We start from the raw sequence: 72,089 nt of genomic DNA, 5'->3' as shown, positions 1-72,089 counted from the left end.
GGATCGTTGGGTGAGTGTATGTGGGACAGAAAGTCAGCCACTTGATTTTCTTTGCCTGGCCGGTCTTGTATTTTGATATTAAATTCTTGCAATAACAGTAACCATCTTGTTATTCTTCCATTGGTGATGGGTTTATTCATCAAGTATTTGATCGCTGAATGATCTATATGAATGAAAACTTGATATCCTATTATATAGTGCCGGAATTTGTTTACTGCATGTATAACGGCTAACATTTCTTTCTCTGTGACTGTGTAGTTCATTTCTGCAGGTGTTAGATTCTTGCTTATAAAGTATATTGCATAAGTGAACAAGTTCTCTTTCTGTCCAAGAGAGGCACCTATCGCGGTATCGGATGCATCAGTTGATATATGAAATGGCAAAGACCAATTTGGCCCACGAAGAATGGGTGCAACTGACAATTTCTCTTTCAGAATTTGAAATGCATTTTGACAATCATTTGTCCAGTGAAATTCAATATCTTTTGCTAATAGTTTGAACAGAGGTTGGGCTATTTTACTAAAGTTTTCAATGAATCGTCTATAATAGCCTGCATAGCCTAAGAAGCTTCTTACCTCTTTCTGTGTTGTAGGAGGCATTAAGTTTACTAGGACTTGGATTTTTGCTGGATCCACCTTAATTCCTGAAGCAGAAATATGGTGTCCCAGAACTATTCCTTCTGTCAACATCATATAGCATTTCTCATTGCTTAATGACAAATTTGTTTCAATGCATCGTTTCAAAACTTTCTCAAGGTTGTTTAGGCAATCATTATTTGTGTTTCTGTAAATTGTGAAGTCATCCATATAGACCTCTACACATTCATGAATTAGATCAGCAAAGATTGCAAGCACTGCTCGTTGGAAAGTTGCAGGTGCATTGCATAGACCAAATGGCAAAACATTATATGCATAGGTTCCCCATGGGCAAGTGAATGTTGTCTTGTCTTGGTCTTCTGTTGCTATTCTTATCTGGTTGTATCCGCTAAACCCATCTAAGAAGGAGAAAAATTTCTTTCCAGCTAATGAATCTAACACTTGATCAATGAATGGTAGAGGAAAATGATCTTTTAGTGTAGCTTTGTTTAGTTCCCGATAGTCCACACATACCCTCCACTTTCCATTTTTCTTTGGTACAATAACCAGGGGAGAAACCCATTGACTATCTGAAATAGGATAGATGAATCCAACTTTTAACAATTTTTGCAGTTCTTCTTTCACTATTTCCTTCATCATGGGATTCATTCGTCTTTGAGGTTGTCTTACAGGTTTAAGTTGATCATCTGTATAGATGTGGTGGATACATGTGCTAGGATGGATTCCTTGCATGTCAGTATAATCCTAGGCAAAAGCTTTTGAATATTTCTGTAATAATGCAATTACCTCTTGCTCTTGTGCTGATTGCAATTCGTTTCCAATGTTTAGATGTTTTCCAGGATATACCTCAATTGTTTTTATTGTTGGATTGGAGATTGTGTTTACAGGAAAGATGTCTATAAAAGATTTCCATAGAGTTTGAATAGTACAAGTTTCCTGAAAGCATTGATTCAAAAGGTTACTTGCAGCTTCATATTGAACTTTTCTAAGCTGCTCTGAAATACTTGGTTCTGAAATGAAAAGATCCATTAAGTCTTCATTCTCTTCTTCTTCTCTAAAATCAAAGAATTGATTTATACTTAAAACTGATTTAGTTTGCTGTTTTTCTTGAGTTTCAAGTACTGATTCTAAAGAAGTTGATTGTGCAGGTGAATAAAGAGTTATGTGTTTCCTTTCATCTCCATGTGAAATAATCATGCTTCCTGATCTGCATCCTATGAAGGCATCAGCGGTAGCTAACCATGGTCTGCCTAAGATTAGAGGATGTCCTCCCAAGTTTGATTTTGGTTGCAAGATAAGGAAGTCAACAGGATACTCCCATGAATCCAAAGAGACTATGATATCTTCTAATATTCCTTCAGGAACAACTTTAGATCTATCTGCTAGTTCCAAGATTGTAGAAGTTGATCTAATGTTGTTTAAATGCAAAGTTTTCATTGTCTCCATTGTCATTACATTTATAGCTGCTCCCAAGTCTATTAATGTGTTTGGTACTGAGAAATTATTTATTGATATAGTAACCATAGGGATACCAGGATCAATATATTTCTCTACTATGGTTTGTGTAGACATGAGGCTTGCTAATTTACCAATGACTTGGATTGTAGTAGGATCCTTTTTCTTTTTTTCTGATTTCCTAATGCACAATTCCTTTATTGTTTTAGCATATATTGGAATTTCTTTAATTGCCTTTAACAAAGGAATTTTTACATAAGCATTTTTTAACTCATCTAAGATATCAAATTCAGGAAGGGTTGTTTTGTTTTGTTGTTCCACTAACCTTTCAGGATAAGGTGGTGTTTGTGTTGTAATGTTTGTTCCTTTCTGAATTTGTATCTCAGTTTGTGATGTTTCAGGTGATTCTCCTTGTTCAGTTGGTTCTTCTATGATTGGAGGAGAATCCTTTTTAAGCACTTTTCCAGACCTTAGATGGACATCATTAAGAGGAAGAATCGAATATGTAGGAAAACATGTTGCTTCCTCTACAGTGTATGCAGATTTGTCCACCTTATTATTTGGATTTGCCATTGGTTGGGCTGGTAGTTGAGTTGGTCTGGGTTGATTTGTGGGTAGCTGTAACTGTTGTGGTTGGGTCAACAACGGTGGTGGATTCTGCTGTGGAAATGGAATGGATTGCGGATATGCAGAATGTTGTTGTTGAAATGGTATGGATTGTGGATATTGTGGATATGCAAATGGTTGTTGGTATTGTTGTTGGTATTGTTGTTGATACTGTTGAGGTGGCTGGTTTCCATAACCATATCCTCTCCAACCTTGTACAGGTTGTTGTGAATATTGTTGTGGAGGCCAAGCTTGCCATGGCATTGGAGGGGTCCAAGGATTTTGAGGTGGATAGGGATAATTTTGTTGAGGGAATTGCTGCTGATTTTGTTGAGGCATCCTAGGTTGCCATGGTCTTCGTGGTGCTACATAATAGAAACCTTCTATCCCTAGCACTTCTTCCATTGAGTTCATTTGTAATTCTTTCAATCTTAGACAATTTTCTGTGGAATGATTTTATGTACAGAGACCACAAACCTGAACACTATCCAAAGGACATTCTCTCAATGGATGTTTCTTTCTACATTTGGAACAAAAGATTGCTAGAGCTTGTTCTTGTTCTTCTTTCTTCTTGTTTGCCTTTAGCACATCTACTTGTGTCCCTAATGTACTCAAGAGATCTGTTTTGAAATTTTCCAATAAGCTTCCTATTTCAGCTCTTGTTATCCCTCCTGCAGCTGACTTTGCTGCTTTTGAACTTGCTTCCCTTCTTCCGGTTTTTGATCTTCCTCTAGAATATTTTTGACATAACTCAACAATTTCATCGAATGGTAGGTTTGAAATGTCTCCTTTACCCATCACATTCAAAATGTCAAGGTATTCATCCCTTACACCCTTGAGAAAGATTGTTCGAACGGTTTCTTGATTTAGAGAGTGTTGTTTAGATTTCTGTAGATTATATGCAAATCTTTCCAAATATTCTTCTAAACTTTCATCTTCTTGTTGTGTCATTCTGAAAACATCTTCCTTTGAATCTCTAGATCTACAATAAGCTTGATATTTCTTAAGGAAGACAGATCTCATATCATCCCAAGAAGCTATTGTTTGTTCTCCTAAACCCATAAACCATTTCAAAGCTGCTGCTTTTAATGTTGCAGGGAAAAGACGAAGTTTATGAATGTCATCAGTATATCCATATGTTCTACATAGAATATCAAATTCAAACATAAATGCATCAGGATCTTCTGTGGACATTCCATAAAAGTTTGGCAATACAGAAGGTGGAATATTTTTCATTTTCACTTCTTCTCCTAATATTGCACTTGTGTCTACTATTGGAAAGCCAAAGGTAGTCTCTTGATCATTACCATCTTCTTGTCTTTTCCAATCGTTTTCTAGCTTTCTATCATTTTCTTGTTTTGTCTCCTCCTCTCTCTTTCTTCTCCATTCTCTTTGTTGTCTTTCATATTCAGCTCTTTGGATCCATGTCCCTCTTCTGCCATTGGTTGATTTGTTTCAATTTTGAGTGGAGTTTCAGGTTGTTGGAAGATAGGAGGATTTATGGATGGAAAGACAGGTTGTTTTCCTTTGATAATTTCCTTTTGTTTTCCGGAAGTTGAAAATTGTTTTTGTTTTGCTTCCCAAGCTAACAAAGTTTGCCTTTTAATCAGGGTTAATCTTTGTCCAATTCTTTGTTTTTCTGCCAATTCCTCAATTATTGGATTACCAGTAACTGGGGTGTTTGATGATCCTATCTCTATTTGTGGGAGGGTTTTGATAAATCTACCTTGAGGATCTCTATATCTAGGCATAAAGAAACATAACTAAAAAGGAATGTAACTAATGTTTTTGTTGTTTTGAAATTTATCTTTCTATTGACTATGCCGATATTTGCCTCCCCGGCAACGGTGCCAAAATGTTGAGCTAATTTGTGGACCTAAATTAACACAATTATTTCTTATCAATCCAGGTTGTTTATGCTTTGAGGCAAGTTCACTATATGTGAAGATCAGATGTAATCAAACCTTGAAAGATAAGTTATTCAAAAGCTAAAAGTAATACATTCTATAACTCTAATTCAATCAGCTTAAAAAGAGGAAAAACATTGAAATGGTTCTTGACTCAAGAAGTCCACCTTCACCTCAATTACCACTTAATGAATCAGAGATTGAAACCAAAAGCTTAAGATGGATAAATTATTAATGAAAGAAGCTCTTAACTTAAGAGACACATAAGGTATTCCATCATAATTCATTCATCTCAATATCAAAATCTCAATAAGAAACTACTTGCATGCAAACAAAAGAAACTAGTTTTGATTCATCATTTTAGTAGAAGGGATGCCCAACTTGAACACCTGTTTTTCCAACTCAATAAAGTGATGAATAAGCTATTAACTAATGAAATCAATCACTATGCATAAACCATAAAGCAATCTGAAATAAAGCTTTGAAAAACTAGTGCTACAACAACCAGATTACAAGGAAATAAAACTAGTTAACAAGGAAGTGTACTTAGCTTGGAATGGGGGCCCTCCACCCTTGCCTTGCACACTTGAGAGGTGATATCAGAAGCTTAAATTCAGTCACACATCCATAGCATTGAACAGCAAAATAATAATAACACAAGTCTTCAAATTAACTCCTCAATCCAAAGATGTCACAGCATAAAAGTATATCATAAGTCAATACATAAGCCATCAAAGTTTTGGATTTAAATAAGAAGTCTCATGAACAAATTGATCTATATTCACTCAAACAAACCCATATACTCTCATCCACCTATCTAAGTCGAATTCATTACTCCCATCCCAAGAAAGATGACCAATCCTATAGAATCTCAAAACTGCCCTATTTCTATGGGATTTCTAAATGACTAGTCATGGTTGACTAGCACCAAATGGGCCTAATAAAGCTTGTTCTGTTCGAACTAAGCATTGTTGGCTTAGTCCTAGTTCCCAAGCTGTTCATCCATGCATTCCATTCGTGCCCAAGTGTCCTGCAACCATATCAACCATAGAGCTATTACGGGAATTTCTGAATCTGCCAATTTTGCACTAAAAAAACCAAATTTTCATAAAAACTTTAGAAATTGAAAAATTAAAATTAAATACCTGAATGGATATCAAATATACATCAAAATGGGATAAATGAAGGGAAAATGGATGGAAAATAGATGGATAAGTAAGTTTCTTTGAGCAAAAATAAGACCAAAACTAAGGCCCAACATGCCCTGCATTTTGTCACATCTGTAAACACAACTGCCATGCATTCTGTCACATTTGGTATCTCTTTTGTAGATTCATCTAGTTACCATATACAAGTGAGTTGTTCTGCTACAAGTGGGTTGCCATCAAGTACAACACATGCATCATAATGCCAACAACATTAATATTAAATAGTTTTTTCTAATGGTTCATCTATTTTTAAAACATCCTAGATCCATCTTAAATCTGGATCTGCCAAGCCCCAAGAAGGATAAGTCCAGAGTTAAGATGAATCTAAGTTGGTACTCTTGCATTCCATAATGGATTCCCTCCAACATTTAAATAGGTTAATCATAACAAATAACAAGGGCAAAACCATGGCTTGTCAAGATGAATCTAAGTTGGTACTCTTGCATTCCATAATGGATTACCTCCAACAATTAAATAGGTTAATCATAGCAAATAACATGGGCAAAGCCATGGCTTGTCAAAACATAGAGCCCAACCGAAGGTAAATTATTATTTTCATTATTAATTTTATTTTATTTTTATTTGACTGATTCAAAATGTTTATGTTTACATTACAACATCTCTTCCGTATTGGGTTGGAGAACGTCTCTCAACACAAACATTTTCACGAGTTGTAATTATTTCCCATAATTGTTAATAATTTTTAATTTATACTCTTTTTTATTATTATTTATGTTTTGTTTGTCTTAATGATGTGTGAAGTGTCTACTCAAAACAAAACATTGTATATTTCAAACAAATTAATAGTTTATCTCCAAAAAATTCAAACAACATTGTGACTAATATAAACCTACATAGTCAAATTTAAAATTTATCATCAAAATTTATAAAGATATCACATTAGATTATTTATTTATAGTCTATCAATATGATCACTATAAAGTTATTGAATATAAATGAGATAATATCATCTATAAACTTTGGAAAGTGAAAATTGAGATCAATTTTGTGAATTAGATTTTTGGAAAGTTATTATAAATAATAAAATAAATATTTAAGAAAGCTTTTTGGGGTAGCCCACTTTGCAAGCTTGAGAAAATGTAAAGTAAACGTGAGTGAAAGGTCTCATATTCAATCCCCAACATATGAGCATGTGTGTCATTCTTGGGGCAAGGTAATTGCACCTAGGTGGTTATAGTGTTAACGGTTGGCATCGACCTCATGCCACACGAGTACAAAACCGACTAGTTGTTGATTCTCCTAGCACAAATCATAAATAAATATGATGACGACAATGGTCATTAACATTTATTGAATTATAAGAACATGTTCTTCCTTGCAAGAAACCACAAGTTTAAATCTAAAGGGGTAGAGTATATACACCTTCATAAACCTTATTAACATTTCTAAAATTAGTATCAATTCATTAAATATTAAATAAAATAAGAGAAATGGAGGAGTCAAAGTCATCAAGGGTGCAAGTGGCTAGGGTTTCCCAACAATCGCAACTCCTCCCCCCACTACAAATTTGTGTAATGGACTTTTGCAGATTTAGGGTTTGTAATGGCTGCATGTTGAGGTCTTTATGGTAGATCAAGAGTTTAAGTTGCTAATTTGGGGTTTCAAACTTGGTTTTCTGCTACCCCAACTTGTTATTGGCTTGGATGATCTATTCTCTCAATCAAAGTTGTTGAGTTCATTGCTTGTACAATGGGTGGTATTTCCAACCATGGCATGGATGGCCATGACTCTCTACCTCATGGTAGATTTGTAAAAAGGGTGGATATAATTCCTTCACTTAATTTGGGGTTTGTTGCCTCTATGAAGAATAATGTTAATACCCTTAAGAATGTTAAGAATGTTCATCATACTTTGACCCAATTATAGCTTTGTTTTAGAATGTATCTCTAACAATTGGGAAGATAATGATCCCATTGGTTATTTATATTGTGGAAATGGTTATTTTGTTTTTTTTAAACAAAGAGGATAGGGATCTATAGATTTGGGCCCTATTTCATGGGCTCCCGAGGAATGTTTCTCACCCACTCGATATGGATTTTAATCCTACCAATGAAATCTCTTCTGCAACAATATGGATTATATTGTCATATATTCCCCTTCTTTGCTACAAGATGGTATTTTCAAATGACAAATTGGGTCACTATAGTGCAGTTCTCATGGCAAGGACAATTACTTCTCACGTGCCAAAATTTATGTTGAAATAAATTTTGCAAAAGGACTCCTTGACTTGATTCAACTTGACTTCAAGGGTTGGTCCCTTCTTTAGGCTTTGGATTATGAGCAGATTCCTTTAAATGCAAAATTTTCCATGAGTATGGGCACTTTTCAAAAAGATATCCAAAATGATGAGCAAGGAGCATTTAAACCAGTTTCAAGGAAGCACAAGAACCATCCATCTAAGAGGTCTCATTCTCATATGCATACATATCATTAACATCCTCAGTCCAATAAGAATTCCTCGGAGGCAAAAGTTGAAGAAGATCATCCAGATCTAGATCAAGTTCCTTTAGGAAACACTGATTCACCCACTGAGGAAAATACTACTTCTAAGAATATTGACAAGCCCCCTCTTCTAGATAAGAAGGAAGAAGAAGCCAGTTTGAAGGAAGAGAAGGAGGTTAATATCTCCTCTTCTTCTTCCTATTCATATGTTCTAAAAAGAAATCAATGATCTTCTCCTCCGTTAGCAAGAAGTAGAAAAAATCGAAGCAAGAAATCATCAAAATCTGGTGTAAATCATTCTTTAGCTTCTCGTGGTTCTAGTGGGGGGTTGGTTTCAATCAAATCTTAAAATGTTTTGTTTTTGTACCATCTTGTGCAAGCAATTTGTAAAAATCTACTCTTGTTCTCAAAAAGCATTAAGCTCAAGTCTCAAAAGGTATAGTATTATATTTCCCCTTCTTTTGTTAGGAGGAGGATTATTATTTGCCTTTTTTAGAATTATTGAAGAACTTTTGTCTATAGTATTGATTTCGATGTACTTCAACTACATCTCCCAGTCACAAATTTTACTTAATGTAGAATTCTTGTTAGAATAAAAAAATATTTAATTTATCTTTAAAATTCTTAGATAATTATGCTAAAAAATAATTCATATTTATAGCTTAAAAAATCCACGAATATGTATGCCCAAACACAACTCATGTTTGTATCTTCGAAAATACATATTCTACATGTTTAAATTGAAAACACTTATTAGAGAATCCATAAATGATTAAGCCCAAACATAAATCATGTTTGTAGCTTAGAGAATACATAGTTTACAGGTTTAAATTGATAAAACTCAGTTAAAAACACAATGATGTTATGATCTTGGTAGATCCGAATTAAGATGGATCTAGGATGGTTTAATTTCCCCTTTAATTCCACATGAATACCATGGGTTCTCATAAACCTAGAGCTCAAAAACTATTAGTAACTTGGTCAAGTCAAGTTTACCTTAACAACCCAACAAAAAAATAATATAACAAAAATAAAAATTATCACGTAGAATTTTTATTTTAACATATGATTATTATTTTATTTATTTTATTTTATTTTGATTGAATTAAACGTTTACAAGACATTACATTACAACATCTCTACAATACTCAGCGTCGCAACACAATAAATTCAAAATTTGAACATGTGCAAAAGTTAATGTTATTATTTAAACTCATAAAAAACAAATATATTATGTTCTTCATTCTTTAAAGTTTTCTGAAAGTAAGAATACGAGCTTTATACTACATGGTATTGGTGATCTTCAACATTTAGATGATGTCAAGTAAGAAAGTTCTAAGTTTTTTAACATGATTGCGTTGAGATGGGAGAGATGTTGTAATGCAAATTACATAAAAGTAAAAATAAAATATAAATATAAATTAAAAATAAATAAATAAATAAAAAGATTAATATAATGTAATGTAAACATTTTAGCTAGGTCAAAATAAAATAAAAAATAGAAATAAAAACAACCCTATAAAGATAAAATAATAATAAAAATAAAAATGGCCCAAGGTATTGAGAACCCATGGTGTTTATGCATAATATATCCTATCTAAAGGGGGAAATTAAGCCAACCTAGATCCATCTTAACTTTAGATCTACCAAGCACCTAGAGGGATCAAATCTCTTGATATGCAAACCTCTTTTAGAGTGAAAAGAGATTTGATCCCTCTCAACGATCTAGAGTTAAGATGGATCTAGGTTGGTCTTTAATTAAATAAAAAATGTTGGTGATGAGGAAAACAACGTGAACCTAAATTCAAATAGATATATGGTTTGTGTGGTATTTGAATGTTAATTGAGTGTAATTTAGGTGATTGGGTGCTTTTGAAAGGATGAGATGATTATTTTTCATAAATTTTAGTAATTTCTTATTTGTAGGATTATCATTGAATGAATAGAGGTCAAACATGATCCTATTCACCTAACAAATAAATTCTTCTTCTTCATGAAAGAGCTACTCTAGGGTTCACCCTACACCACATTCTTTTCCATTTGACTATTGGTAGCCTATAAATGATTAGCCACAACATTGAGGTTGCTATCGAAGATAGAGAAAATAGGCAATTTTTCTCCCATAACCTACCATTGTAGTTGTTTCCTACAATGAGAAAGAAATACATCATAACCAATGTCCCCATCATATGGCCCTTCATTAATAAAAAATATCAATTATGATTGTCATTAGTAGTTGAACAATATATTTGATGGATAGATTTATAGGAGAAGAGAATGACATACCAAATTATGAGAATTCCTATAGTGGGAAGACTTGGATGATGAAATATGGGAAGGATTCAAATAACTTTGAGATGATCACTTTCCCTAAACCTTAGCCATTGTTTCATTTATAGGATTAACATCATATGAATGGAGGCTATTGTCACCATGGGCTTAGTAACCAATGATTGTCGTGGGTGTAGCAAGTTCATTCTACAATAGGGATTAAGTTTATTATAGGGTTGCACTTCTTTGTCTAAGTTTACAAAAATTAGTTTGATGACCATGAAAGAGAGTGGCCTTTACTTAATATGATTTTGTGAATTCAAGAAGTCCATAGACACCTAAGCAACAAAGTTTTGAATAGTGAGGTTTTTGGAGTCGAAGGTTCTACATGAGTAGCTATGGTGGGCATAGGGTGAGCCTATCATCATTGACAATTGGCAAAGGCTATGTGGAAGGTAAAATGACATATGAGGAGGAAGTTATGGGCTTCTATGTCAATCCTCTAGAGGGTCAAAGGATACAACCCATCCTTGGTTTAGGTTGATGGGATGCTTCATGAGATACTAACAAGCTTTACTCTTTGGGGTCTAAACCATTAGAGAATGTCACTATGGAGATTTTAGGTGAGTTAGCATAGGAGTAGGGTGAACACGGTGTTAGGATATTGGGATAGTTGGAGAAAGGGGTGATGGGTATTTTTAGTGATCAACCCAAGGACAATAATGCAAGGGTTGATTATTGAAAAAACCCATCACAAATGTGTTTCGACCCATGTATGGAGTAATTACACAATCTTGTAGATGCATCAACTTTGGGTACCTAGTCAAAGAAGGATGGATGTTCATCATACTCTAGGTATGAATCAATAATCACTTTGAATGAGGTTTGTAATGAGTTTGATTTCCTTTGCAACTTCCGTATTAGTTTGTAGGATAAATTTTCTAGGTCTAGTTTTGTTGGTAATATGTTGGATTCAAAAATTCTACGTGGAGGCCCCATCCTTGGATTCGAAGCATGTAGGGTCTCAATATCAAGAATACTCAAGAAAACAAAGAGATGTAAACGTATAAAAAAACATCGAAGGCCGTTAGCTCAAACTAAGGTGTCACAACAAAACTTATTGACATAATCAAGATGAGAGATTGGGCATTGATAAGGCATTTTCCTAGGAAGAGAATGAGTTTGGAGGAATTAAAGAATTAGACCAAGAAAATTTTTGAACCAATGGTGGTGGCCTCTCTATGTAACTTGATTTTGGTAAGAGGATGGTTGGTTAAGGTTTTTAGGTCAACCAAAGAAATAAAGAAAATATTGCACAAATAATAAAAATTGAAATCTCAATCACCAACATTAAAAGTTGAAAGTGGATAGGTTTGACTAGGTGACCTCTGAACTCATTTGAAAAGGCAGGCCCCTCAATTCCCTTTAGGCTTAAGACATTGAGAGGAATTTAGGAGGGTTGTTGTAGGAGCTACAACACAACATCAATTACGATTCATAAAAGTACTATACAAATAATCAATTAAGAAGTATAACACTATATTAATCATTATGAGAACAAAACATACCCCATTAGTACCCTTGTAAAAAGTCGATGGATTAACAAAAATAATGAAGCTCAAGGAAATGTCTTATTAGCATGTGTATCTTTGAAGGACTTAAATTTCATATTCAAGGAAATGATACTCCAATGAAAGCTTGAACTAAGTTTGAACAACATTTTGACAAACAAAACTTCATCCAATCTAACAAGTTGCAGAGTGAGTTCATTGACTTAGATCTTGGAACTTTTGAATCACATCAAAAAATTGAATGATTATGATACTTTCCATAAGGTTTAATTTCAATTAAATTACTAATTTTTTCTTCTATTTATAATAATAATAACTTAATTTTGAAGTCATGCTATTGTCATATATGAATTTGGTGTATGCAATTCTTTTGTTCATAAAACAAAATTACATCTAATCGTTAAGAGCATGTGCTCCCTTGTAAGAAGTCACATATTCAAATTCAAGAGGAACATAGCATGTACGTATTTGTAAACTTTAATAGCTAAATCGTTGTGTGAAGGCAAACCCTTGTCCCATAAGAAATGGAGTCTTATACACCAGATTGATGTCTAACTTAGCCCTTGTTGGGAATACTGAGAGGGGGGTGAATCAGTATTTCTTTTTCCCAATATTGTTTCACCAGTTAAAACATATATATTCAGAACACAAGATGAACAACAAGAATAAATGCTTTTATTAATATAAACTGTGCAGTAAAATAGATACAATATATAGATGGTTACAATCAGTTGCCAAGCTCCAACTTGGACTTTGGTGAGGCTCCAACCTCCAGAGCACCAACTCTATTTAGCCAAGACACCAATCTTGGACTTAGGAGCACCAACTCCCAAGGACTTCAATCCTTCCTACTTCTGAGGCATCAACCCCAAGGACTCCAATCCTACTTACTTCTGAGGCACCGGCCCCAAGGACTCCTATCCTTCTTGCTTTTGAGGCACCAGCCCCAAGGACTCTTATCCTTCTTGCATTTGAGGCACCAGCCCCAAGGAATCCTATCCTTCTTGCTTTTGAGGCACCAGCCCTAAGGACTTCAATCCTGTCAAGGCACTTTTGATAATAATGTTCTACTCTCAAAAATCTTCTTTGCTGAGTTCTATTTGGTTATAGTTTCTCTGTAGTCTCCAAGCTACAGCATCAATGACAACCAGTCTTCTCTTGAAGGAATCTTTACAACTCTTCCTACCATTCACACAATGTCTCCAATAGCTGACCTCTGATCATTTCTCCACACTACTTAGGTGAGTCCACTACAACTGCACTAAAACTCTGCATAAGAACTGCTTTCAGTTCAAGCATATGTTCTAATGTCACAATGAATGTTTAAGCAAGACTGCTTCTCTGATGGCAACTTCTACTCTTCGAATTCCTCCTGTCCTGTTGGTCCTTCGGCCCTCTTTTTGTTCTGTTGGACCCTCTTTCTATTCTGCTGTTTTCTCCAACTTTTCAACAGTGTTCAACAGCTGCAGCAACCTTCACCAGCGTTCACCAGCAACTTCATACAACGCTTAACCATCTCTGCTGCTTCTGCTACCTCATGTTTTGGTTCTTCGCAACACCAACAACCCCCACAGTCCTTTGTTTTTACTGTTTTATGCATTCCCATGCCTCTGTCCATTCATTTCCTCTTACACCGCCTCTTAGACTTCCTCAACGCTCGCTATCATTTCCTCTGTGCTCGCTTGCTTCTTCAGCTTCCCATCTTTCGGTTTCCTTTGTCTATTCATGCTCACAGGACACGTTGAATCAATGGCCAGGTCCAAGTCATACACAGAGGACACATATTAAGAAAATTGTAACAACGCTCCTGTTTTCTCATGATAGCAGGCATACACAGGGATGACATTATTTAACGGACTGCTACATTCTATCGCAATCATAATCGACATGATTCACCCTCCTGAACTATCGGGACCGTTCCTTAATGTATTTTTGCCTCAAAACCCAGCGCATGTCAAATATTAAATACACAGGGAATCAGAGAAGAAACACGAGCGAAGCGCTAAGGGCAGACTTCAATTTTAATTCACCTGAGTCTATAATGTATCGGGTCCGCCTTGTAATTGCAATCGGCAGTCGCCAATGGTCGATGGCCGATGGACGCGATAAGACATTAAGCCACCTTTCAATGTTGCATCAAGTCCGGTCTTACAATCGCAATCGGGGCTTGGGTGTGGCAAGGCTTCATAACATATGTGATTGTGACGGATGCGATATGGTATTAAACCATGGTTTATATGCCCGTCGAGTCCACATATATATGTATCGCTATTGGCGATTGCAAGTCACACAGGGTCAAGACTCATCGTTAACATAGACCCCTCATAGCGATGCGATGTGCCGGACCCGATAGGATCCCAAATCTCCCGTGCATATATTTTCAAGTCCGCTTTCCACCTCTGATAGTGTTAAAGCATGCATACATGGGTTTTACAGGCCCGATAACGTAACTGGATATATCTATATGAGTTCTGCCCCCGATGGCTCCCGATAACTCTGTCCACTTCCTCTGTGGCTCTGTTTGCTGTTAAATGCATCCATTGCTCCTCCGATGGCTCTTGATAGTGCAGTTGCATGTATACATGTGATTTCTGCTCCCGATAGTTGTTAAATGCATGCGTATAAGCTCTCTGATCGCTCTGTTTCTGTGTTTCCTCCATTTGCTCTATGTGCTCCTCTTCATTGGCATATATATATATATATATATATATGTGTGTGTGTGTGTGTGTGTGTGTGTGTGGCTCCTCTTGCTTTGATATGCCTCCTTTGGTAACTCCTCTTGCTTATGGCTTGGCTATCCTAATGGCCTTGCTCCTGTCTCTTCATGGATCGCTCGACTTCCCCTTGGCTTCATGTCTTCCTCTAGTATCCAGAATATTGCCATATTGACATCAATGACAACCTAGGACAACAATCTCCCCCTTTGTTATTCATGGCAATATTCTTCTTCTCTCCCCCTTTGACATCAATGGCAAAGGAGTGCTCTGGGACTCCCCTATCAAGCTGCTTCTGTTCTTCATGAATGGTAGATCTTCATGGGTCTATGACTCCCCCTGTCATAGTTCTCTTCTTCTTTTTACTCAAGATAGAAGGATTGATGCTTTATCATCAATTAACACATTATTCCCTCTTCATGTCTCAGAACTGCTTTATCATGGCTTCAACAATGCTTAAAGATGCTCTACTTTAATGCTTTCATTCAGATTGCAAACAGCCATACACCAAGTGTCCAAGTCCAAGCTTTTATGCTTCAATCCATATTGTTGTCTCCACAGGTAACATTGAGAGGCCTTCATAGTCTGAATCAAGAGAAAATGCCCACGAGATTGTCTTTCTTGCTATCTTTCTTCAGATCTGAGTTCCTTTGTGTCTTTGTGCTTCCCCTTAAGTTACTGCCATCTAGTATTCAATCATCATTGTATTTGGACAAAAATGTGAGGGGTTGTGCCTTACTGTTGCTATATTTCTTAAGTGATCTGTATCAGCTTAAGTTATGCTTGACTGCACAACATTCTCCTTCCTATGAGCCATATTTTCCTTGTGTTCTTGTACATATCTCTACAGATTCAGATATCCAATCTGTGACTGTCCTTTAAATTTATTCTGCTGATCTGCATCTTCATGCAATGCTTTAGTTTTGTTATATGCTGCCAGCTGCTCTTACTTCAAACTCCATTCCAGATGTATCTGTTTGTTTGAAGACTGCCTCTATTAGTGTCCAGAATTTATCTGTTCTCACATTAAATTCCTGAGTTAAGACATAAACTTCTGTGATAATAGCACCATGGTTGTTTGCCCTATTTCTTTAACAACAGTCCAAAGAATGGTTACAGGATCATATGCTTCAATGGAGTGCTCCTGAGACATGATAGGCTCCCCCTAACTGTATGCATCATCTCTTTTGGGCAGAGTCTGCCCATCTAATGCTTAGATTGTCAAAATTCAGGCCAATGACATATGTTGTTGGCTGAAGAACTCAAGGGACTTTCGGATTGTATTTCCTTCCTTCTCCATACTTGTGTAACTTTCTTCTTTTGCATGGTTCTAGCTTGTGTAAGAGCCCATGTTAAGTTACAATCATGTGCCATATGACCAATGTTATGACACTTGAAGCATTCTACATTGTTCATGAATAAGAATTCATGATTTCTTCCTACAAAATTGTTTCTTGGAGGTTGTCGGAGACTATAACATCTATCTCTATGAGATGGTTGGGGACCATAACATCTATCTTTATGATATGCTTTATAGTCTTTTGCCATGTGACCAAAGTTTGAACAAGAATAACAATAACCAAAAAATGAACTTTGGTACCTGGGAGATGGAGGTTTCCTTGATGTACTTCTGAAGCCTTTCTGCCTTGAGATCCTTTGATGATAACCATTGCCTCTCGCATCTTTGTCATCATCTACATTTCTTCTTGGAGCTGGTTTTCTTCTATTGTAGCCTTGATTTTTCTCCTTGCATTTGCTAGAACTGGGAGCATCACCATTTCTTTCTGGCTTCTTCACTTCTCTTTTGTTTAAAGCATTTTCATTCTTGTTTGAGGGTTCACCTGCATACCTGAGACCTGATTTATCAGATGGACATTTGTGATAGCTGAGCATGTCATCCAAGGCTTGAGAGCTCTTCAAGATTTTGTTCATCCCTTCAACCTTTGTTCTGAGGAAGACAATCTCTTCTTCCAATCTTTCACACTCACTATTCTTCTTTGCAAGTTGTTCCTCAGTTTCTTCCTTGCTACGAGTAGCTTCAGCTGCTACTATTTTAAGGGAGATGATATCTGACTTCATTTTGAAGATTTCTTCATTCTTTGCTTGACTGCTCTCCATTTCCTTCTCAGCTCCTTGTGCTTGTTTCCTTGCTTCTTGTAGTTGAGATTTGAGAGAGGAGACCTCTATTTTGTACTGACCAATCTCTTCTTCAAGTTTGTTCAAGCTCTTGTGCCTTTGTTCAAGTTGACTTGACAAGGTATCTTCCTGCTTCTTTGCTTTATTCAGTTGATTTGTCATGGATATGACTTCTTCATGATGCTTTCTTTTACTTTGATCAAATTCCTTCTTAAGCTTGGCAAACTCTTCATCCCTTTCTTGTACTTGAAGCTTGATGAGGTCAACTTTCTTTCTTGTTTGATCTTGGTCACCAACTAGAGCTATCTTCTTAAGTGCCTCATTTTCCTTTTTCAAATTGTTAATCTCTTCCATGGAAGTCATACATTGAGTGAGGAGTTCTTCTACAAAGTCTTTTTCATTCTCTTCATCTTCTAGGTCTGCTTTAGCCTTGATGTCATCATTCTCATTTTCAGCTTCTATGATGGGTTCAAGATCTCCTTCTTGATTGATGGTCATGGTCAGTGCTCCTTTTGAGTGAAGATCATGAAGTTTGTCCCATATGCCCTTTGCTGATGAATCTTTTCCTAGATTGTTCTTTACAGAATTAGGGAGCCCATTCAAGATTGCCTTTACTGCTTTTGCATTGTACTCCTTGGATTCTCTATCCATCCTGCTATCATCAATCACTGATTTCCAGATTTCAATGCCTTGAGTCTATAAGAAATTCCTCATTCTTGCTTCCCATATATTAAAGTTCCCATTGAGCCTTGGAGCCTCCTCAAATTGATTGTCTTCTATTTTAGTAGTAGAGGGAGACACATCCTTAGGAGGATTGGAGACTTTCTTCCTTGACTTCGCCATTTGTGTTCTAAGGGTCAACCTTCAAGCTGTTAAGCTTTGAATGAAGGTACTTTCTCTGATACCAATTGTTGGAAATACTGAGAGGGGGGGTGAATCAGTATTTCTTTTTCCCAATATTGTTTCACCAGTTAAAACATATATATTCAGAACACAAGATGAACAACAAGAATAAATGCTTTTATTAATATAAACTATGCAGTAAAATAGATACAATATATAGATGGTTACAATCAGTTGCCAAGCTCCAACTTGGACTTTGGTGAGGCTACAACCTCCAGAGCACCAACTTTATTTCTCCAAGACACCAATCTTGGACTTAGGAGCACCAACTACCAAGGACTTCAATCCTTCCTACTTCTGAGGCATCAACCCCAAGGACTCCAATCCTACTTACTTCTGAGGCACCAGCCCCAAGGACTCCTATCCTTCTTGCTTTTGAGGCACCAGCCCCAAGGACTCCTATCCTTCTTGCTTCTGAGGCACCAGCCCCAAGGACTCCTATCCTTCTTGCTTCTGAGGCACCAACCCCAAGGACTCCAATCCTGTCAAGGCACTTTTGATAATAATGTTCTACTCTCAAAAATCTTCTTTGCTGAGTTCTGTTTGGTTATAGTTTCTCTGTAGTCTCCAAGCTACAGCATCAATGACAACCAGTCTTCTCTTGAAGGAATCTTTACAACTCTTCCTACCATTCACACAAAGTCTCCAATAGCTGACCTCTGATCATTTCTCCACACTGCTTAGGTGACTCCACTACAACTACACTAAAACTCCGCATAAGAACTGCTTTCAGTTCAAGCATATGTTCTAATGTCACAGTGAATGTTTCAGCAAGACTGCTTCTCTGCTGGCAACTTCTACTCTTTGAATTCCTCCTGTCCTATTGGTCCTTCGGCCCTCTTTTTGTTCTACTGGACCCTCTTTCTGTTCTGTTGTTTTCTCCAACTTTTCAACAGTGTTCAACAGCTGCAGCAGCCTTCACCAGCGTTCACCAACAACTTCATACAATGCTTAACCATCTCTGCTGCTTCTGCTACCTCATGTTCTGGTTCTTCGCAACACCAACAGCCTCCACAGTCCTCTGTTTTTACTGTTTTATGCATTCCCATGCCTCTGTCCATTCATTTCCTCTTACACCGCCTCTTAGACTTCCTCAACGCTCGCTGTCATTTCCTTTGTGCTCGCTTGCTTCTTCAGCGTCCCATCTTTCGGTTTCCTTTGTCTATTCATGCTCACAGGACACGTTGAATCAATGGCCAGGTCCAAGTCATACGCAGAGGACACATATTCAAAAAATTGTAACAACGCTCTTGTTTTCTCATGATAGCAGGCATACACATGGATGACATTATTTAACGGACTGCCACATTCTATCGCAATCATAATCGCTATGATTCACCCTCCTGAACTATCGGGACTGTTCCTTAATGTATTTTTGCCTCAAAACCTAGCGCACGACAAATATCAAATACACAGGGAATCAGAGAAGAAACATGAGTGAAGCGCTAAGGGTGGACTTCAATTTTAATTCACCTGAGTCTATAATGTATCGGGTCCGCCTTGTAATCGAAATCGATAGTCGCCAATGGTTGATGGCCGATGGACGCGATAAGACATTAAGCCACCTTTCAATGTTGCATCAAGTCTGGTCTTACAATCGCAATCAGGGCTTGGGTGTGGCAAGGCTTCATAACATATGCGATTGTGACGGATGCGATATGGTATTAAACCATGGTTTATATGCCCGTCGGGTCCACATATATATGTATCGCTATCGGCGATCGCAAAGGGGCCGCTTAACATATTGTAGCGCCCGCTTCCGAAGTGCCGATGCGATAATCGCTATCGGCGATCGCAAGTCGCACAGGGTCAAGACTCATCGTTAACATAGACCCCTCATAGCGATGCGATGTGCCGGACCCGATAGGATCCCAAATCTCCCGTGCATATATTTTCAAGTCCGCTTTCCGCCTCCGATAGTGTTAAAGCATGCATACATGGGTTTTACAGGCCCGATAACGTAACTGGATATATCTATATGAGTTCTGCCCCCGATGGCTCCCGATAACTCTGTCTGCTTCCTCTGTGGCTCTGATGGCTCTGTTTGTTGTTAAATGCATCCATTGCTCCTCCGATGGCTCCCGATAGTGCAGTTGCACGCATACATGTGATTTCTGCTCCCGATAGTTGTTAAATGCATGCGTATAAGCTCTCTGATCGCTCTGTTTCTGTGTTTCCTCCGTTTGCTCTGTGTGCTCCTCTTCATTGGCATATATATCTGACATATACATATATATGGCTCCTCCAGCTGTTTCCTCCGATAGCTCTGTGTGCTGCCTCCCATGGCTCTATTCTTCTTTGGCATATATATATATGTGTGTGTGTGTGTGTGTGGCTCCTCTTGCTTTGATATGCCTCCTTGCTCTGATATGTCTGTTTCCACATATATATATGATATATATATATGGCTCCTCCTGCAGCTCCTCTTAGTCCAATGTGGCTCCTCTGGCTTGGCAGTGTCTTTCAAAGACCTCCTTGCATATATGAATGCCTCTCTTGCTCTGATATCCTGCAATATGCTTTGATATGCCTCCTTTGGTAACTCCTCTTGCTTATGGCTTGGCTATCCTGATGGCCTTGCTCCTGTCTCTTCATGGATCGCTCGGCTTCCCCTTGGCTTCATGTCATCCTCTAGTATCCAGAATATTGCCATATTGACATCAATGACAACCTAGGACAACATCCCTAACCTTAAAATTCGATTATTGATTATTATTATTATTATTATTATTTCCTTACATCTTAATTAAAAACTTATTTTTATTACGCGTATAGGTGTGTCTAAATTAGAAAAAGAGTTGATGAGAGCTCCTGTGTGACATAATTGAAGCTCTCATAGCAAGATGTTACCAACTATGGAAACATTCATGTTGTCATAGAAAAAGAGTGCCTAATTTTAGAGTTTTTTTATTACAAATATTCATGTATGTTTAATATTTAATAAAATATATGTTTTTGTCATCACGATTTAATGAAAGATTATGATTAAATTTGTTATATTACTTGCATTTTATAAATGAAGATATGTATTATTAATTTGCATTTTATAAATAAAGATATGTATTATTGATTTTTTTTAAACCATATACCAGACTTCCAACCTTAAGATTTAAATTATTATGATTAAATTTTTTTATGTTACTTGCATTTTATAAATGAAGATATGTATTATTAATTTGCATTTTATAAATGAAGATATGCATTTTTTTTTTTAAACCATATAGAAGACTTCCAACCTTAAGATTTAAATTCTTACCCATCTTATTGCCAAACTTGTATTTTCTTACTTACATATTAACCCTTTAATCAACTTTTTATCTTGATCTATTTTACAAAATTTTAATTTTTAATTTTATTACCGAAAATTACATATCTCAACTACACTCACCCACATTCGCACCACATAATATTATTATCCAATTTTAAAATCACCACCAAAACACCAAATTAATATATAAAACTCCTTATTTTGTGAATTAACCACTAAACCTAAGCCCACTTAATCTGAATATATCTCATGGTTAAAATTATATTGAAACACTATATTGAAACACCCGGGAATAATGAACCCAAAAAAACATATATATTGTTCTGGGCATTAACCATCTAAATACATAAACTAAAAAAACCAGTCTCAATGGGTTCGTGCATTTGCCATAGATATACATAAATGAATAACGGTTTGTTGGTGTCGATCCTATTCATTCGTCTTCCACTTCTTGCAGAGCAATAAACCATGCTACTTAAACCCCAAGGTTTAAGTATTTTCTTGCACTCGCAAGCTTCATTATCTCCGTGGATGCTATTGACTTACTTACGATTGACCATTTCGCTACAGTTCCTTTACGGGTCTTGATCTGCCCAGATTGGGCTTGTTCCTGAAGGCAAGTAAGAAGGCAAGCTTACGCACCTCTTCCTCAAGGCGAGTCAGAAGGCAAGTATCAATTGGATTGGATCTATTTCAAAAGAAGGCATGTGAGAAAACCGCTCGCTCTCCCTCCCTTTCGTTCATTCGCACGCAGGCTTGCCTCTCGATGCTCGGAGTGTAGGCCTTCCCTTAGTGGACTAAACCACTAGAACGAAGATCTGCTACTTAAGGTGCCTCTACTCTAGTATTATTTGTTATTACCCCTGCCTTTCTCGCTGCTGGCTTTTTGGCAGGGTTATTCACTTCATATCCAACCGGTAAAAGGTGACTACTAGGCCTGGTTGTTATAAACCTGGATAACTATAAGAAAGTGTATGAGTATTTTCTTGCGCTCGCAAGCTTCATTATCTCCGTGGATCACAGTAGGAGGATATGGAGAGCGAGAGTGTATTAGAGACAATGTACGAAGATGCTGCGTCCGATTGGGATAGGCTTTCTTCAGATGTAGATATGATGGACGCCAACGCCGAGGGCGAGGCAGATGATTTGGAGGATATGCCGCTAAATAATCAATGCGCTACTTCTGGAGTGGAAACCCCCCTAGTTCAATCCCAGGAGGCCACATCTTCTCCAAATGCAGGTATGTATGTTTGTATATCAATATTTGGATTGTCGGGTTTTAAAATTAAAGTCATGTTTGATAAATCGATTCCACATATCCACGAGAGGTGTGCCGGGGCGGTTCTGTTGGAGCGCTGTCAAGCAAAACTTTGCTCTGGAGCAAATTCTCTAGTTAAAACTATTGAAATTCACCGCTTCTAATCCAGTTTCAACCAAAAAGCCTTACCCTCTCCGCAGCCCTAGCATATCAGTTTGGTATTTTTATTCCGAAATTCCTAGTTTTAATGGCCCACATTAGTTGCAATGTTTGTGTTTTTTCGGACCTGCTGAGACTCAGGATTGGTTAGTTCTAATTTAAAGTAGCACAGATTGTTCTATCCTAAAAAGTGTCACACTCTGTTTTAAAGGCTTTCGCCCTTGCCTGCACCTGCTCCTACACTAACACCCAATTGCACTCCTGCTATACTGCTCTATTGCCAACTTGAGGCATCTGACCGTACCGCTCTATTGAACCTAATAGTTTCAGTTTCAGAAACAATGATTTTTACTAACAATTCCTTTAATGATTTGCGTAGCATGCACACATGAATATGACACCCCTTTTCTATGGGATAAGTGACTTGCTTTTTCTTATAATATTAATAATCTAATTATGGTGAAGCATATATATTTTAATTTTTCAGATCACTGTCAAGTCAGACAACCTTTGTTTCCCAAATTAGTTTATGAGACTTTTTGTTTATAAGACTTGGTGTATGACATTTTCTTGTTTACCAAATTGTTGTTTACTAAATTTACGTATGAGGCCTATTTATTTATTGTTTGTAGGGCAAAAGACTCAACTTCCCATTTGTTTAGTGTTTATAGGGTAAAAGACACAACTTCCCATTTGTTTAGTGTTTAGAGGGTAAAAGACTCAACTTCCCATTTGTTTAGTGTTTATAGGGTAAAAGGCTCAACTTCGCCCAGCAATTTGATTGCTAAAATCTAAAAAGGTGTAACAATCTACCTCCCTCTATATTTGAACCTGTGACATCTTATGGGGAAGCATTGGTTTTTAACCATTGAGCACACTCTAGCTGTTTGAGATTACTTCTATGAACATGTTTGAGATTGCTTCTATGAACATGTGTGAAGATTTCATCCAGTAGGAACCGAAAGTAGGCAGAAAATATGGAAGATCCCTTCTTCAAGAGTTATAACAGTGCATAAACCTGGAAAATCTGTTTCAACATGCAAAACTCACGCAGCTTCTCTGCTTGTTTGGGAGTGTTTGCTCCACAAACCTGCAATAACAACGTGCACTGTCCAAGCTACTCACAAAATGAAACTGTGTGAAGAAAGATGGCAAAACCCATTTTTTTAAAGTTTCATAGATTCAGTATCATTTAAAGTTGGCTTCTTTATATACATATTTATATTTCATATGGAATTTTATATACAATAAAACAAGTCAAAGGCATATAGAAAACTATTGTGTGCCATCAGTGTTGTTAATTTAACTGTAGATGAAAATAGAGGGATAATGGACAAGGGCCTGGCGTCAAAATGGGAAATTGCATAGCAATACTAAAAAAACAGGGAGACAAATACTAGCAAAAAAGCAAATGTACTCCTAGATTTTACAATAACTTATTATTTTCTAAATATAACTCGTAAAATAACGACCATAATTTTAATTTTTTCCATCTCGTGTTAAACATTTATGCCCCTTTTAGATACAAAATGACCCGTGTCAACCTCAAAGAGATGTGATTTTGCCCCAGGTCACTTGCCACATTATCTTATTTTGCGTAGAAAGTATAGCTGGCTTTCTGTTTTTTATAAAGTAGATAGTCTTGCATATGCAAAGCAATCACTTTCTCTATATGCTATTATGCCGTGATTGACCATGAATAGCTTTCTTATGTTAGATAAGCTTCAAATGAATCTGTTGTGCATGTGTTTTCCTATCACTGAAACATGTTTATATCTTATATCTATAATGGTGATGTTCATTTCTTTTATTAACATTATAATTTCTTTTGATTATCTAGTTGCAGCAAATGATTTGGAGAAAGTAGTAGATGATTCAAACCATGTTACTCAAAGAAAAAGACGCTCAAGAAGGAAGCAACGCAGAAAAAATAAGAAAAAGTCTAATGGCATTCACAATATGAACAGGTGTGCAAATTTTTGTTACATTTTACTTGTGTTTTATTCACTTAATCGCAATGTTACTGTTTGCTGGAATGTGTAAAATGATCTAAGACTTTTAAGTGTCGATGATTTCGCAGGTTTGTTATTAACACATGCAAGTATTTACGAGAGCCAAAGTCTTATCTTGTATGGGAAGCAGTTAGGAAACTTGGTTTTTCTGCTGTTGAAGAATTAGTAAAACAGGTACTATATTCTGCACTCAAAAGTATGGTGCCCAAAAATTTCTTTTTGGTTGGAATAGTGCAGCTCTAGTTCAACCCTTGATTCCCCCCCTTAGTTTGCCCCACCTCGGACAATTTTAAATTTTTGAATGTCATCCTTTTAGTAGTTGAAGCAAGTTTTATTTATTTGGGCTTCAATAATTTTGTGTTCTCATGATTATTATGTGCACTGCACAAAGGTTGGACTTTGGCTAGGAGAGGATACAATCAATTTCAGAGAGTTGATCGGTTTTATAGTTTTGAACATAAATTTTAGTTCTATGGGCCTTTAACTTTCCCTTGCCAGACATATCTGTTTATTATCCTTGTTTTTGAGGGATTTACAATTTTATTTTCACCTCCTTAGACATATCTATACATTATCCTTGATTTCAAGGGATTCAAATTTCTTTGATTCTATTTGAAAGTTGACACAAGGGCTTACCTTGGGCACTATAGACCAATATGCTAGGTGTAATGTACTGAAATGCAATTCGGTACACTAACATAGCAAATGTTATGCATTGAAAATATCAGTAGAAATTTGCTAACAGCACAAATGAAGCTCATATAACTGAAGACTGAAGAAAGGTAATAATCATTAACCATGAAAATCCTCGGAAACCATTAAAGAGATGAAATGCAGCTAAGATACCTAAAATTTTTCCATGTGATTTACCTTTTGAGAAAGGAAAAATGATGTTTTATTGATAGATAGAAGTTTGTACAAAGAGAGGAGTGAAACCTTTATATACAAATAAAGCCTAATTTGCTTCCTAAGCAATTTTTATGAGCTAAGTAGGCTTATATATAGATTAATTGATACTAAACACTAATTATATTTTCTTATATTAATCAAAAGCTGCCTATTCCAAAGATTTGAAATAATACCATTACTGTTGTGTGAGGACACATCAATGCGCATGTGGGATTTTCAGTTTGAATTTCATTGTCATTGGAACAAGGGTACATGATGGGGACATCTCCACAGGGTAGGACATAGGAGAAAGTGACAAATACAAAATTTATTCAACCTCGGGTTGTAGACCAGTTGGTGAGTAGGGTGTTTTCTTAAGACACTCCTTGTGTAAAGGTTACATGTTCAGACTCCAACTTGTGTCTGCAGAAGAGGTATATGTGGGCACCAAGAGGTTGTAGTGGTAACCGTTGGAATCGGTCCCTTGTATGGCGAGTATGAAACAGGCCTAGTTGCCGATTCCTATAGTCACAGGAAAAAATATTGGTTTTTTTTCAATCTTTTCAAGATATAAACTGACAAACTTTTCAAGATAAAACTGACAACAACATAAAAAAATCACAGAACTATTAAGTATGAAAAAGATGTGGATATATATGTGTCGTGTGAGCAGGAAAGTGTTAGATTTCTACTTCTAGAGTTTCCATCCCAAAAAAGTGTATCACATGTCTCAACTTTCTTCTTTCATTGAAATTCTGGCAAAAGTATATGAAGTATCACAACGCAACAATGATTGCTATGGTCTGCGGGAACTAGCAGGCAAGAGGGCACCAATCTTGGTTGACAATTGAATCCTCCTTTGTATGCTATGAAGAAGATATATAAGTTCAAAAAATTGGATTCAATCTTGAAAGGATGGGTTGCATACTCCGTTTGGATTATGGGTTGGGGGACTATTTTTCGCTTTGGATTATGGGTTGGGGGATTATTTTTCGCTTTTGATGATGTAGTGAAGCATGAAGGCCTAAACACACTTCAAGTTGACTTTTGACTCGATGTTTGAGTGGACCTTGATTAAGCTTGACCTTTAGCTTGCATGAACACCAATCTCTAATCAAATTAAGCACCAAAAAAGATTTTAAAGAATGTGTAATGTTGTTCCACACAATGTCAAGTGAGCAAAATTCCTTTGCTTGTTATCATTGACAGTGGGAATTAGAAGAATATTATCACTATTGATAATGTATGAAGACCACTTAGCTACTTTACCCACAATTATATTCATTGGGATGACCACAATAGGGGAAAGTCTTGAAGGTCACCAGGTGTTATTTTAGTACAACATGAAGCATATGAAGGATTAAGTCACTTGTGACATAGTGCCAGTAGACATTTGTGATATTTTGTTGGATCAATCCTACATCTTTGACAAAATTAAAATTTACCTAACTCGACGACATTGATGGACCTTTACCATTGAAGGGCATAAGTATGATGTTACAGAGTACTCGCAGATAAGACTACCGTCATTTATGCTAAGCAATGCTGGAGATTCATCTCGTACACTTAATAGAATTATGGTTGGCCTTAGTGAAAGGATTCCAAGTTTGACAATGTTCCTCGACTATGACCTAACTCAAACACATGCTTAACAAAATCAACTTGACCACCTTCTATAACAATACAGCAATGTCTTTTAGAGTTGATAGGTGCCCCAACACATCATTGACTTCATATTAAACCCTCTCTACCTATTAGTCCACTCTACAAAATATTAGTTTGGGAGAATGGCAAGATTTGGCATCAGATTCAAGAATTATCTACCAAGGTTGAATTCAACACAATTAATTTCTATGTGGTAACCTAGTAGCATTGTTGCAAATATTGTCAACATATCGAGGACATTGTGACTCTTTCAACTTGTGGATATTATTGGTTCTCACTCAATGTCCATTCTTTCAACTTGTGGATATTATTGGGTCTCACTCAATGTCCCAGGAAGTTTGCTGTCTCAATAGTTGCTCCCTGGTATTTATAGCTGAAATACAATTTGCTATGATTTTTAGCGTAGAGCATTTCTTAACCATATGCAGAAATATGTATTAGTTTAAAGTGTACGGGAGAGTTGAGAGTGTATAACAATTAACATTTACCGTTAGATCATCATGTTTAGTGAGTCACTGAGTTGTGAATGATTCGGTGAACAACTACTGCTTTCTGATTGACAAATTACCATGTTTTCTTTATTATTTTTATGAATCTGTTTCAAGCACCGTTTTCATTTGGATTGGGTTTCTATGATCTCACCCTGTATGAACTTATGAAGACTTTAGGGTGCAACACAGATAATATAAGCTATTTTTATAAATGCCGAATAAATAAGTAGGTCATTGAGACCGCTGATACTATAGTACATGATGCAGAATGTAAAATACTGATGAATACACGGCAATTTTTTTTATATTTTTTTTTAAATGCAATTCATGTTTTCACCCAATTTCTTTTAATGCTTCATTCCACTTTGTTGGGTCAAGAGTCAGATAATTTTATATCTTGGATTCTGTGTTGCAGTTTAAAATCAAACTTGATTTACCTGACTTGTTTGTCTAACTGTCAGCTTATTAATTTGTCAGGAAATTTCATAGCTTGTTTGCAGTTTAAAATCACACTTTTTTGACTTGAATTATTATTCTAGCTGTCAGTATTTTTACCAAGGAAAAAAATGCATCCTATATTCATAGGAGAATATGGAACACATTCATCAGGTTCCAGTGTCACCGAGTACAAAAATATATAGTATCAGATCCACTTACAGTCCAGCTATAGTTCAAAATTGTGGTCTGACCCTAGGTCAATTGTCATCTTCAGAAACACAGACAAACATTGATTTCCAGGTTAGACTTAGATATTAGCCTTCCGGGATTTATCGAGAGGTGGACAATGCCAGATTTCAAAATTCAACAAAAAAACTAATTATAAAGCTTGTCTAGATTCAGTAATGATCCCTTCAGAGTGGTCTTCGAGCAGCAACTAACCTGGATCCAGTTAAAAGCCCAGTTTTGATTGACAGCTCCAACTGCTAGCTTATTAATTTATTAATTAATTTCAGGTGGATGTCATTGAAATTCGTGGAGGGCAGATGACAGCTGACGGGAACCGCCGCCGCACACCTGGAGGCATCCTTTGGAATATTTTGAAATCACGTGAGCCAGAAGCATATAAAGAAATAATGCAGAAAGGCAAGGAATTTGAGGTATGTCAATTGTCGTGTTCTGCATTCAAGCAGACAGTGTCCTAAAGCTGTCGTGCAAAAGTTAAAATTTTAGTTATAATTTATACAGAATTTAACAGGCTTATCTGCTCAACAAAAATGAAGATGAGTTATAATGCCAATCATCCATAAACATGTTCAGCTTGAGTTGTTTATCCTTTTGCAAAACTTGGCCTTTCTGGAGTGGGTAAAAAATGCACTGTTTGTCTTACCTTTCAAAAAAACATCATCAAATCAGATCATTTCATAATGCTGGGTTATTGAAATTTGTGTCATATATGCCTTCTACATTTCTTGTTGCTGTATAAGGGGTGTTTTTAATCAGCTTGATAAGTTAGTGAATTGAATTTTTTGTAATGGTAAGTTGATTATAAATGGATAATTGTTTAATCTTGCAGAAGCAACTGAGAAAAGAAAATGGTAAACCACGTATCACAGATTTGGTTGGGCAGCTAAATAACAAGAGAAGTAGAACAGACTCAAATGATTCAGATATGGTGGGGCAGCCAAATAACAAGATAAGTAGAACAGACTCAAATGGCTCACCTGAAAAAATTGGAGATCGAACTACAAATTATTCCTCTAGAAATTACTACAGGTTTCCTAAAGATCACCAGCCTGAAGTTACTCTGGAGAATACTTTGCAGCCTCCTTCGGTAAAGGCATGGGTGAATGGCCTTAAGACAAACGACACATCTTTGGAGAATGGTTGCAGAACTGATGCTAATGTGCAAGAGACCAAACATCCTCAGAAGGCAAAATTACCTGTCAGAGATAGGATCCGTGCACTCGTGGGTTATGATGATTTAATTAATGATGGCATACAAGATCATGAATTCAAGGAAGAAAACAATGGGCATATCTAGAATGTCATAGGAGAAGGGGATTGAAAGTCATATGCAATGTTTTTGTTTTTTTTGGGCTCATATATTCTCAAGCTGTGCAAATATGCAGTTAAATTCGAGGTTTAGGAGTAATTAGCCTTTGGTGAGATCTCCGTCTTTTTGTATTTTCAGCATATGAGATGAGTTTCTAAAAAAAATATTGTATTCTTTCAGAACTGTACAGTGGCCACCATATTTTTTCCTTGTCAAAGGAAATGGATTTTGATTGATCTCATCCTCTTCTGCTTTTGGTTATTGGCTTAAAATCACAAACGACTGTAAAGGTTGGATGCACTAATAATTCAACGAACTACACTTGGTATTTAGTATTATTTGATAACTAGCTGCACAGAGATGCACTATAATTGACAAAAGCATTTTCAACAAGTTATCAGTGGACTATAGACATAAACAGAACATGTAGATTTCCCCCCTTGCATAAATGGGAAAAGGATACTCATAACACAAATGAATATCCTTATGTACCCGGGAAGCTGGATATTTTATCAAGGTCTGTAATGGAATTTTATTTTTTCATTAATAAAGTGTGTATCTAGCCAGTTTTCTGCATATCACAGTCCAGATATTTATTGTTTTGAGGAGCTTTTAATATGTTAGCAACTTAGCAGTGCCTCTGATTGAAGCTGTTTATGGTCTCAATGGGTGTCCCCTGTTAGTAATGTCTTCTGGGTAGTAAGGATGTGATTATAAATTGACTTATCATCATGCCCTGTTGTTGAGTCCATATGATGTAATTGTACAGTATGAGATTGGCATCTTAAAGTATTACGGTAGCTCTCTGTGCTGAGCTACAACTTTCTGCTTTCCAAAGATCATCATTGAGAAGTGTTGCAATCGCATGTATTGAAGCTGTGTATGGTCTCAACGGGTGTCCCCTGTTAGTAATGTCTTCTCGTTAGTAAGGATGTGATTATAAATTGACTTATCATCATGCGCTGTTGTTGAGTCCATATGATGTAATTGTAGAGTATGAGATTGGCATCTTAAGGTATTACGGTGTCTCTCTGTGCTGAGCTACAACTTTCTGCTTTCCAAAGATCATCATTGAGAAGTGTTGCAATCACATGTCTTGCAGTAGAGTTCTGCTAGCTTTATGTGTTTCTCCAAGGTTTTCTCCTCTGGCGGCCTCAGCAGCAGTGCACTCAGCAGTTCCATTTTATAGCCTAGATCCATGTTTACATTTGGATGCAGTAGATGGAGACACAGTTAAGCAGGGTCTCTGTAGTGTTGTAGCAACTTCTGTGCAGTGTGAAATTGTCTGCGTAGAGGCACAGTGGTATCAGACAAGCCTTTAAGGAAGCACAGTAGTAATAAGCATTCTGTATGAGTGTGTGGCATGTGCATACACATGCTACAAATAGACTTCAGATTTAGAATTTTAGTTTCTCACCAGAAGGTCGATGAATGTGTGCTCCAAATTCGTGCTTTCTGTCATAATTTTTGTAGCTGCTAGAAATTTCCAGATCTCCATTTTATGTAGATTTAGACACAGATTTTGTTCTGTTTTTCATAATATGCTGTGTCTGTGCTATTGGAGACACCTATCAGATTTTGTGCTATTGGAGACAATGTCTAATCTGTGGGTCTTGTGTTTATTCATTGAAAGTACAGATCTGTTCATCATGAAGTAAAATTTTGAAATGGTATCATAGCATATGGAGTGTGCTGTTGCCTGTGGGAGGGAGTGTGTTGAGCCGATAGACCAAGAGTCAGTGCCCATAAAAGAGTTTCTCATCTCGGAAACATTCTTATGGTGTTTGTGCTCATTATAAGCTTCACAACTTGGAGAAGCTTTGGGATGATTTCATATAGTATCGACCAAGAGTGGAAGAGATTCAAACGCATTCATTGGGAAGGTGGGGAGGATGCAAGAAAGGACTCAACCAAAGGACTCGGGAGGGGAGGGTATGGAGTGTGTTGTTGCCTGTGGGAGGGAGTGTGTTGAGCCGAGAGACCAAGAGTCGGTGCCCATAAAACTAAAGAGTTTTCTCATCTCGGAAACATTCTTAGGGTGTTTGTGCTCATTATAAGCTTCACAACATGGAGAAGCTTTTGGATGATTTCATATGGTATCGACCAAGAGTGGAAGAGATTCAAACGTATTCATTGGGAAGGTGGGGAGGATGCAAGAAAGGACTCAACCAAAGGACTCGGGAAGGGAGGGGAGGGTTGAGGAAGTGTAGTTGGGACCAAAGGATGCAAGAAAGGACTCGGGAGGGGAGGGGAGGATTGAGGAAGTGTAGTTGGGACCAAAGGACTCGGGAGGGGAGGCTACTTATTCAGTTACTAAGTGGGCTTTGTCTCTATGAATGTCTTATGGTGATGTTCTTAGTGTTTAATGATGACTTGTATGTTCTTGGTTTGACTAATGTCTTATGGTGATGTTCTTAGTGTTTAATGACGACTTGTATGTTCTTGGTTTGACTAATGTCTTATGGTGATGTTCTTAGTGTTTAATGACGTCTTGTATGTTCTTTGTTTGACTAAGATACTTCTTTAGATTTCTTGCATGATAGAGGTGAGGGGTGTTCTATAGCTCAGTGTCGGGGAGTCTCGGGGAGATGTTGTAGTGTATGTAAATGAATGTAAACATTTAAATATAAAATTGTAATATGCATGTCACATTTAAAATTGTAATATGCATAACACATTAAATTAAATTAGTCAGTGATGTTGTAGTGTGTGTAAATGAATGTAAACATTTAAATATAAAATTGTAATATGCATATTACATTAAATTATTTTTAAATAATAATGATTCATATTCGTAACTATGAAAACTTCATTTTTATTTTTTTCCTTCGTAAGTCACGGTTTCTATTAACTTAGAAAACCTTAATCAATAGAATACTCCCATGGTCATCCTTAATCAATAGAGTTAATTGGAGCAGGGTTATTTGGACTTGCCCTCGGAGATGAGGGTGGTTTATAATCACAGTGAACATGGCCCTCCATATGAGCCAACCTTGTTTTTAGTCTCTAATTTTTCTAGGTTGTGATGTTGACCACACCACATACTCACCATATGATCATACAATTGCCATTGGTTATGTTGGATATGAGCAAGGATCTTCATGAATTCCACTCGATCTTCTTGACCAGCCCGATTTAACTTTATTATGCAAATTAGAAATCATTGACTGAACTCACATCTCTAAAGAAGTCTGTGAATGGGCAACACTCAAAACACTTGACACTGGCTAAGAGGAGGATGGGACAGAGGGACCTCTTCATCTCATGGAACTTTGACGAGAAGAAACCCTCCATCCTCCCTGCCCTCATGAGTTACTACGTACTCCATGCTGAGGAGGCATATTATCACAGGCGGACACAATTGATTCAGAAGAGAACCACGTGCTCCACAAAAGACCTTGTTCCAGACCATTGGACTATCCTATGGCCATAAGAGGTCAAAGGGACACTGTGCCACAACACCACAAACTCCCAACTCTAACTAGCGCCCCACCCACTACACACCAAGCTCAAGGAGCGAAATGAAATTGCAACAGAGAAACAAGCTTTAATGCACTGCAACTCATCGAGGCTAAACGAGGAAAACAAAGAGAACCTTACTCGATGAGTCACAACCACCCAACTCCAACAAACAGAGCACCCTCGACGCTCCATGCTTGGGGGGCCACCGAGAATGGGCACCAAAAAGCGAGCTGGGAGAAATGACCACCCATTAATATAACAAAACTAGAAACCTTGAACAACACAGACTAGAACAACTTAAACACCAACACCAACTCATAAGCCAAAACACAAGAACATGTTGTCGGTGACCTTCCCCACCCCAATTAAACAACAGGAGAAGGGGAGCCTCAACAACTAAGAGCAAAAATCCTCTCACGGTCTCAAAATTCCATAGAGGCGTAATTTAACAAACAAAAAAGACCCATGTACCATCATCAAAGGCACCCGAACTTAAACTTATCATGAATAACCCATAATAGAAGCCATTTAATGCTCAAAGGCAACATGACAACCTAATTACTATTCACCATGTGCTGAAGCAAACAATCTTGTAGAGCCAACATAGGAGGGAATCTCCAATGTGGGACGTCCACGACAACCCCCAAAAATTGGTGTTGGAGAGACTAATGAGCTTGCTACCATGTTTTCCTGGAACATCAATCCCCAGGGCACCGCTTCACCATTTTGACACCAAATTGATTACCAATTCGAGTAGAGCAAAGCATGAGGCTCTTGGACCAGAAATACAAAGAACAAACCTTGCCAACCTTAAATGCATTAACCATAGAAACCATTAGAATTGGGAGTAGTAAATGCCACCTGTTGTAAGACATAAGCTCCCACGCTCTTGCATGGGTGGGCAACGCCACACCAGCGATTTCAAGGATCATTCGTATGATCATAAGGACAACATATGCCCCCACTATACTATGCTTGAGGCATTGACACCCACATTTGGGAAACTTCATATTTAAATATAATAAACATATAAAAATTCAATATTTACAATTTTTTTTTCTAAGTTATATATCTATTTATTTATCTATATCATTATGCATATTGTAGGTTTTAACCCCGTACAAAAATTACATGCATACGAATTCTAAAACACAGAAAATAAACAATGCGAGAGCGTAACACATAAAACACATACACAGAGATTTTCCATTGTGTTGGAAATAATACTGAGGGGGGGGATGAATTATTATTATCAAATCAATATAACTTTTTCATTTCCATATTAAGATTCATATACGCTACTTCAGTTAAGGAAAATCGCGTGTATACGCAACTGTGTGTAATGCAACAAGCGTATATCGAGTGAACTTATGATTCAGTTAGTTGATCCTTAATGAGTGCATCAGAACATTATTAACTATATGAACAGTAAACAGGAGCAGTAAAATAGAATAGATCATCACACATAAGAAGCACACATGAACACCATGATGTAAGATGGAAACCCAATGTGGGTGAAAACCACCTGCTGCAAGTCGTCTCAATCTTCTTTTTAATAAGAAACTTCTTTTACAATGGTTCTGTACTGGTGCAGTCTTATACCAGTACGCAGGCTTCTACCTGCAGAAGGCTACTACCCTCTCTCGTTCTCCAGACTCTCCTGGAAGGGTGCTACAACCCCCTTAGCTCTTGTACTAGCCGATCCATTTATTAGTACGTGGGTGCCGGCCTACTGAAATGCTCCAACCTTTACTCGTTTTCCAGCTGCTACTGGAAGGGAGCTACCACCCCCTTAGCTCTTGTATTAGCTGATATACTAGTACGTAGGTGCCGACCTACAGAAGGCTACAACCTTCTCTTTCTTCCTTCAGGTACCACATTTCATAAATTTTCACACTGGATACTCCTGAAGCACAACACCATAATCTGAAGGCCACGTTTCATCCAATTTTCATACTGGACCCATCAATATCATTGAAGCACAAAATCAATCAACACTAGCATCATCAATCTCTGAATCACTGAAACCCTGTCAACAAACTGCAGTCACCATAACACAGAGCAGAACACAGAACCCTGCAATCAACGTTCAGATCTAACTATATCATCAAAAATCATGCATCAGAGTGCATACACTACTTGGAAGTGCCGAACCAACGTGTATACGCAACTTCACTAAGGCGAACCAACATATATGTCATTAATTACTTACGTATAACTTCGCTGCACTTCCTGACTTCAGAGATACCCATATCATTACATATACAAAGATAATGCATATGTTAGCAACTAGATCTAGTTCATCAGATCACATAAAGATAAGTCATTCTGATCCTGATCCATTATAGATCTCATCCATCAATACTGAAGCTAAACATAATCAACCAATCTGAGTATGCAAAATACTGACACTAGTAAACAGTCATCAGATCTCATCAACAACTAGAACCACTTGTAACTTCAAACATCATAGCTTATATGGTATACACTACTTAGATGTATCTAACCTGCGTATGTACGCGCTTTTATCATAGTCAACTAGTGTATACGTTTGTAAATATTCATTCATGATTTGCAGCTATTCCAATCTTGAGTTATACCTAGATCATAACATTTACAGAACATTACATGCGTCAACATACAGATCTAGACTAAACAAGATCAAACCGTATAGAGATGATTCATTCCAAGCCATTAGATCCCGATCTATCTTTAGATCTTTTTCTCCATCAACCGCTGAGATTCCTCCTTAGCTTAGATCAAGCAAAGCATTATGAACCCATAACCTGCATACTAGATCTCATACTTCATCAGATATTCAAGACTTTCTCAATGCATTTGCCTAATGATCTTCTTCTCCTTTTATAGTCTTAGGCCTTACTCAATACCATGGTCCAAAACCATTGAGAACCAATACTAGGGACCCAATACCTGGGTTCAACACTTCGGACGCAATACCAACGACCAAAACCATAGGTCTAAATACCACGGACCCAAAAATAAGCTTTCCCACATGTACGCGCTTTTCCGTGCATGAAAATGCGTGCATACGCATATGCGACTTTTGATCAGCAATCCCGCGTGTATACGCCCATTTGTATATAGTGAACCTGCGTGTATAACTTGCGTGTATACCCTACTTGGTATATAGCGAACATGCGTATATACGCGACTTGGTACATAGTAAACCTGCGTATAACCTGCATATGTACGCGACTTGGAATATAGTGAACTTGCGTATATACTCTTCTGTAGTCTGATCATCGATTCTTTGCTACTACCCTGCAGCACTATAATCTGTCATCTTTCCATCAAGGACAACACTTGTATCATAATACCAACACCCTGGATCCCAAAACCGGGACTACTAGCTTGATTTTTCATTATATTTCTTTCAATGTTACAATACATTTATACATGCCGAAGCATCCAATATGATGGACCGAAAACCATCACGTCCAAAACCATGTGCGAAAATCATGCACGAAACCATAGGTAGGTCCGCCCAACCTAACATAGGGTCCAAAACCAAAATTTTCCAGGGCGCTGCCCCGGACCTCATAGAGTGGGGTTCCTTGCACCCCTCAAACCTCCCTGTGACCCCCTCGCTACGCAATCGGTGCAACGAAAGTGGGGCTCCGCCCCCCTTCTAACCCCCTGGTTAACTACGTGGGCTAGTCGTTGAAAGAATATAACACAACCCAACACATATCACATTAAAAAATTAAATTGAAAAAATTATAAAACATGTTAGATCTTAGAATTTTGTGATCCATATTAATGATGAAGTTGTCTTTCAGATTAATCACATCATTGTGATTTGATCGATGTTTCGAACCATCTAATATGGTTCATCATTGAGATTTGGTCAATGTTTCGAACCATCGAATCTGTGCCACATCACTCGCTGAATACATATATTTTACTGGAATGAAGTGCCCACCTGTTTACCATAACCATGATGGAGTCATGTTGTTTAGATGTCCTGCAAACCTGTAATGAAATCCATGGAAATGAACTCTCACTTCTACTTTGGAATCAGAATTTGCTGTAGTAGTCCAACTGGATGCTTACATTCTGCTTTCGCTTGATGATACTCCAAACATCTAGCCACAAACTCTGCCATGCCCTTTTTCAGATTCAGCCAATGATAGAACTTCTTCACTACTATCAATGTCTTCTAGTATCTTGGGTGACCTGAGTACGGTTTTGCATGAAATTCTCGCAAGATAGTTTTCTTGAGCTCATTGTTGTCTGACACATATAGTCCTTAAATTTGATCAAACCATTTGCTGTAAGACGATAGTCCACATATTTTTCACCCGTACCCTATTGTAACCTATGCATAAGTTCCATGTACCTGTGAACCTGTTGGCCTCCCTGTAAGATCTGATCCTGTAAGTCTGTCCCGTAAGAAATCATAACTTCTATATGATTCACCTGTGTTTTCCTGCTAAGATCATTTGCAACCTTGTTCTCTTTACCTTTAATGTATCTGATCTCAAAGTCAAACTCACTAATCGTGGCCAACTATCTAGCTTGCATGGCATTCAGATTCGGTTGGTCAAACATTTATCTCAATCTATTGTGATTGCTCATCAATACAAACCTCCTGCCAAGAAGATAGTGCCTCCATATCTTCAGTGCATGGGTGATCATTGCCAATTCAAGATCATGTGTCGGATAATTTTGCTCATGCTCATTTGGTTTTCGTTACTCATAGCACACTACCTATCCTTCCTGCATTAAGACTCCACCAAGTCCTCTCTTGCAGGCATCTGTGCACACCACAAACTGTGTCTGGATCTGCAACCCTTTAAACTAGATCATTCGTCAATAACTGCTTCAACTGTTCAAAACTAACTGCATATTCCTCTGTCCATTCAAATTTTTTACCTTGCCTTTGCAGTGACGTAATAAGATATGCAACACGAGAGAGGTCCTTGATGAACCTCCTATAATAACCTACGAACCCCATAAATGATCTTACCTCATCCACATTCCTAGGAGTTGCCCACTCCATGATAGCCCTTATCTTCTCTGGATCCACTGCTATGCCTTCTTTGGAAACATGTTCCAAGTAATGTAGCTCTTTTTAAAAAAAACTGCATTTACTGAGCTTAGCATACAACTGATGCTTTCTCAACAATCTCAATACTACCACTGAGTGTTCGACATGCTCTTCCTCATTTTTAGAATATATCAAGATGTCATCAATGAATACAACAACAAACTTGTTCAAATAATGACGCAACACACTATTCATCAAGCACATAAAAGTTGCTGGAGCATTAGTCAAACCAAACAGAACTACAACAAACTCATAATGCCCATACCTGGTCCGGAAAGTTGTTTTGTAAATGTGTCATTCTTTAATGTGCATTCGATGGTATCTTGATCTCAAGTCAATCTTTGAGAACACTATCGCTCCCTTCAACTAATTGAACAAATCATCAATCATCGACAACGGATACCCATTCTTAATGGTCACATTGTTCAACTGCCTGTAATCAATGCATAATTTGAGAGTACCATCCTTCTTCTTCACAAACAACATTGGTACAACGCAAGGCAATGCACTTGGCCTAATGTATCCCTTGTCAAACATTTCCTTCAACTTCAACATCAACTTTACTAACTCTGGTGTGCTTATCACATATGGTGCTTTTGATGCTAGTGTTGCCCCTGGTACCAACTCAATGGAAAAATCTACTTTTATGTGAGGCAGCAACTCTAAAATTTTCGCTGGAAACTAGTGTAAGATAGGATACCTTCTTAATACCTCTCCATTCTCATCCTCCTTACTTTTATCACTAGAAATGTGCACTGCAAACAATCGACACCCTTTTTTGTGACTGTGCTTGGCCTGCATAGCTATCACCATTCTAACCAATGTTGTGTTCTTCTTACCCTGCAAGACTCTCTGTTCTCCATTGTCATCCAAGCACTCAATCGCCTTATCATAACAATCCACCTTAGTCTTGTGAAGATACAACCAATCCATACCCAAAATCATACTATATGACCCCAACGACGATACATTCAAATGTGTTGATGTAGGCATACGATTTAATTTGAATGCACAAGCCCTTACCTAGTGATGAACTCTCTTCTTTGTCCCTGTAGCCAACTGCACTAACCAAGATTCTGCACGCACTTCTTTATTCAAACCACACTTATCCACCAAGACAAGGTCAACATAACTATAATTAGATCTAGGGTCAATCAAAATAAAAACAACTTGATCACAAAGCTTACCATCTATCTCGATAATAGATGCCTGATGATCAACCTATTTGTTATCTAATGTTGGATAGATCTGTGGAATGTTTTTCCCAAAATCCCTAACTGTCTGCACTTCTTGTGCGCTGTAAATCTAAGGCCTACCACCTTCATTCTGCGGACAATCTCTCTTGAGATGCTCCTTGCTACATATCTAACATTGCAACTGTCCTTTACCATCACTTTTATTTTGTTTTCCCTCATGCTGTGACCCATTAAAGTTCTTGTAAGATGCAACAATTTCTTTCTCTCTTGCATTTTGAGGTTTTCTTCGCTTCAACTACCATTTACCTTTAGCTTTGTCTTTCCCTTTCCAACCTTGCTGAGATTCTGTCTTACGTTTTGATTGTTCATAGCAGTGCTTCAATTTCTCAATGACCTTCTCAAGCGACCAAAACTCATCATACTCAATCCGTTCTCTAAATTCTAATGGAAATCCATTGAAAAATCTCTAAATTTTGGCCTTCTCATCTTTAAGATATGGTAATACCTCAATAACTTTAGAAACTTGGTCGTATACTTCTCATCTATCATCGATCCCATCTTTAGCTCATAAAACTCCTTGGATTTGCTGTCGTAGTACCTCTCTGACAAGTACTTATTCATAAAAAGTCTCTTGAAATCATGCCAACTCAAGTCTTTTGTCATGCTGTCTCTGGCCCGTTTCACATCTTCCCACCAGATGTCTTCTTTCCTTTGACGCTGAAGATAGCTATTTTTCCCTTCATATTCTCTGTGTACTCATGTAGCTCAAAGAATTTCTTAATTCCAAGTAGTCATGTTTCTGCATCTTCCGTCTTCTTCAAATCCCCATTAAAGGTAGGTGGCTTGGCTTTCTTGAGTTCATTTGGAAAATATCCCCTGTCACTCTTCTTGTAAGGATAATAAAGATGACGATCATAGTCCATGTTAGAACCAAAACTAGAATAGAACATGTGTCCATCGCCTCTCCTATCTGGGGTATCCAAGACCTTGCCATCCTTAATCATGTCATCCCTATCCGACTTGTACCCACCATGAGATCTAGTGCCATATGCCCCATTAGTCCTATCCTCCTGCCCATGGATGATCCTAAACGGTCCCTGTCTTTGCAATTCTAACAAACTCTGAATAATTATTGCATTAACTTCTGCTTGTTTCACCTGTGCCTGAATGATTATGTCATTATTTGCTTTGCAACTTCTTATTTCTACCTTAAAACTTTTCAATGTGTCTACTAATTCAGAAGAGTGCCCAACACCACGCTGCTTTTTTGATCCATAGGGAGAGTTTCGTGAACTGTAGTCTACCATCTTGCTAGTCATATTTGATCTTCTTCTTGCAAGTATACCATGTCTTCTTAAACCAAAACATAACATAATCAACATACCTCAGTGTAGTTTAGGGGAGGATATCTCATCTGCAAGATCAACCAAATTAGTGCAATACATGTATAAACATGATCATATCAATACATAAACATCATTTCAACCATCAACCAATTACCATGCATGACCATACCAAGCACATAAAATCATCTTATGCACAACAACTATAACCATGTCAATTTATGCATGACAACATATAAATATTGACATGCATAACCGACATACACTCATGACAAACACATCTAACAACAACACCAACAAATTTCACATGGCGACACAAATGCAACAATGGCCACCACCATGCATACTCAACAAGCACACAAACCACAAGCATAATGAACACTTATGCAACCGATATGTATGCATGTCGAACACACTGCCCATCCAGTCCAAGGGGTGAACCATGCTATGATACCACTCTGTAGCACCCTCCTCTCACATTTACCCAAGTTAACTAACTCGCTAGGGTAAACATGTGACGAGAGGCTACTGTGATGTGATTCAACTCTCTATGTACAATTAAGGAAGTGGAACTGACAAAACTAAACCAATCTGGCCTAACTCAAGAGCTACAGACCCTTCAGGAGGCAACCAACCCTTCTAGATGCTTAACCCCTAATACAACTTGACAATTTACTGATATGGACTTTTAGTTGCTCCCATGACAAGCCATGCATGCAATTGAGGTCTTCCAGTTACTCCCACAACAGGGCATGCCAGCGATTGTGGACTGTTTTAGCCAGTTTTAAGCCAACGACCCCAGATTCTGAGCCTATGTCTCAGGACACGCCCAAAACTTCATGAAACATTTAGGAATGGTAAATAACAATGGAATAAGATTACTAATGCAATCATTGGTACAAGTACTTTATCTGACCCCTACTAGCGCTAACATACATTTAATCAAACATGTCACAATTATGTGATCTTCAGGTCATAACAACAAATCTAAGCATAGGGGTCTCATACTTATCTGAGATTCTTAGGAAGCATTTATGTCTTATCACAATAGTTGCATTATCATCTATTAGGTCATATATTCATTGTATATTCATTTGCTAATCAAAACATGATGAGAGCCATACATCAAGTCTTCCATAAAACATACTCATAACCATCATATAACCAACAAAAATAACAAGGGTATAACAACCATAAGAATAACATATGAACAATATATTTACACATGAAATATCAGGTCTGAGACTTCCACGAACCACCCGACCATTGATTGGGCTGAACCAAACCTTTCTTTTAGCCAATCACCCTTGTGCCATATTCCAAGCATGAATGTGAGACTTACACCAAAACCATCAAGGACTTCCTCAGGGTTTATCGTATATCCCACCAAGGGATTCCTAGGCCTGAACTTTCATCAATACAACCAGGATTTACCACAATCCCCACCAGATCACTAGGCCCTAAATAAGCATGTATGCCTCCAGATATCTCCACCTAAATCATGAGGAATTTTTCTGTCTCAACCTCTCGGCTTTACCATGTATCGCTCCATTACCAGTCAAGGGATTCTTATGCCTACGAGATCAATATCCTCTGGGATACTGTGTATCCTGCCATTACCGGTCAAGGGATTCTTAGGCCCAATCAAAGGTATTCACCTCTGAGCTTTACCATGTATCCCATCCCGAGATTCCTAGGCCCAAGAGAGGTGTTAACAACAATGATTTACTGTGTATCCCATCCCGGGATTCCTAGGCCTTGTGAATACTCCTGAGACCATCCTACTCAGTGTCGAATCCATCCGACAATCCAACTCAACCAAAACAAGAGAACCCCATCACACCATGGTTATCCGTAAATGGTAAGGCAAGCTGAATAACACTATCACACCTGGAAAAACCCATGTCAATGACAACAAGAGTACAAAAAACACATGCTTATACCATGCATGTCAAAACTAGCAAGGAAATCCTACATGCAACTTGATACCTGCAAGTAAATCCATTGTAGTCACTTGATCTTGCTCTTCCTTGCTTGATCTTTTCTTCCCTTTTCCTTTTTTGTCCTTCCTTTGTTTTCCATGATCCAATGTTAAAGTGCTCCAAGAATGCTCTAAGTGTCCAAGAGTGTGTGAGAGAGAGAAAATAGAGAGACAGCTCCAAAACTGAACTGACAAAAAGCTACAAACTGATTCTCAGAAGCTTTTTTTATTAATGAGGTCTTTTTTTTCTTCAATTTTCCATTATTTTCCTCCTCATATGCAACATGCGACTTTTTACCTTCATTTTCTCTTAATTTTCATTATTTTCATAAAGAAAATGTCAATTAATGCCTTATGCCTTTCCAAAGCCTTTGTCTTTGTCTTTGCTAATTTCTTTAGCCATAATAAACCACATGAACAACCTCTAGGATGCTTTTCCCCACATTCAACTTGGAATAATTGTCTCATGACCTTGGTTATTATTTTACCTTTATTACATGGAATTTTGACTAGGGTTGTTACACCCAACCTAGCGGGTCACGCAGGAGAATTTCCACCTATTTTGCGAGTTTTTACATAGAAAATTTTCTCGATTTACTAAGGAATCGCCTAGGCCAGAGGCCTTCGCGACTTGATCGCCCAATTAAACTTGAAATCCATGAGATCAAGGATGAAGATCCTAGGTCTTTCACCTCTCTTTCGGTGCTCCATGGCCATGGAGGTCACGAATCAATGCATTCAATTACATCAGCTATACTTTGCTGAAAGTACTTTGAATTCTTACTCTAAAAATATGCTGAAACGAGTAGAAACTCTGACCATTATCTTTCATGGAAAACATACACAGGAAACACCTCAGGGAAATCGGTCCAATTTCCCAACCGCAACCCAGTCGTGCGGTTATTATCAACAAAATATCACATCATTCAAGGAACACATACAAGGTATCAACTCAGACACATCAACCTATTTATTCATCTAATACATTCGAGCTATTAACATGAATTTTTATGCTTAAAACAACTCAGGGAAACCAACCCTTTGTAGTTCTAGGAAAACAAGAAAACATTTCATAATTACACATAAATTTCAACCATGACAGAGATGAGCCTGTCTCCTTTACTCAAGAAAGACAATAGAGTTTAAGCTTAAGACTTAAATATAGGAATTGGTCATTCCTCATAAACATGAATCAACATTTCCACATACACACAAAAATTCCATATTCCTCAATGTTATCATATACCAATAATTAACTCAGTAACCCAATATACCAACAAGTAGGTGTAAGTAATTGTTCATTATCAAAGATCTCTATCTCTTCATGCTTTAGCAATCTTAAGTTTTTTCAAGATCAACACATTCATAAGCAATGAACCATTTTATAGGATCACTGCATAATCACTACATTCCTCATTAATGAATGAACAACATTCCTTAGCATTAGCATAACATTATTTCAGTGCAATAAACATGAGCATAATAATAATCACAAGAATAGAACATAAGAGTGAAATTATCTTATAAGAGGTTTGGCCACTTAGAGTGGGACTCTGACTCTCCACCCAACCATAGACAAGCTACAACCACAATTACTTGTAGTTGTCACCCCCGAGCCAAATTTCAATGCTTGAGGTGGAGTGCTTCTTAAGAGAAAATTCATCCAATAGAACAAACGAAACATGATGCCACAAGGCCACACTGCCTTCATCCACCAACTACACAAGTTTCTCACTTAGTACTTTGAGACATAATTTACATCCATGTTATGATACTACAATGCAAAGAGCTTCAACTCACTTTCAAGAGAAGAGAGTCCACATTAAGGAAGGTTCATCAATGGATAAACAACTGATGGGTACAAATATCACCTCTCCAGGGGGTTTATCAATGAGTCAAGCACCAGAGCTTCAACCCCAAGGGAACTGTTGGTGGCTCATCAACCCTCACATGCACCTGAGTGTCTCTTCCCACTTCCATAGGTTCATCAATCCACAAGCTTCCAATGGGTTCTATAGCCTTACACGCAAGGCATTACTCTCTATAAAACTTCTTACCCAACAAGCTTTTGTGAGGTTTCTTTAGCTGGTTTCTATCTTCTTCAAAGCTTGATTGATTTCCAATCATGTTTGTAGTGTTTACTGCATCTTCCAATTTTTTTCTCCATTGTTGTGTGTTTTTTTCCACAGTGTCATGCACCCTGAGAATGAGAGAATGTGTTCTCTACTTTCCGTGTATGTGTATCATCTGCATGTGTTTCTCCTTCTTCCCCAAACGTCTAACCGTCTGTATCCTTACTAGTTCCATGCCATTCAACCCCTTTGACAATGTACCCCATGTCTGTCTTTAAATTTTTGCCCTCTTCTTGCTTGTTGTTGGAGCTAGAGGACACCTAGCCCTGTCCTCTTCCTTTAAATTAAATTTATTGTTCAGTCAACACATTCAACCGACCAAGGTTGATATTTAAAGCAACCCATTCCTTAACCAATCTAGAATCTATGTCCCTTCTCTCAACCTTTAATTAATTACAATTTATTTACAATGGAAAAATATTAACCAAGGGATGTCACACTGAATTCATGAGAATTAAAAAGAGGATCTTACAAATATAAAGGTAAACGACCATTCAAATGTTTTTAGTGTGGTAGAATAGGCTGTTATGCTTTAAAATGTCCCTATGGAAAATCAGAAGATATTGATGATGAAAAAGAACATAGAAATAGAGGCAAATTTCATAAAAATGGAAGATCTATGTAGCAACCCTTTTTTCTATCCTTATGCGAATATTGCCATGTATATTCATTTATGTAAATAAATACAAAAATGTAAAATATAGTTGAGTTGAAAGAGTAGACATAGATTCAAAGGTCTGAGGAGGAGTTTCTTGTGTTGTTTTAACCAAACACAACTCATTTAATTATTCTCACCTATCCCTTGGCTAATTAAAGATGGTATGTACAACATATATCGACATGAGTATGGACCATCTAAGTGGAGGACAAGCCTGTACTGTCCATGTTATTGTGGGGCATGTGGGAAGTCAACACATAAGAGGAAAATGAATAGAAAATGGGCAAATGGGGGAATGAGGAGATAGTGGAAGAGAAAAAAGGAAAACACACATAATGAGTGCGCTCGGAAGGAGAAGAGGAAAAAAAAACAAAAGAGAAGGGAAAACATCAAGTGATTGTTGTGTGAATTTTTGGGGATAACGCTCCCTGTTATTTTGGGGAAGGCCATTATTATGCATTGATGTAGATTTGGCTAGTGAAGGCTTAGTGGGGGTATTTATTCATTAGGTGTTTTCCTTAGGGCTAAGTAGTGCTTCACTGAGCTTCAAGTGAATCCTTGTGATTGACTCCTGAGAGGAAGAAGGGTCACTGTGGTGCTTACTGCAGGAGGCAGTTAATAAATAACCCAGACAATGCACTCCCTTTCTAGCCTCGCTGACCTATTTATGGTGTGAAAATTCCCTTGAGCAACAAACTCTTTAGCCTTTAAATCTGGCTCGAGGGTGGTCGGTTGCAAGAAAGATTGTAGTGTAGTTAGCCTTTGGTTGGGTGGAGATTTGAAGTCCCTCCTCTAGTTTCCAACCATTCAAATTATTCCGATAAGTGTACATTTCTATATATGTCTATGCCATGGATGGCTAATGAGTAACCCGATAATTTCCATGTAAGAATGATTGATTTATTATATAGTCTTGGTTGACCAGCTAATTGTGTATCTGTGGTGAACATGAGCTGCCTAAGCTATGTGATTGCGGCCCTATTAATTCATTTGCAAGTTGCCTAATGTGTCTAGGACTGGTGGTTTGAAAACAATTTGAATTAACCTGATATTTCACATGTTTTAGTCATCTTCTATTTTTATGAGTTTAGGTCACGTATTATAACCATGTTTCCAGGATTATCACTCAAGTAGTTTAGGTTATATGTGGTGCGAGTGGACTTGATCCAACTCTGAAAGAACTGTTGATATCTCTATATCTCTATGATGAGTGTTTGCTACTATGTTCTCATGATTATGTGGGGCTCCTCGACCTCTATGTTTGTTGATTTTTGCATGAGATATAAAGTGATTTACATGAGTATGCATAATTATTTGCAGTCCCACAATTGATATGTTATACTATGTGATTCTAGATTAATTGATATGATCATGAACCTTGTGTTGTGTTGGGTTGTTGGTATTTTGTGCATGTTATAGTTTTCATCAATTGTAGGGTCAATCACATGAATGTGACTAGTTGTTTGAAATTCCTCAGTTAGTCTATTGTTGCAAGTATTATTTTCAATGTGATAGGTTTATGAATTTGATAGAAGGTAAGTCTATTAGAACCATAATTCCTATCATGATCATGTTGAAATGCCTTATAGATCAATATTTGGATTCGAGTTTTCATTCATAGAAGTTTAGTATTCCGGGTAAGGTCTTGTTTTGAAGGAATCCTAGTAGAATTCCCAATCTCGATTATTTTCAGTACGAAAAAACGATGTATATGTATATATATAATTCTGATACAGAAATTCTGGTACAGAAAAGTATGTTATAGGGAAAAGTTAAAGCAAAATTTTGCTTCCGCCGTATAACATATGGGAACATGTCAATCATATACGGAAATACATATGCAATAGGTAAATAGAGTAGTAAACCCATAATCAAAGATATGAAACAAAAGTGTACTTGAGCATGTAACAGTTGATCAATAGACAAGATCGTGATACATACCAGGACATTGTCTCTCCTACATACCCGGCGTTGATAATTGTTGAACTTGATGCGTGTCAGTGCCCACTGAGATGCTCAAGTTCCATATTCCGCATTGTGAAAACATGCCCTTCTTTGATAATACATCAGCGATTATATTCTGGGATCGTTTTATATGAACAATGGAGTAATCCTTTGAAGATTTCCAGATAGAGGAGATTCTGTGCATCTATTCGGAGAGGTTGGCATTGTTAATGGAATGCTTGTCGATAACATGATCAATAATGATTTTTGAGTCCCCATAGATTCGAAGGCCTCCAATGTTCAGGAAAGAGCAGAAAACTAGAAGACCATATAATGCCATGGCTTCAGCTTTATTGTTAGTTTTTGCACCCCCGTTCCAAAATATTCATAATGCTGGTCCTCCATAATATATATGACCACTCCACGGGCAAATACCATCTTGTGCAGCACCATCAAAATGTGCCCTCGGATATAACAACAGAGGATTGGAAGACACATTTGATTTTCCATTCACATGCTGGGGGATATTGAGAAGGAGAGTGAGATATAAGGAAATAATTTGGTCAAATATGTGCATGAAATTCTCCTTATAATCTTGAAAAATGACTCTATTCCTCCATTTCCAAATGAACCAGAACACAAAAAGAGGGATAGGCTTCCATATCACTTTCTGTTTACTCCACCATTCAAAAGAATCTTTTATGGATGAATGAGTGGTGTAATAGAACCCAAAATGTGAGGCCAGCTTCTTCCATAGAACCTGTATGGTAGCACTGTAGAAAGATGTGCATATTGTCCTTCGATTCAGATAGGCACATAGAGCAAATAGCAGGGCTGTGCTAATTCCTCTTTTATAGGTTGTTCCAAGTGAGATTTTTGTTGTGATACATTAGCCATGAGAATAAGATAATTTTGTATGGGCACCCAGACTTCTAGAATGTAAATGGAAAAATGTTATCGGCACCTGAATATTGTTCCTCTATAATGGAGAGGTATATATCTTTAACAAGAACATTAATCTTACCACCCCTACCCCGCCAGACTATGCCGTCCTCTTCTTCAGTTCTGTAAATACCACAGAGCTTCATTTTCCAGATAATCATATTCCATTGAGATGCGACTGGACCATTAAGGCCCAAATCATTAGCAGATTTCCAAATTGGAATAGCACCCTGCCATTCGTTAATAACTTGTGCCCAATAAAAGATACCTTTTTGATGGAGCATGTGTAAGAGCTGATGAGGAATATGTGAAACTTCTTCTCCGCCCATGAAAGGGTCGAGACCAATAAGAATACTATTCCCAGACTGAAATTTCCACATAAGGTTTTTGAAAAAGAAACCCTGGATCTTATGAAAACTCCTCCATATAGCAGATCCACGAGTAGACCCAAATGAACTGTACCTGAACCAAAAGGAAAAATCTCTGTTCCCCAAGTATTTTATTCTGATTGCATTACTCCATACATTGTTTCCAAAAAAAACTTTCCATAAGGATTTACACAACAAGGCCAGACCAGATTTTCGAAGGTTCATAATACCCCACCCCCCCATCTTCTTTGGGAGGGTAAGGTTTGAAAGCTTGGACAGGTGAAATTTCCTTTTTTCCTTACAACACCCCAATATGCAGAATGCCATCAATTTATTTAATTTTTGAATGATGCTGGTTGGAATGTAAAATAAGTGGGCCCGATAGACTAAAAGCTGGGCGAGTACAGTTTGCAATAGAATCATTCTCCCAGCCAATGGGAGACATTTATATTCCCAGCCTGCAATCCTTTTATAGAAACTGTTGAGGATCCATGACCAATCTGTCGAAGTATAACCTATTGGCTTCAAATGAGAGCCCAAATATTTCATTCCCACATTGATTGATTTAGCTTGTATATTGAAGAGTTGTTGGAGGTATTCCATTTCTACTATATTAATATCTCCATGGTGGAAAGATGATTTACCTTCATTTATACGCAGATCAGTAGCCCTTTGAAATTAATATAATATTATGTGCAAATAAATCCAGGCCTGTCTACAGAGCATGGCAAAAATCAATGTCATCCACAAAAAGATTATGTGAAAAATTGTTACCCCTGTTGATAGTGAGAGGATGGCAATGAACCTTGCAAACATCCCTTTTAATATGAAGGCTTAGCGAATCCATAACAAGGATGAACAGAAGGGGTGAAAGGGAACATCCCTGACGGAGGCCCCTAGTAGTAGAGAAAAAAGTAGTAGGCATACCATTTATGAGAATGGCATAATTGACATTCTCCATGCAGGCCATAATCCAGTTGGTGCATTGACTATTGAGCCCAATTTTAATAAGGAGGCATCTAAAAAATCCCTAGTCAAGACAGTGATATGCTTTTTTAAGGTCAATTTTGAGGATGGCTGCATCAATTTTTTTGTTATGTATAGAATGGAGACATTCTTGAGTAATGGCTACAACATCCAACATATTTCTGCCTATTAAGAAACCATGCTGCTCAAGGGAAAGAAAATTTGACAAGGTGTCTCAGATCCTTCTTGCAATGATTTTTGAAATGATTTTATATATGGTGTTACATAGGGATATAGGCCTATAGTCAGAAAAGGTAAGAGAAACCTTTTTCTTAGGAATCAAGGCAATGAATGTAGATGTTATAACGTGATTTATATTACCCCTTATTTTGGTCTCCTCAATCATACCCAAGATATCATTTTTCATCAGGTCGAAAAAATGAATGAAAATGTCAATGGTCCATCCATCTGGATCCGGGCATTTGTCTTTCTTGAAGGATTTCATGACAGATAATAGTTCTTCCTCCGTGACAACAATATATAAACTATCATTTTGTTTGGAGCCAAACATGGTGGGGTAAGGCTCAATACCCCATATGATATCATCCATCCCAATGTCCCGGTCCTTTTTGTATGCATTCTGGAAAAATCTTACTGCTTCTTTAGAAATCTCATCATGTGAGTGTCGCAGAATACCCTCATCGTTCTTTATTTCCAATATAGCATTAGATTCCCGTCTTTTATTAGCAAAACGGTGGAAAAATTTAGTATTCTTGTCACCCTCCTTTAACCAAATGGCCCGGCTTTTTAGTCTCCAGGTCGATTCTTCAATGGCTAGGAGATTCTGTTTCTTTTTTTTCAACTCCCATATCCGTGAGCGCACATCCCACGAAATTTTATGATCAGTCATATATCTGGCGATGCTTTCAAGTTCCTTATTAATCTCCTGTAGTTCTAATATGTTAGAACATTTCTTATAAGCTTGCCATTCTTTTACCTTTTCTTGAAGCTAATTCATACGGATTAACAATGATTCAGATTGTGAATACGAAGTTTGTGGCTCATAAGGCAACCAAATATTCTGGACAATATTGATGAAATCATCATCCTCTAACCAAATCCTGTTAAACTTGAAAGAATAATTCTTCCTGTGATTCAGAGCCGTCCAATGCAAGGATATAGGCCTGTGGTCAGAAATAAAACAAGGGAGAATACTAGAAGTGGGAAAACCAAAACGCTCTATTAGTCTATCATGAATAATGAATCGATCAAGTCTTTTGGCAATGAATGCTTCCCCTGACATCCCATTATCCCATGTAGGAGCTAACATAGATGGGCATATATCTACAAAATTATATTGGAGTAGAGCTTCCTTGAAGGATCCACCCACATGATCAATTTTTCTTCTTTTTCTCCAAACTTCGTCAGAGCTTAAAGAGCAATTTAAATCCCCTGCAATTAGGAAGGAGTTTATCTCCATGATCTCTGAGGCCAGGAACCGATTCCAATAAATAGAATGATCGTTGTATGGAGCGTATATGTTCAGGATATGGATAGGGGCAGCGATGCCCCGAAATTTTGCAAGAATTAGGATACCATCAAGACAACGAAAGGTCCTGGCCGATATCCAAACTGGGTCCCATAGAACAGCCAACCCCCCAGATAGCCCTGATGCCTCCGTCGCCGAAATATGCCATGTAGGGAACATGCGTCTGAAATATGCAATAGTTTCCGGCCGGTCATGCATGGTCTTTTGTATCATGATAATTTTTTATGCAGAAGAAAGAAACAAATTTTTAAGAGCCAAAAATTTTGGGTCCGTCCTAAGACCCCTTATATTCATAGAGAGAATTTTGATCATGAGGCCCCGTCTCTAGGCATACTTGCTCTAAGAGGCCCGGTTCTTTCCAGATCAGATATAGGAATGTCTACAAGTGATGATTCCTGTAAATCAATTTTAGATATACCCTTCCTACCCCGGAAATGTCGACTGCCCCTGTTATGTTTCCATATGACCGTGATGTTTCTCGCCGAAGTGGGGCTGATGACAGGTGAGGATGACTTTCTCGTCTTATGAATGGTTAGTGGCTGGAGATGGAGAGATTCTCTTCGCAATAGCAAGTCAAGATCACTGCCAATAGAATTTGTAGGGGATGTAATCGGCGAATTTATCGGAGTGACCGAAATCACTGGAGCTTTACCTTTTAAAGCAGACTTAGCTGATTGATTGGTGGCTTGATGATAAATCGGGGAGGAAGTTTTATCCATGGAGACAGATACGAAATTGACAGGTGATGAGGATGAGGATGAGGATGGAATGATAGTAATGTTTGGAATCGAATCGAGGTTAGAGTTCGGATGAGGAATAGGCATAAGAGATTTTATGGCCGCCCCTGGAGAAGGTTCTGAGGGATGGGGATGAGAGAACAGATCCTGAGCCCCCGAAATAACTAAATTGTCCATGGACAGTGATCTCGGAAAAGTAAGGGGAATAGAATTCGGATAATTTGGTGTCATGGAGCGCTGCTGGGAAGAATCATAAGAAGGGTCTCGTGGAATCGAAAAACAATTAGATAGAACTGGGGACGTTATCTCAGCAATAGAAGACCCTTTTAAATTATTTCTTTCCCCACCCGCATCACAGAAATCCTTATCCTTGGCACGTGCGAGAGGATCAACATGGAAATTTTTCTTGTATGCCTTCCCGGACGGATGACGTAGGCAGTGCCATTTCAGATGACCAATTTTGTGACAAAGGGAGCATCGGAAAGGAACTCCCCAGTAGTCAAGTCTCTGGTAAATTGATAATTCACCCCAAACAAGATCAATATGATCGGGAAAGCCACCTCTGTACTCTTTCTCGATCAGGATCCATGCCACTCGCTTATCCTTGGCACCTAAGCACTTGGGATCTACATACACAAATTTCCCAATGGCATTGCCAATGTGAGAAAGCGATTTCTTTGTCCAGAGCTCGATGGGGAGGGCATGTGGCTTTACCCATATCAGATTATTTTGTGGGGTATTCCGCAAAGGGTTAAAGCTAATATACCATTTGTGAAGGGCCAGAAAGATTTTTCCATGAACCCAAGGGAGAGCCCATATGGTGTCCAGATCTTTAACTTTCAAGAAGTGAAAACTATACCAGTCCTTCATTAACCTGACAATAGTAGGGATGTATCCTATCAAGGGGTGCAATTTAGATCCAATTCAAATCCTTATCTGGGTGTCTTCCATATCAGGAAAATGCCATTTGCCTATCAGAGCATGGGATTGTAGACTAGCAATGCGATCTGCCAGAGAGACACCGTCCAGGCAAATAGCCGGCGGAGGGGGAGTAATCTTAGCAGGCTGATGATTGTGTTTATGCCGCGGACGAACCTGATCGTCAACCCCGAGGTTCTGCCTATGTGGCTGGGGAATCAGATGTTCCGCCAAAGAGGATTGCCAGCAAGACGGCTTAATAGTGCATTAGTGGAGAGCCTTTGCTTCCAAGGCAGCCCACATTAAATCGGACGTGTCCGATTCGACTGGGAAGATCTCCATGTCATCTGGATGAATGGATAGCACACCACGGGAAGGGAAGACAAGACAAAAAGAGTAGGAACAAGATTTCAAAATCTATCGGCAGAAGAAAAGAAACACTTTGGGATGGTCAATTCTGACACTATATAATGGAAAACTGACAAAACACCTTATCCTCAATTAATGTTAGTACATTCGAGATGGAACCAAGTCAAATGACTAGAAAGAGGAGATCCTATAAAGGGCCTAGGGAATGACAAAAACATCAATAAGATGTGACTATCTGACAAAAATTCAAAAACAGATACAGAAAGACTGACTGGGAGAGAGGGAAGGATTATCCCAAATCAATCCGCATGAGAGAGAACCCCTCGTAAAGATCAATGTAGTCTCAAAATTAAAGACTGACAAAATGCATATATGGGGAATAATCCAGAAAGAACAGTGACAACGAAAAGTAGGTGGACGAGTAAATTGCAAAGTATCGTCCAGGAACCCCCACTCCCCGAAATCCGGGATATAGAGATGGACAAAATCCAACCAAGACTTCCGAAAAAACCGGCTGGCCAAAATCCAACCAAGACTTCCGAAAAAATCGGCCGAACTCCCGGAAAAACCAGAGGATGCAACACACGCTAGAATAGTCAAGACCAGATGATCATATGACTACTAGGAGGAAACAAAGGGCCATAATATACGAGACTCAAGTAAAACAAGGAAATACGATGCAACAACAAAAACAATAGCTACATTTACACCACTAGTGACCGATCTTGAAGCTAAAATCTACACATGGCTTTTACATAACACAGAAATTCAAATCTGGGCTAGATACTATTTTCTAAGTCACAATATTAAATTGTATATGAAGAATGGAGGGGCCAAATACATTGTTGAATAGTGAATGCATTTGGGTTATCAACACAATTGTACATTTGAACGAATGTCGGATGAGCGTAGGGACTAGATTTTAGTATGAAGAACAAAAATCTGGGTGAGTCCTACTTGGGCCACACCTCCATGTGAGACAAATATCATTTTAGTTGGGCAGGCACATTCAAGGTCTAGGAGATCCGGGGGTATGCACATGTCACAAGCATTTGAGACGCCATATGTTTTATGGAGCTAGATATATTTTGAATTTGGAGTCATCTAGAGTGGGGCCTTTGTGGGCAGAGTCAAATGCTCGTTTGGTATGGAAATTCATTTGAGAGGTTGGTGTATCGTGCATAATAGTTGTGGTGCCAGATCTTCCTTGATGTCGAAATTTAACAAAGGAAGGCACTATAATGCATTAGGCATGGGCCTTGTGGGACCCATGAGCAGAGGAAGGATAATGGATGCCACATAGGATAAAGCAATTATGTGGAAACCTTGTGGGATCCGCACTTGCATTATGGATGAAGAAGGGCGGAGATCCAGAGATCTGGAAGTCTGGGAATATGGAAGGGTAACACTGTGGATTACATTATGCAACCCCGAATTACCTCTAAAACTAGATACAAGGGAACACTATGCAAAACAAGATGACAATCAGCCTGGTGGGACCAATGACTTAAATTATGTGAGTGCCATGTGGTGTCAAAAGAGGAGGGCAAAAATACAAAGGGTGACGAAGAAGTCATGTGGCGCCACGAGTGAAGTGGAAATCATGTGGCGCCACAAGTGACATGGAAGTCACATGGTATTCAAGGATTGGTATCTACATGCAACAAATGGGTTTTGAGAAGAGTGAGGCAAATCTCAACCTATATTAAATAGTGGGTAGTGGAGATCCTCTTATTCTCATACTATATGTGGATGATTTGTTCATTACAGGTGTAAAGAGACTCATAGCTAGTTGCAAGCAAGATCTTTCTTTAGAGTTTGAGATGAAAGACATCAGTTTGATGCATTACTTTTTGGGATTGGAAGTTTGGTAGGAACTAGGACACATTTTTTTGGGACAGGGTAAGTATGCAGTTGACATCCTAAAGAGATTTCAGATGGAGGATTGCAGGCCTATGTCAACACCCATGATCACCAACTAGAAGAAGTTAAGTGCTTCTGAGGGTGAATTGGTGGATCCCACATCGTATCATCAACTGATAGGTTCATTGATGTATTAGATCAACATTGAGCCAAATATATGTTTAGTTGTCAATACTCTCAATCGGTATATGGTTGAACCTAAGAGAGTGCATTAGGTTGCAACAAAACATGTGCTCAGGTACTTACATGGTATGATGGAGTATGGACTAGATTATGTGAGAAGGGATGGAGTCAGTTTGACTAGCTATGCAAATTTTGATTGGGAAGACAGTGTCTTGGATAAGAAAAGCAATTTCGGGTGCAGTTTTAGTTTGGGCTCAACAGTTGTGTCATGGCTCAGTTGGAAACAAAATCGAGTGGCACTGAGTTCTGCAAAGGCAAAATATGGCGGCTGGTTAAGCAAGTTGTGAGGCCATATGGCTTCGCAAGTGATTAGTTGATTTATTTGGTTAACAATTGAAGCCTAAGGTGATTTGTTGCGATAATCAGAGTTGCATAAAACTCTTGGAGAATTTAGTATTTCATGATAGGTCGAAACACATTGATGTCAAATACCACTTCATTTGGGACTATGTTCATAGAGGAGTAGTTGAGTTATGGTATATATCCATAGAAGACTAGGTAGTAGACATTCTAATGAAGTCTGTGACAAAAGACAAGTTTTAATTTTTCAGAGACAAGTTAGGAGTGGTGCAGAGCACTTTCCTCACTAAGAGGGAGTGTTGAAAAAGTTAGCTCGGACAAGTGTTTTCCACATTGAATCGATGTCTAGCATGTGGAGGAGTGTCCAAAGTGGTCCCTAAGACATTAACTTTATGTGATATAAAGTTAGATAGACTTTTTATGCATCATTAATTAATAAAGTGACTTAAGGTGCCCGAAGTTGTGTTAATGAGCAATTATAACACAATCGTTGATCTTAATAGCTAGGACTCAATTTGAGCCATTAGATGTTAGGGTTAGTTGCAACTATTTTAACGAGACATGAAAATAAGATTCAAAGGAAAAAGAAATTATTTTTCATCTTCCCATTTTGAGGAGACAGAGAGAGAGAAGAGAAGAAGCGTTGAAGGAAAAGGAGCAACATGAATTTGAAGAGAATTGGCACACGAACCTAGGAGAACATTTCAACGTCTTGCATAGAAATCGAGGCACTATGCATAAAAATCAAGGTTGATTGACTACACAAAAATCAGGGCATAGTGCACAAAAATCAAGGTTGATTGATTGCACAGATTTTGAGGCTATTGACTATATAGAAATTGAAGCACCTTGCACAAAAAATGGGCTAATTGATAACACAAATTTTGAGAAGGAATCTGGCACATAAAATGAGACAAGTAATGCACTTGGTTAGTTAGAAAAGTTTGATGTAAACTCATTTTTCTGTGAGCCTTAATATATTTTTCTCTCTCTAGGTTTCCCTTCAGGGTTTTTCCAGGGGCATTGCCCAAAAATTTCTGTCATTTATGAGATGGGTTTTCTAAGTTTCCTCTCAGTATTTAAAGTAAAGTATTCAATGTGTTTTCTTTCATATGTTTTGTTTTGAATGAGAATTAAACCCTAACTAGCAAGAAACTAAGAAACTTATTTGAGATTGAGAACCGATGATTGGGTCAAGTAAAACTTACATCCTCTATAAGCATAAACTTACAAAAAAAATAGGCTCTAACCTATCAAGAATATGAGGACACAATTCCTCAGTAAGCCCCAAGTTACAATTGTTTTACTATTCAAGAGACAATATTTAGGCTTAGAACTTGTTCAAAAGAAGGTTTGACCTCCTGACAACCTGTACCCAACTTAGACTAGAATTCAAAATCCACAAGGACTACAATTCAGTATCCAACAAAGCTCAACCTCCAACCATAATAGGACTATAATTCAGCCTCTAACCAAAATTGCAACTTGGCCTTTAACCAAGACTGTAAGCCAACCTCAAACTAGGACTGAAAGTCGGCCTTAAACCAAAACAAGTCCAATAGAACTTGGTCCAATAACCCTTAAACTCAGCCTCTTTCACACCAGAACTCAACCTCCTTAACAACATAACTCAGCCTCAACAAGCTTCAAACAAAACAAAAACCCTTCCAACTTCGCTTCACTTCCAACTCGACTTCACTTCACTTGGTTCATGATATATGAACCTCATCCTGTTAAAACCTAGAATCATAACTAAATTTCTTAAGAGCATGAGTTTCAAAGATCCTCCACACAACGGTTATTTATAGTGCTCCTAATCCGAATTTAAACAGGAACGCAACAAATTATAGATATAACCATAAATACAGGGATGCAGCAGAAATAACACTATCTCTCATTAAATATCAAATAATGAAATATGCTTACAAACAGAATGGAAATGAGACTAGCTCGAGCGATGGTAACTTATCTATAAGAAAAGATGTGGCAGCTACATGCCTCTGAACTAAGTTACAATGGGGATCAAGGGCATTTTTATTATTGAACAATAAGAGAAAATCCCAAACAACCGAAACCATAACCCGAGGAGATGTAACACCAAGAGTTTATGAGCCCCGTTGGGGTTAGTTGAGCAACCAACTTCCCAAGGTCGTAGCTTGGTCATATTATCTCCATTTGACGCGCATGATACTTTGTTTGAAAGATCTCTCCAAGGACTACAATTGAAAATGTGATCTCGATGAGATCACTTAGAGCTATCTTTCTAAAAAAACACCATTTAAGGCCTCAAAACAGCTCCAAAAGTTCAAGACCCAAAAAAACTGCCAAAAATAGTAAATTGTGCTACAATTAACGAAACTGAAAAACTAAAAGAAACAATGGTGGGGGTCCACGTGGAATAGGCAGGTGGCCACCAATATCCACCTGGATCATTCCTCCCCCCTCAGGAAGCAATGGTCTCCATTACGTTGAGTTCCTCCATGAGATGGGGAAACCTCTGCTGAACTTGGTCCCTGGTGAGCCATTTTCCTTGGTGCAGGAGTTGGTCGGCTTTGAAAAATCGATATAGTTGGATCTTTTGCTGGCGGGTGTTCTTGATCTGTGTGTCCATGATTCGATCAGTTGCAGCTTGTTTCATGCAGTCTGGATTTAACTCTGTTGGTGTGAGCTGTTCTGCAATGTTGGATGTGTCTAGTAATGGTGGAAAGTATGGCCGAAGGCAATCCACATTGAACACTGGGTGCAGGCCAAGGAATGGGGGAATGCTGAGCTCAAAATAATTATCTCCCACAACCTTGGTGATGGTGTATGGCCCATATCGAAGCGGGCGAATCTTGCGGTGGGGCCTAGCGAGGCGCTCCTTCTGCAGATGTAGCCAAACTTTGTCGCCCACATGGAACTTGTGTGGCACCCGATGCTGATCATGTCGCTACTTGTACTTAGCATTGGCTTTGTCCAATATGTCATGGAACTGTTGGCGGATGTGTTGAATGTGCTCAATAAAGCTATTTGCCTTGTTGACTTCGGACTGGACATGAGCTGAATCTACCTGAGTCGCTGCAAATGGTATGGCCACATCAATGGGACATAATGGCTGGAATCCCAAGCCCACCTGAAAAGGGTTGTGGCCAGTCGAGCTGTGGAGAGCCCGGTTGTAGCTGTGCTGGACATAGGGGAGGCTCTCATGCCATGTGCGTGGATGCTTTGATTTCTACATGCGCAGAATGTGTATGATCATCTTATTGACGACCTCTGTCTGGCCATGAGTTTGGGGATGGAAAGCTGTGGACTTAATGAGCTTGGTGTCCAGCATCGACTTGAGACTGGACCAAAATGTATCGAGGAGCCTGCTGTCCCGATCTGAGATGATAGACTGTGGGATCCCAAAGTGTATCCACACTTGTTCAAAGAAGAGTTTAGCAATGCCTTCTGCTGTGATACTCTTCTTGCAGGGCACCATAATGGCCATCTTCGAGAATATGTCGACGACCAAAAAAACACAGTCGTTTCCATGCTTAGTAGAAGGAAGGCATGACATGTAATCCATGGAGATCGATTCCCAAGGTCTACTAGGCGTAGGCAGCGAAGTATAGAGACCTTACTTCTTGATGGTCGGTTTGGCAATGGTGCAGGTCGAAGATTCAACCAATAGAAATACTTTTGCAGTACTGCCACTGTTTTCTTGACCCCGAAATGCCGAACAGCCCGACTATAGTGTGCTTCCCAAATCATCTTCACACACTTGCTTGAAGGAACACAAAGGTGTCCCAGGTGGCATAACAAAGCATCCTAGAGGTGAAAATATGGAACTTGCTGACCCTCCAAGTGTGTATGGTATGTGTGGCTGAATTCTGGGTCGTTTTTGTAGAGTAGTGGCCAATCAGAAGTCTCGTGCCCACAAGAGTTGAGCACGATGGTTCACGCTATGATCGGTGGTCGGCTGACGCAGTCTGCAACATTATTTGTGCTGTCCTTCTTGTACTTGATACTCAAATGGAATTGTTGCAGGTATGTGGACCACTTCCGATGGTGATCATTCTGCAACTTCCCTTGCATCTGTATGAACTGCAGGGGTTGGTGGTCTGTGTGGATGACTGTTTCCTTCCCCAAATGTAATGCTTCCATTGTCGGTAGGCCCGCACAATGGAATACATCTCTTTGTCATAAGTGAGATACTTCCGGACTGTGTCCGAAAGTGTCTCACTATGATATGCCACTGGATGCCCTTGCTCAGCAAGAACTACCCCAATAGCATAGTCAGAGGCATTTATCTCAATCTCAAATGATTGTTGTAAGTCTGGTAATGTGAGCACTGGTGCAGAGAAGAGGTGATGTTTCAACTCTGCGAATGCCTTCTATTGAAATTCAGACCAAAAGAATTTTTCTTTCGCTTCTCCTTTGTTGACTTGACTCAAGGGCCAAGTGATATGAGAGAACCCCAACACGAACCTGTGGTAGAAATTGGCAAGACCCAAAAAGCTACGGAGCTCCGCCAGAGTGGTTGGGGGTGGCCAATCCCGAATGGCTTGGATCTTGGTTGGATCCACATGCACCCCCCATTCATCAATAATGTATCGCAGATACTGAACCTGGGTCATGCCAAAAGTGCATTCCTCCAAATTGGCACACAACTTGTCTTGTCGCAGTGTTTGGAGAACCTGCCGGATGTAGTGGAGGTGCTCCTCCCAACTCTGGCTAAAGATCAAGATTTCATCCAAGCATACCGCTACAAATGAGTTGGTGAATGGCCGCAAGATGTCATCCATAAGCCTCATGAAGGTTGCAGGAGCATTTATCAACCCGAAAGGCATAACCAACCATTCGAAAAGGCCCTCTTTGGCTTTGAAGACAGTCTTCCACACATCAGAGGGTTCGATTGGTACCTGGTGATATCCGGACTTCAAGTCGATATTGCTGAAATATTTTCCCCCCTTGAGTTGGTCCAAAAGGTCATCAATTTGTGGGATCGGGTACCTCTTCCGGACAGTGATCTTGTTCAGCGCCCGATAGTCAATACAGAGTCTCCAAGTCCCATCCTTCTTCTAAACCCACACGATCGGGCTCCCACAGGGTGATGAACTCAACCAAATGTGACCTTTCTGCAACAGTTTTTGAATTTGCCTCTTGATTTCATCGTTCTCCAGAACGGAGAGCCGATAGATTGGTCCATTGGGTAACGATGCATCTGGGGTCAGATCAATGGAGTGCTTGACTTGACAGTGCAGAGGCACCCCTGCGGGGGAGGTGAAGATGTCCTTGCACTCCTCCACGACCTTGTCCATCTGTTGTTGTCATGCGGAGGGGCCCTGTCTGGAGGTCATGGCCATCATCTTCTTCTTTCCTTCAGGGCATGTCATCAAGAAAACAAATTTCCCATTTTTTGAAATGATCTTACTGCATTGTTTTGCAGTAACTAGAGAGATGGTGGTAAGTGGTGCTACGTCCGGTATCCTGTACAACTTATTTCTCAATGTAACAATAACAGCGCGAGGCCTTGACTCATACACAACATGTCACTTCCACAAGTATGGTTGGCCTAATAATACATCACAAACATCAAGGGGAGCAACGTCACATAATACCTCATCCATGAAGGGCTTGATGTTGTATGGAAGGCGACATTGTTGGCTCACGCGCAGATCTCGTCCTTGGTGAAGCCACCCGATGGTGTACGGTTGTGGGTGTGTTGTGGTCGGTAAGCCCAACCGCTTCACGACCTCTGCTGCAATGAGGTTCTTTTGGCTCCCGTTGTCGACAATGAACTATAGCAGGAACCCTTTACCCACATCTGGGAGTGGAAGAGACGCTCCTCCTCCTCTAGATCTTCGGGTTCCTCCTTCTGGATCTTTGTGGTGGTGATGGTGGCGTTGGGCTCCACATCAATAATCTGCTTCCCTTTGTCATTCCCCTTGTCGGGTTTTGACTCAGAGTTGGAACATGCATTTGATTCTGAAGCCTTTAGTTCGGCCACCAGTGACTGCTTGGCCCGACACTCACTTGTGTTGTGGGTGGAGCTCTTATGGAACTCACACCACTTTCTCGTGTCCTTCTTCGACTTCGCAGTGTTGTCCTTTGCTTGTGGCCTTGACGGGTTGTCCTGGGTCGTCCTGCCTTGGCTTTGTCTTTTTTTTTTTTCCTGCAGTTTGGGGGCACCTTTCCCTTTCTTGGGATTCGTAGATCTAAAGTCTCGCTTCTTCTGTTTAAACTTCTACTAGATCTTGACAGTGTCTCAATACACCGTGCTGAGCGAGGAGATGTCCAAGAACTCCATCTCATCTTGGATGTATCTATGTAGGTAGCCGCGATACTTGAGTACCAAATGTTTCTCAGAATCCTTGATACCCAACTTCGTGCGAAGGGTATGAAAAACATTGGTAAACTCCGGCACATCTTGGTCCCTTCCCTGCCGCAGCGTGGTCCACTTTATGTATTTGTCCTCGTAGCTCCCAACAGGGTAGTACTGCTCCTTGATGGCATCCCAGAATGAATTCCAAGTGGGATCGGCTAAAAACAATGAGGTCGTTATTCATCCTTCTGCTCACAATAGGTTTCCCACAAGTCCTTGATATGAGGGGCGACTTTGAGAAGACCAAAAGTAATCTTTTCTTGGCTGGAAAAATCATGAACAGAAAAATATCCTTCTAGTAGATTCAACCATTTATCTACTGCGTCTGCATCTATTTGGCCCTCAAATATGGGAATGCCAAAGTTTACTTGTACCTTAAAAGGTGTGGAGCCTCTAGAGTGACTGTTGGATGTGGATGCACCGTCGGTGGGCAACCGTTGAAGGATTTGGGCAAAGTTATCCATCATCGCGTTCCTTTGTTTCTCGAGGGCCTCCTCGAGCAATATTTTGATAGGATCTCCTACTCCCTCGTCTTTCTTTTCTTCCCCCATGGGAGGCCGTCAGGATTTCCGAGGCTGGTCTTGCAAAGGTTCGACCAGTTCGAGCCCTAACTCCTTATATCCCGACCTCGTTGGGGACATGCAAAGAAAAAATAGAGAAAGAGCAGACTGCTCTAATACCACTAATCTGAATTTAAACAGGGACGTAACAAATTATAGATATAACCATAAATACAGAGATGCACCATAAATAATACTATCTCTCATTAATATCAAATAATGAAATATGCTTACAAACAGAATGGAAATGAGACTAGCTCGGGCAATGGTAGCTTATCTATGAGAAGAGTTGTGGTAGCTAAATGCCTCTGAACTGAGTTACAATGAGGCTTAAGGGCCTTTTTATTATTGAACAATAAGAAAAAACCCTAAACAACCAAAACCATAACCCGAGGAGATGTAACACCAAGAGTTTATGGGCCCTGTTGGGGTTAGTTGGGCAGCCAACTTCCCAGGGTCATAGCTTGGTCATATTATCTCCATTTGACGCGCATGATACCTCGTTAAAAATATCTCTCCGAGGACTACAACTGAAAATGCGATATCAAGGAGATCACTTAGAACTATCTTTTCAAAAAAACACCGTTTAAGGCCTCAAAACGGCTCCAGAAGTTCAGGACTCGAAAAAACTGCCAAAATTAGTAAATTGTGCTACAACTAAGGAAACTGAAAAACTGAAAGAAACAATGGTTGGGCCAACTTGTGCAACTGACAAAATGTACAATGAATATTCCATAATAATTTCTCTTCAACCTTAAGGAGTCAGAAAGCATGTCATATACCATTGGAAAGGTCTCGAAATATGATATTTGACTATGTAACTTTCTCTTTCATTTGGATAGCCTTTGACATCAACAACAACCATTTTCAACAAACAAAACTTTAGACATATATGTATTGTCATTTGTATTGTAGTGCAATGGAAAGTGAATTCCAAATAATCTACCAAGTTTGATTTTGCAAAATAAAATGGACTTTAAAGAAATGTATATTTTAGTAGATTTATAATTTCATGTGCATATTAGTGAATCGAGACACCCTTAGTTATCCAAGGGCTTTAGTTAAAATTCATCACCTTAACCTTTCAAATTCTTGCTATCTAAATAAAAATTAAAGTTAAAGAGCCCACAAAATTAAATTTTGAAGAAAACATCAAGAGGTAGTTACAACTCTTTTGTTGCCTACCTACCTCTTAAGAATAGAAAGGAGGGAACCTATGCAAAAGAAGGAAAAAATAAAAGAGAGTAAGTTATGCTTGTGTTGCACCAAGGAGGGGAACCTATGCAAAAGAAGGAAAAAATAAAAGAGAGTAAGTTATGCTTGTGTTGTGTGCATTGCATTCATATGCATCTCATACATATTTGTCCTTTAGATAGCCTACTAGTTGGTGGTAAAGGCATTATGACTTATAACTAAGGTCCAACACTAGTGTGAAAACAACTTTACATAACATGTAATATTTGCTTATTTATTTTCATGTATGTATTTTTTGGAAAGTATTCTTAGTAACACTACCATGATTATAGATTCCTTTCAAACAACTTGAGTATAGAGACAATGGATCTTTGTATTATCTAAAGCTTCACCTTGTTTGTTTAAATTTACTTTCCTCTAAATGAAATATTTTCATCTATGTATTTTTTTTTTGCAAAGTCTTATTACTAACATTGCCATGACTACAAAGACCTTTCAAACAATTTTGGTATAGGCGTAGTAGATCTTTGTATCTTTTGAAGCTTCACCTTGGTTGTTTCCTCGCTATTGTAGGCATCGCATGGTTTTGGAAACAATATGTTTGCAAGGAGCTAAATTGGTTACTAACACAAATTGAGTTATTTTGTTGTAAAATAAACCTTCTAATAATAAAATCCTTTTAACATATCTACACTTTTTTTTCTTCTATATATTATTTCTACTTCATCTTTCTTGCTCTATTCAATAAGCATGTTTTACTTTTCTCCCTAGTTCAAACCAATGCCCATATCCATAATTAGTTGATTGGTTCAAGTAGTTAAGTTAATTATAGATTTATATATATATATATATATATATATTCGTATTCTGATATATTTATGTACCATAGTAGTTCATTTAATTCGTTTCCTACCCATTTTAATCCATTCACATTTCATTTACATTAATTATTTAGCTGATTAATGCATCTTGTTACAAATCTTAGTCTCATTTCGTATACAATTTTAAATCTATATTAGAGTGCCAAACAATGAACATTTATTTTGTGTACCTCTCGTGGTAAAATCACAAATCCCCCATTTTTAATTTATTATCTTTATAATAACAATGGAGACCCTTTACATAAATTCTGCTCATATCACCACTTAATGTTTTATTTTGCTTAATTTTGCGACATTTTTGTTTTCTTCAGATTTGCACGCTGATTGCTTCATGGAGTGTGATTCTTCGTCAGCTTTCCATCGGTTTTCATTTCATCTCATTTGAACTCACAATTTACAAATGACGCTTTGATTTTCACCACTTAAACAAAAAATAAACAAAATGTATATTATTTTGATTTTTGTAAATTAATTAATTTTATATAAATTATAAATTATATTAATTATTATTTTATTTTACTAACTATCTTACAAAACCACGAAATTGTATAATAATTAAAACTATATATTTTATATAATTTGAAATATTTAAAATAAAAAATATTTAATAAAAATTTTAAATCTCGAGAGCCAATTGAAATTCCAAATTCCCAAACTCCCGAGATTAGAATATCATAATAGTAATTATGATTTTTTTTAATAGAAAAACCACCCCACGTGGCCATCCTCTTCTTACCTTGGGCCCTTATGCCTCCCTCCATCTCAACCCCTCAAGATCTCATCACTCCTTATGCCTCCCCTCCTTATTCCTCCTAAGACCCGAGATCCTCCTTATCCCTTCACTACATTACCTCCTTAATAATATAAATCCCTCCTAAACTCCTCTCCATATATATATTTAACAAAGAGCCACCAATCCACTTGTTATGCACTTTCATGATTTCATTTTTTTAATAAATTAAGTTAATAATTTGTAATTATAATTTTAATTAATTTGTATATAATTAATTAATTTAATGATTATAATTAATAATTTTTAATTGTAATTACACAGTTAATTAGAATGAATTTATTTAATTTAAAAATGCTTAATTTTAGTCGTGACATGTATTTTTTAGAATTTTGGCAGTTTGAATATTTTGGCTTTGGCGAGTCATATCTGGTGTTCTACTAGGCCCAAGATGGCTCGTTAGAGAGCTAGAATGGAGGAGAACAATCTAGGAGCATTCACTGAACCAAATCTACACAATTAATATTCCAAAAATTTAGCAGAAAATAAGGTTACGAAATTGTAACAGAAATTCAATTTGGGAAAATTTGTTGAAACAATTTTATCTACCCAAACTTCTGTTGTTGCAAAATTGGTTTTATGACAACTCCTTTCAGCGATAGAAGCCCTGACAATGATCAACAAGAGCACAATTTCCTTTAGTTTATTCATTTAATTTGATTTTGATTGGAGAATTGGGTTTTTCCCAATTTTGTAATTATGATTTTAGTATGCAATTTAATTTAATTTAAATTAATTTTTGATTGGTTTGCAGGGGATTTGTTGAAAGAGATGAGGCAAAGAAGGTTAGAGCAATGTAAAGGGGACAACAAAAAAGAAGATGGGGAATATGCAACTCTAATTTAGGATATGAAAAACTACTCCCAACAACTTTCCATTTTGGAGATTTTGGTAATTATTAAATATCAGATGTGAGAATGAGGAAGGGGTTCCTCTTCTGTGCAACTAAGGGATCTTGAAGCACTTTTGTAACAAATTTTTGTAGTTGTAGTGTAGGGAGAATAACTCAGATTTGAGGTATTTGGGGGTAATCTCTGTGATTTTTCACTGGACATCCGCACTTTTGTAAGGAACAAAAAGTTGAGTTGCAAAGAGACATAACATTTTTGGCTCTGAGAAGAAGAGTTGTTTTACACTTTCGTAGAAAATTTTTGTTAATTTTAGGTATGTTCTATGTTGAGAGCAAATTTACTTCAATTTTCCATATTAGCTCAATATCAATTCCATATTAACAATCCCATTTAACATGATAGTAAAATGCAGATAGAACATAAACATAAATCGCAGAAGACAAGCCAAGACAAGAGGACACAAGATGTGGCGCCAGCGAGGGACAAACCCCAATGTGGGGAAACCCTTGATCAATTCTTCTTATGTTCTTCAATAGTTCAACAGAGAGAGAGAGATAGTACATATACATCAGAAGTCAACATTTTGACTTGACAAAATAAGAACAGAGATCTTCACTAAGAAGATAACACATGAGGTAGCTGATCAAAACTCAAGTGAAGGCAAACTGCTTCAATTGATCCTCCAAGGTGATTCCATCATCGTGCTACACCCATCACAGAGTTGTTCTCATCACCATGTTGCTCCCATCACTGAGCTGCACCCATCACTGCTATGTTGCATCTCATCATGCTGCACTAATCATCACTGTGCTACACCCATCATGCTACACTTCCTCATCACTATGCTGCATCTCAACATGTTGCACTAATCATCACTATGTTGCATCTCAACATGTTGCACTAATCATCACTATGCTGCACCACTGTCACTGTGCACCATGCTGCACCATTCATCATGTTGTACTATGTTGCACCATTCATCATGCTGCACTATGTTGCACCATTGACACTGTGCAATATGCTGCACCATTCATCATGCTGCACTATGTTGCACCACTGACACTGTGCACTATGTTGCACCATTCATCATGCTGCACTATGCTGCACCACTGTCACTGTGCACTATGATGTACCCAATATACTGCATCTAATATGCTGCAACTATTATACCAGCCTTCGCTGCTTGCTATAGCTTACAGCATAGCAGAGCAACTAGGTTATAGTTGTAGACTCCTTCAACAGGTCCATGCAAACAACTTTGCCCTTAGTCCTCTAATATAGAGACATCTGCTCCCAAACATGCCTAAATCATGCCTTAGAACAACAGTCTTTACTACTGCTGCTAGGCTTCCTTTTATGACTACACCTAGTCACTGATCTGCCCCTAGTGCATCTCCATACATGTGATAAGGCTTCTCCTATGACTGCATAGGAAGGCCTCCTTGATGTGATGATCATCCTTCATTAGGACAACGTATATCCTTTCTTTTGGACTGCGTCTAACTATGTGAGCTACAACTAGGGCAACGTATATAGGCTTCTCAAAGTGCCTTGACTGAGTCTAAAATTCCCTTTAGAACTACGGCTTAGAACAACGGATTAGTGTCACTTGCTAATCCTGCATTTGGGGCTAAGAGTTGTCCTTCATGACGACGTTCAGGTTACCCTTCATGACAGCGTTCAGGTTACCCTTCATGACTATATATTAGACTTTTTCATAGGCTATGTTAGGGCTTCTTCATAGGGCAGCGTTAGGGCTTCTTTGTGGCTGAGATAAGGGTTGTCCTCCATGATAGCGTTAAGCTTCTTTAAGGCAGCATAGAGCCTTATCTATGGCAGTGTTTAAGCTTCTCCATGACAGCGTAGAGCTAGGGCATCTTTTTCTTAGGGTAGCGTATACTCTTAAGATCTCTCCTCCCACCAAAACCCAAAGACAAGTGGAGAGGAAGAGATCACAAGAGGTGTGTCTAAAATGACTTGCAAGGCACCTCTATTTATACTAAAACGTGGAGGACAAGTGGGTGCAATTTGGTTGCTGGCCGACCTTAACGAATTGTCCCATAACACAAATAAATTCATATCTCCATGAATACATGTCGAAATCAGATGATCTTTAGATCAATCCTACACCTCTCAATGAGATGAATCCAAGAAAAATATCAGTTGCCATGAATAAGAAGACCCACATGGATTTTGGCCCTAGTTGTCAATTTTAACACTCCCTCTCAACTAGGGAGAACTCTATTGGCTAATCCATCTGCCAGACTGTACTATCTCTGCCATCAGTGCCCTACACTACTCTGCTCTACTTTGTTGAACTATGAAGAAGAAGTGATCGAGAATGTATCATACCATCCTCTACTGACCTGAAGTCAGTCCCATATAAAGAGAGTGTCTCATACCACTCTTACTGATCCGAAATCAGTTCCAAATAAAGAGAGTATATCATATCACTCTTACTGATCCGAAATTAGTTCCTAAATAGAGTGAGTTATATCACTCTTACTGACCCAAAGTCAGTTCCAATTGATCCCAGATCAATATCATCCTAGCATAGGGAGTACGGTAGATACACGATGCGTCCATCAGTACTACTATGGTCCCTATCCTCATTTCCCTACTCATTGGCCAGATGAGAGGTACTTCCCATGAGTCCCAGACTGCATGGGTAGGATGTCTCAGCAGGAGAAGGATGAACCACTCATCCTGCCTACATGTCGCCAGGGGTATCCTAGGGGAAGGTTGAACCACTCACCCTATGATTGTGTCTCGGCAGGAGAAGGATGAACCACTCATCCTGCCTACATAGCAGACCACTAGGGGAACGCTAGACCACTCTCCCTATGGTTGCTCATCGCTCCAAGATGTACCCCCAAGCCCCCTGGAGCTCCCAGAGCTCAATGTCCATATCATACAGGACCCTTAGGAGAGAGTCTCTCCACGACTCCTAGTCGTTATCGGAAAGTCAATAATTTGACCTTTCCCAGGGGCTTCGACAGAATATCGGCCACCTGTGCATCAGTCCTAATGCGATGAAGCCTTCTTACTCCTCGATGTACCATATCCCAGATAAAGTGGTACCTGATGTCTATACGCTCCAATATGTACCCCCAAGCCCCCTGGAGCTCCCAGAGCTCAATGTCCATATCATACAAGACCCTTAGGAGAGAGTCTCTCCACGACTCCTAGTCGTTCTCGGAAAGTCAAGAATTTGACCTTTCCCAGGGGCTTCGACAGAATATCGGCCACCTGTGCATCAGTCCCAATGCGATGAAGCCTTCTTACTCCTCGATGTACCATATCCCAGATAAAGTGGTACCTGATGTCTATATGCTTGGAGCAATCATAGAACATGGGATTCCTCAACAATCGAATCCCCCTCTGGTTGTCACAGAAGATCACAATGGTATCCAGCATGTGTCCAAATAGCACACTGAAGAGCTTTCTTAACCAGGCAGCTTCACAAGAGGTCGTACTCACAGCTATGTATCTAGCCTCAGTGGTGCTCAAAGCAACTGACTTCTGCTTCCTGCTCATCTAGGATATCGAAGCAAAACCCAAAGAGAACCAACACCTAGAAGTGCTCTTATGATCCTCCACATTGCCTGCCTAATCAACATCAGAATAATCATGCAACTTCATATTTCCAGCAATGTATCTCAATCTATGAGAGATTGTGCCATGAAGATATCTCAAATGATTATTGGCACCAATCCAATGAGGCTCAACCATATATGAGCTCAACATGCTAACTGCAAAACATATATCCGGACGAGAGTTCACCAAGAACATCAAAGCTAATATGAGTTTATGAAACTCAGAGTCATTTCCCAAATCAGGTCCGGCATCACTACCGCATAATTTCTTAGAGTTAGGCTCCATCAAGGTAGTCACGGGCTTGCAGTTCACCATTCCAAATCCGGAATCCAACTCCCTTTTACTTTTGCAAATGAGAGGGTCTGCACATGTCAGAAAGAGATCGTCCTCATAAGGTACCAGTATGAGAGGTCTATCATCCACAAACTTTAAGTAATGGTTTGGATCGGCTTCACTCCTAGTGAATCTCAACTTCATATGATAGTTGTTTATCCTTTCATACCAAGCCCCGGGGTGCTTGCTTCAAGCCATAGAGAGCTTTTCTTCCACCTGCATACATGAGATTCCCAATCATGAATCTCAAACCCCTTGGGTTGTTCCAAATCTGTGGAGTTGCTACATGAGGGGAATGTTCCCCTTGTAAGTTTTCCTTTGGTACATCTTGGGCATGTACCTTCATGCTCTTCTTGAATTCAAGCATCCCTGATCCGAATCGGATCCTAAACACTCTCTAAGTTTTCATGACTGTTTCAAATTATGCCAAAAAGATTCAAGTCTTAGAAAAATCAAAGCTATCAGAAGGAATCCTCATAACAGTGGTAGTTGTGTCCAGAGCGGAGCAACGAGGACCCTCGGTCGAGTGCGCAGACCATTGGCCCATGGTAACGTGAGCTGGCACAAACTGGCAAAACCGAAGGCCAAATCAAGAAACGGGGGTGGTTTCTGATACGCGTAAAGCGCTAATCGCGTATCGCAGGGCGTCCCCCTTAGTGAAGGAAAGCCCCGAAGCGCCTGGACCCGAAAACACTATGAAATGCGGAAAATTAATGCGTTCGGTTCTGTAGCGCGGGATTCCACAAACCGACAAGATATCGGAAGGCCTCGAGGCGATAAGCAGTTTTCACTGAGTCTCGCCCGATGCTACACATCGAGCGACACGCGTCCGGTGGATGAGAGAGAAAACCGCCTACATCGGACAGGTAAACGTCATGCAACTTGCCCGCCCGATACTAATGACGACCGTCGGATCTAGGGGGCCCAGATCAATGGCTGAGGCACGTCCCGATAAATGACCGGATTTGACAAGTCAAAAAGCAAGATTATAGGGGATTTGAAGTCCGACGTGGACGATGAGTTGGCAAACGATTCGTGTTTCGCAGGCGATCTTGAAGCAAACGAAATTAATGGCCATTCAAAAATGATTCAAGGAATCTGACACCCAATTCGTTAGGAAACAGGTGGCCACCTCCCTGCGAGGCGTTACCCAGTGATGATGACGTAGAGCAGAGGAATTCGAACGGACAGAGGTAAGGAAACCAGAAGGCCAGGAAGCGGAAACGAACAGTCAAAAGAACAGACTGGCTTTAAAGCCATGACCTGACAGAAGCAGAGAACACACAAGAAGGTAGTGACAAGAGTTAGCTAGACGTAGATAGCTAAGAGCAGAAAACAGAGAAAGAAGCCGATCTGACCTGAAGGCAGCATCGAGCCAGACAGAGCCAGAGAGTCTGTGTACTCCATAGAAGGCTTGAGAGGTTCAAGCAAACTCCTCGGCATAGGCCTGTCATACTACTGTGACCATCAGAGGTCGAATTTCAGTAAGGAGAGTCTGTGCACTCCATTCCTACTGACTTTTATCTGTTTAGTGAGACTCGAATTGAGCTCACTGTTGTAAAAACTCTGCTTGAAAACATAATAGAGAGGCCACCACTGAGAGCTGGACCAGGAGACATAGCCCAGGAGCATTGGGTGAACTCCTTATTAAACTTGTTGTCTTACATGTTTTCTTGTTATGTTTTCTCTAACTGCCTCAGTGTCTGTGTATTTTGCAATCTTATCGATCCATTGCATAAAGTAACATAGGCACATCCATGCACATGAGTCTGTAATACTTTTAATTCTTTGTCCTGGATAAATTCCAGATCAATCCCTGTCACCATCTGTCTTACTCGGTTAGGGCCCCACAATGAGCAGACCTCTGGTGCCATAGAAGAGATGTGTCAACCAACATGGTCCCTAATGGACTTCCTGCAACTTGATACAAA

At 38.5% G+C, this 72,089-nt stretch overlaps 1 protein-coding gene across 1 annotated transcript; it reads left to right on the top strand.

The window, feature by feature from the left end:
* The first annotated feature begins 21,876 nt into the window (after nt 1-21,876).
* On the top strand, nt 21,877-29,788 carry LOC149157151 (uncharacterized). The gene is made up of 5 exons (XM_089445569.1): nt 21,877-22,338; nt 24,356-24,482; nt 24,596-24,701; nt 28,525-28,668; nt 29,085-29,788. Exons 1-5 carry the CDS (start codon nt 22,131-22,133, stop codon nt 29,550-29,552), a joined length of 1,053 nt encoding a protein of 350 aa, XP_089301695.1. The 5' UTR covers nt 21,877-22,130; the 3' UTR covers nt 29,553-29,788.
* Nucleotides 29,789-72,089: the final 42,301 nt, after the last annotated feature.

This window comes from Pinus tabuliformis, chromosome 9 (genome assembly GCF_031772625.1).
Source record: "Pinus tabuliformis cultivar Carrire ecotype Pingquan chromosome 9, CPIR1, whole genome shotgun sequence".
Lineage (NCBI taxonomy): Eukaryota > Viridiplantae > Streptophyta > Pinopsida > Pinales > Pinaceae > Pinus > Pinus tabuliformis.
This window is presented reverse-complemented; position numbering and strand designations above follow the sequence as displayed.

Excerpts from the sequence above, each read along its gene's own strand:
- LOC149157151 (XM_089445569.1), top strand. The coding sequence starts at position 22,131 with ATGGAGAGCGAGAGTGTATTAGAGACAATGTACGAAGATGCTGCGTCC. Across the intron at positions 22,339-24,355 it reads CACATCTTCTCCAAATGCAG|TTGCAGCAAATGATTTGGAG; the intron begins GTATGTATGTTT and ends TTGATTATCTAG. Across the intron at positions 24,702-28,524 it reads TTGAAGAATTAGTAAAACAG|GTGGATGTCATTGAAATTCG; the intron begins GTACTATATTCT and ends AATTAATTTCAG.